This window comes from Semicossyphus pulcher, unplaced genomic scaffold (assembly GCF_022749685.1).
Source record: "Semicossyphus pulcher isolate SPU_LCO1_2020_fin unplaced genomic scaffold, fSemPul1.0.p SCAF_3, whole genome shotgun sequence".
NCBI lineage: Eukaryota > Metazoa > Chordata > Actinopteri > Labriformes > Labridae > Semicossyphus > Semicossyphus pulcher.
The window spans coordinates 24,209,102-24,281,190 of NW_027211704.1; the positions used below are offsets into that span (position 1 = coordinate 24,209,102).

A 72,089-nucleotide genomic window follows, 5' to 3' on the forward strand; every position below is an offset into this window, starting at 1 on the left:
TGGCAGACATGTACTTAGACTTTAGACATATCTAACATGATGGGGGACAACACAATTATCCAGCTGTGTTTGCAGCATGAATTATCTACTAAACTCACATATTTGAAATCACTAATTTGTGCTTTTTGTGTATTTTCCATTAGAATTTATTCTCTGCCAATGTCTACTCTGGTGCAAGCTCAGCGTCAGAAATAACAACATTTAGACACAACATTAGTGCAGACATTATCTTTGAACTTTTAAAGTCTGTTGGTCAATACTCCAGGGCCACACACACCCACACTGTCCCTCCCCCTGGGCAGAGAGGTTTTTCTCAGCAGTGAAGTCAGACACTATTCAGTGGAGTTTGGTCATGTCTGGACTGCAGGGTGTTGGACTGCTGCTGCTGTGGGCCAGCGCCTGCCTCACGTTGCCCAGCCTGGTCCGAGGGGCTCGGGTCATCTCCGGGGGCCATGAAGCCCATCAGGTAATCTCACACACCAACCTTTTTTGTATTAAGTTTTGAAAATGCATAGTTTATAGTTGTAGTTTAGTTATGCCTTAATTTATTGTATCTGGTGGTTCCTTGTTTGCAAGTTTATTTTTACTATTCTACTATACTTATTTCTTTATTTTTACCATCATATCACTCTCCTTTACTTCTCCTCTTTGTATGTGTGTCTCACAGACCTAGTTTGTGTTATGCCAGTGTTTTTCTTCTAATACTTTGGCTCCATGTTGATTCACTCTGCTGTGTTTGTATTTCAGGAGACAGGAGGAGCTGCCAGATCTCTAAAGGTATTTTACGGGAAACACTGACAGACAGACAGCCCGCCCTTTCATATTATGCTCAAAATATTATTCTAAACTCGCATCTCTCAGCTTCATTATTCTGCAAACTAATGTTTTTTTTTAAATATAATTTCTGCTCCATAATAGCATTGTAACCAATATACATAAATAAAGGCTTTTTTAAAAGCAGTACCTTTAAATAGCATGCAGTAACAATTCAAGTTTTCCATTTTTTTGCACATTTTGATTTTCCATATCTAAAAGCATATCATGTCCCCTTCCCTTGTTTGCCTTTGTGTTACAGAAAAGAGGTACAAATGAGGCCACGGTAAGAGAATAATCCATTTTTAACTCTATTAATGATGATGATAAATATTAAATTCAGTTAATACAACTGTATTCAACCTGTAAGGATAATTTGATGCAGCAGTTAAAACCATATAGATCAACAGATAAACACACACACACACACACACACACACACACACACACACACACATATATGAGAAAAAATAAAACTATTGAATAAAGGGCCTTTAAAGGGCCAGTTCGCCGATTTTCAACTTCAGTCCTTTCATGTTATTAGGGGGAGCTAATTGCCATTATGGTAGGGGAAAAAAAGCAATTTGGCTCTGTGTCTTTGGAGGATGCTATCCGCTTCTCCAATGGGTCGTGGAAAACCTCCGCCAGACTACGTAAAACGTGTCATCTGGCAGAGGCCAGGGAGCTCTCTAAACTACACTTACTCAATCTAGGACGCTCACCTCTGATGTCATGTCTCGTTCAAAATTGTCAGGTTTGAAATGTAGACTGCAGACCTGAAGATCTTTTAAATAATCCACCGGTATATTCTCGCTGTATATCGAATTATTTTCAGAGCCAGTGGCTGCAGCGATCAATGTCCTTGACTGGAAAACAGGAGTATTACACTCCAGCATCTCTCGCTGGGCCGTTCCTTTCCGAGGGAGGGGCGCAATGCATGCTGGGTGTTGTAGGAATGAATTACAGAGAACACCAGCTTTGACTGACAGTGGCTTTTTCCAGGGGCCAATTGCTCCTTTAAGCTGAAGAACTTTATGGTGAACTGGGAATAAAAATATCCATAAATACATATAAATATATACAAACAATCAGTTTAATTAGGAGTTTTTAAACCTTATTGAGTTTTCTAACTTATCATTTCTGCTCCTCAGTCTGACTCACTCAAAAGGCCTGACTATTGGTTGAGTCTTATCCCATGGTATAAGGATTACTGATGCAAATGTGTAGACGCCTGCAATTTTGAACTACATGTTTTTGAAAAGAAAACGTGATTCATCAGACCAGGCCATCATCTTCCATTGCTCTGTGGTCCAGTTCTGATGCTCACGTGCCCATTGTAGGTGCTTTTGTAGGGGTCAGCACGGGCACCCTGACCGGTCTGCGGCCACGCAGCCACATACACAACAAACTGCGATGTACTGTGTGTATACACCCCATTTTACTGATAAATCACTCGCGGTGACTTCGATTCAAGTGGCGAACATTACGCGTGGCCAGTACTTCTACTTCAACTAGCACGAGCACACATACCTCGAGGGGAAACGCCTTCAATGCTATATTTCAACAAATATTAATATTAACATTAATATAATATAATATCACATTTTAATTTACCAAACCCTTCACGTAGCCTTTTTAACCACTGACATTAGAAGAGGAGCAGATATGACCCAGTTCTGTGTGTTTCTCATGCTCTGTACCTGGCTCAATAATGTTGCAATCTGTCCGTATTTCCGTGCACTGTTACTAAAGTATAAAGTAGCCTACATCTTCACATGCTGTGAATGACACGAGCAGGAGCTGTAACCTGTGATCAGTTCACAGACGTTTAATCACCGTTCTGTCTGTCTGTCACTGTTAACAGAGATTCCAGTCAGCTGTGTAGTTCATATATTTCACACACAGAGCTGTTGAGGAGCATCAGGCTTCATCAAACTAAGTTTCATGATCATAGTTAAGTTTTATCATCACTTCAGTCCGCGATGACCCGCTCCCTCCCTCCCTCTGTGCTCGTACTCTTCCTCTCTCAGCGCTGCGAATCTGCATCACAGTTTTTATTAAATTACATTTTTTAAAGCCTAATGAAGGTGAATGAGGCTCATATATTCACCCCCCACCCCCCGCTACCACCACAAGTATGATTAAAGGGGCTATATGTACGATTTTACATATATTCATCAATCAAATATCTTTTTTTTTTTGCCAATGTGTGAAGGGATAGTAGAGGAACTGATAAATTGAGACCTTCCCCAACTTCCTCCATTGGCCCTAACAACCTGTGGGCTGATTTTTATGTAAAGCATCCGGGGCGGTTTTTCCGTGAAACAAGATGATGTATAAATATCCATACTATCTGTTCTTGGACAGGCCGCACCCGGTCTGATTCACCACAACACTCTCTGAGTGGAACAAATGACTTAATATATTTTAAAGCTTTTATAATTTTCTTTGGCACTAATTGAAATGGACTGCAAAAAGCAATTCTGTTTGAAACTACACAAAAGAGCAGATTTTACATTTATTTATAAGATGCTTGTGATAGGAGGCTTTCCATATAAGTTGGTGTTGAAATCTTCCCATCTCCTGCCTACACTGCCTCTCTTTCTGTCTCAGGTGGAGGTGTACAGTGTGACGGTGGACTGCACGGTGACGTCTCGTTTCGCTCACACTGTCATGACCTCTAAGGCTCGGAACAAAGCAAACACCTCCCAGGAAATCTTCTTTGAAGTGGAGCTGCCCAAGACGGCCTTCATCAGCAACTTCAGCATGTCCGTCTGTCTCCACTCAGATTTCCACTCTGTCCACATTGCTGCTTGCATTATGTTCATTTGTACGTGACAGCTATTATTGAGTGGGCTTTAAACGTTTTAATGATACAGTTATGGAGCAACATGATGTTCTTTATCCTTGTGCCTCACAGGGAAATTGAAGGTCAGGTGTATGTTGGGGAAGTGAAGGAGAAAGAGAAAGCCAAGAAACAATATGAGAAGGCTGTTTCCTCTGGACAAACAGCTGGACTGGTCAAGTGAGTCTGTGTGGATGAAAAATGCATAATGCCAATACATGCCAAAAAAAAACATGTTCAAAGAAACATTTAGATTTTTTTTTGTCAATGTTTTATTGTAGAGCTTCCGGAAGAAAGATGGAGAAGTTCTCTGTGTCAGTTAACATTGCAGCTGAAAGTAACGTGACTTTTATTCTGACCTACGAGGAGCTCCTTCAGAGGAAACTGGGCCAGTATGAGATTCTGACTCGAGTTAAACCCAAACAGCGGATCCAGGAGTTTCAGGTGAACCTGATCTCTTATGATGATCTAGCCTCCTGGTTATTTCCTGTTGCTCTCAGATATACTAAACAAGCAGCTTCAAAACTGATCTCCTTGTCTGTGTGTGTGCTTCTGCCTGTTTGGATGCCAGATTGTGACAAATATCTATGAGCCGCAGGGCATTTCTTACGTTGATGCCCATGCAACCTTCCTCTCCAATGATCTGCTCCCCCTGGTGGAGAAAACTGTCACAGACAAAAAGGTACATGATACAACAGGCCCTCGAAAAGGTTGTGTCTGATTCTTGGCCTTCAGTTCCTGAATCCAGACTGTTTTTTTTTTTTTTCTCAAAATGACGTTTGTCTCCCTTCATTTTCACACTGAATAAAATTAATGACCCAACGATCAAAGCTCAACTGGTTTGTGTAATTCCCCTTGTCAGGCACACATCTCTTTTTCACCAACCATGGAGCAGCAGAGGAGTTGTCCAGGCTGTGATGGAACAAACATCGAGGGAGATTTTATCATCAAGTATGATGTAAACCGAGCAAACCAAATAGGGGACATTCAGGTCAGCTGTTACCATTATAGAAACTAAAGCTATACAGGTTCACTTAAAAAGTTGGTTGCACAACAACTCATATTGACATCCTTTTTGATTCTTACCAGATTGTGAACGGGTACTTTGTGCACTTTTTTGCTCCACCTGACCTGCCCAGAGTCCAGAAGAATGTGGTGTTTGTGATTGACAGGAGTGGATCAATGAGTACAAGAAAGATGGAACAGGTGAGGGACTTTTAAGACTGTGGTTCTAATATGTAGATGCCCACATCCACACATTTTGACCTTTGACCTCTGTGTAGACACGACAGGCATTGCTGCACATCCTCAAAGACCTCCATGAGGAGGACCACTTTGCCCTCATCCAGTTTGATTCAGCAATCGATGCCTGGAAGGAATCACTTAGCAAAGCAACGCCGGAAAACGTGGCTGAAGCCATGAACTACGTCAGGAACATACACAGCAGAGGATGTAAATATATAAATAAATTACATACATTTTATACTACATGTCTTCACTTGCTACATATACAAACACTCTTGTGCGTTTACAATTTGGTGTGTGTTTACCATGTAGCAACCAATATCAACGACGCAGTGTTGAAAGCTGTGAACATGCTGGTCAAGGACAGGCAGGAGAAAAGGATCCCAGAGAGGAGCATCGATATGATTATTTTACTGACGGATGGAATGCCGAATGCTGGTGAGTACATACAAACTGTAGAATATACTGTATTTTTGTGTGAGTCCATGTTTGATTGGTGTCATTTTATGTTAAGCATCAAATTTCAAGCCTTTTTTGCATTTGAAGGAGAGTCTAACCTCCCGAGGATCCAGGAGAATGTGCGCTCTGCTATTGGAGGAAACATGTCTCTCTTCTGTCTTGGATTTGGAAATGATGTGGATTACTCCTTCCTGGATGTGATAAGCAAACAAAACAAGGGACTGGCCCGCAGAATTTATGAGGCCTCAGATGCATCACTTCAACTTCAGGTGGAGGGTTTAGTTTATGAAGACATTTAGAGACAGTTTGACACAGGCAATACAATCTGTGTATGCATTCATTCCAGGGTTTCTACGACGAGGTGTCCAGCCCTCTGCTCTTGGACATAGACCTGAGTTATCCTGACAATGCAGTGGACTTGCTCACCACCAACCACTTCAACCAGTTGTTTAACGGCTCAGAGATCGTGGTGGCCGGTCGGCTGACTGACAACGATCTCAACAACCTTATGGTGGAAGTGTTTGGCTTGGGGGTGAGGAAAAGGAAATAGTATAAAGACAGTCTTGAGGTGATAGAAAACGTTTGTGTTTATTTATGAGTTTTGTAGAGACTACCACTCCTCTATTTCCCTGTCTTGTAGTATGAGGAGGACTTCAAGGTGAAGGGCCAGACCAGTGCTATGGACTGGGATGTGATGTACCCAGATGAAGATTATATTTTTGGGGATTTTACAGAGCGTCTTTGGGCCTACCTCACCATCCAGCAGCTACTGGAGAAGAGGTTAGTTTGTGAAATTTCACTTAAGTTGAGAGCTGAGATGCTTTAGCTTGGAAATATGTAGGTCCCATTGATCTCATGAAAACATTAATTAATGATGCTTTTGCCAAAGACGAATCATTCACTTATGGATTAATAATTTGCCAACTTATGTTTTCCCACTTGCAGTAAGAGTGGTACCACAGACGAGAAAGAAAACGCCACAGCAAAGGCCCTGGACATGTCCCTGCAATACAACTTTGTCACCACTCTCACCTCAATGGTAGTCACCAAGCCAGAAACTGAGGACGGACCAGAGGGCCCGCTAATCGCTGATAAACTGTCTGAGGGTAAGGGACGAAAGAGGGAGTTTAAATGTAATACTTGGCAGCCTTTTCTGAGTATGGCTGCAGTCAAACCTTTTCCTTACAGAGCAAAACCTTAAACTTATAAGCACCATTCCTTTTCCAAAGTACACTAGCGGACATCTCAGAGTGGAATTCAGATTTGTTTTTTGTCCATTTGTTTTTTGACAGCACAAAGACAACAGGCAGAAAGAATGGGTAAGACAGTCTTTGTTTAAACATCAAGCACAAAAAGGTTTTATAGGATTAAGTCAATTCAGTGTATTGCTTTTACATTGTTTTACTTTTATCATTCTAGTATCTAACATATCATGTCCCTCCAGGGTACAGCAAGGCTCATTCTTACCAGTTACCACCTCCTTCACATTCTCCCACATTTCTTGGTAAGTACATTTTTTGGAATAATAGTTGGATGACTCTTGGAACAACTACGATACTCAGGCAGTTGCTCTGTCAGCGCATCTCAACAACTATTTTATAAATTGCCAAGAAAATGTTTACAGACATTTACCTTAGATAGTGAGTCCTACTCAATCTGGCGATCATCTGACCTTTCTTCTACCGGTCAACGTCGATGTTAGCATTCAGCTCAAAGCTGCTGTCTTGCTGTCATGTGGTTGTCATGTGTTGAGCCAACACTAAATCTAAAACCAGCTCATTGTTCATTTTGATTATCACTTCATTATACTCTGTCATCACCTGCAGTGGACGGAGATCCTCATTTCATAATCGAGCTCCCAGACAGAGAAGACGCACTGTGCTTCAACATCAACAACAAACCAGGAACTATTTTCAACCTGGTCAGAGACCCAAAACCAGGTCAGCCCTGAGACCTGATTATCACCATGGCTTTCCTACTTTACAAGAATAAGATCCTGTGTGCTTTAAAACCTTCCTTTTTTAAGCTACATGTACTCCTTGGGCAAAGATTTTATACATTTCCCAATAATGTGCCTGTAAGTCATTCCCTGCTGTTTCACAGCCATTGACTTAAATCTCATGTTGTTTCCTCAGGTATTTTGGTCAATGGCCAAATCATAGGAGACAAGATGATTCCCCCTGATGGTAAAATAAATACCTACTTTTGGCGTTTTGGAATCATCCACCAGAGCCTGGGGGTGAGGCTGATGGTGAGCACAGAGGACATCTCAGTGTTCCAGGACGGTCAACTGGTCAAGCTGCTGTGGTCTGATTCAGCTTCACTCAAAGGACCCAAGTGAGTGTCTGCACGTCACATTGTTTTTGTTCTGTAAGAAAGACCTCTTCCCCTACATGAATAAAAAGAAGGATAAAATCAAGTTCAGAATAAATACTAACCACCTTCTTGCCCTCATCCTCCTCTAGTGTGGATGTTCTCTTGACCAAGGAACGCAGCCTCACAGTTACTCTGAAAGATTCAGTCAAGTTTGTCATCCTGCTACACAAAGTGTGGGCGAAGCACCCATACCACCGGGACTACCTGGGATTCTACACCCTGGACAGCCACCTCCTGTCCTCTTTGGTTCACGGCCTCCTAGGTATGATATGACACGTGTGGGACATTAGAGGGCATAAAGTCCAAAAGAAGACGACGGTAGACAAATACTCATTTGGGCATGCTCACAAACATTTGACATTCACATTTAGACCTTATTTCACAGGGATTTGGGTAAACATAATTTTTGAACCTAACAATAAGACCCTATCCAAATGTCTTCCCAGCAAAATTTGGCCTAAATGAAAATGTTTACTGAAAATTTTTAAATAGTCTGATAAAAAAGTAAACATTTTAAACAAGTTGGATCATCTTTTCAAAGACGACCCATGGCTGCTTTTTAGGTTTGATATGTTGGATACCTGTAACTGAAACAAGATAAGTTATTAAAAAGAAATACCTTATCATCACTGATAATAGGTGAATATCCATCAAGGGTTTGAGATATTGTGGCATTATATCTTGAACATACTGCAATTCATATAATATCATATGTGTATCATAACTGGCCCGCCGGTATCCAGCACGCACACCGCTGATATTACAAATCACAGAATGCAATGCAACAGCGGGCGCGCCAATCAAGACTTGCGAGCACCAGCTGTGTGAACATCGAGCTTCAGGGTCGGGACCATGTGATCAGACATGTATGATGCAGTGAGAGCTCTCCAAGACGAGCTGCGCCTGTGTGAGACTCAGGTGCATCAAGGAAACTTGGGTCACTTTTCCTGTAGTCAGAGAATGACAACCAGGTCTCCACCACTGTGTTCCCACCTGCGCATTTTGTTGATAAACTGAGCGGACCTGGCAGAGTTCACACGGCTATTTGCCGACTTTGGAGCTCAGAAAATAAAATTTGAACTGCTCAGTAATCCGTGTGTAGTTTACGTGGAAAGAGCACCTGTAAACATCCAAATGGAGCTGACAGAACTCTAAAACGATGCCCCAAGCTCCGCCTACAGCTGCTCGAATGCTCTACATGTTTGGAAGCACATATCTGTGTAAGCACACCTTCACTCCACCCTGAGTGTCCACAGCTCAGAACCTAACCACAAACATTAATGAACCTGCAGCCAAGAAAAGATGCCAAGCATCTGGCTCTGGCAAACGGTTGTAAGAGCAGAGTGCACTTATTTACTTTTTGCACCTTTTCCTGTAATCATAGGTAGACTGCTTATGAAAGAAATATTTGCACATTTTAACCAGATTGATCACATTTGAATATTCTCATTTTCTTGATGGTGTTGTGAATGAAAAAAACTGAATACTTAAGATTTTCTGTAGGAAAATATTGTTATATAGTTTTAAATAGTTTTCTGGCTGTTTTTGATCCCTGTGATACAACTTTTTTTTGGAAATGGCTCAGTGAAAAACTGCTGATAGCGAGGGAGACAAAAACAAATGAATGATGCTGATATATTTTATTCTTAATTTGACATTTTTTTGATACCCTTGGTTTGTTCTGAATTCTATGAGATGTCTTTGGAGCAGTAAAGTTCATATTTCTGTATGACTAATTTGTCATAATGCCTCTGATAAACATGTGGTTTATTTATGTCTGTTGTCCAAATAATGTTTACCCTGTTCGGCCCTCGTCTTAGACCCAGTTTTTAATTTCGGCCCCCTCTCTGATTGAGACCTCTGCTGTAATGGGTCTAAGCCTGGCTTTATTAGTTTCCTTACCTGTAACAACCTAAAACCGTAACTGCCAGAATGAATCTTCCATCTCACTGTAACCCAAAAACTACTTACCATAGGATAAAGTGGCTTTATTTTTTCTCTTAATAGAAATTAAATTGCCCAAAACACTGTTTAAATGTTGTATCCTATTGTTTTTTCAATGATTATTTCCCCCAAGAGGAATATAGTTGGATTTTTCAAATCTCTTGTTTTCTCCGTTTAATTCCATTTTTGTGGTGTTTTTGACAATGACAAAGTCACGAAATGAAAGCTGTGTTTTATGCATTATCTGCATTAATCATCTTTCCTCATATATCATATGTGAATACTCAAACAAGTGTGACATCTTTATGACACTACTGTATAAACGTTATCAATGGGGGACAGGTACAGGGCCAGAGTGATCGTACTAAATAATGATATCTACTTTCAATGGTTTGTCCTCCTCCAGGTCAGTTCTACCATGGGATTGAATATGAGGTGTCAGACCAGCGTCCAGGGGAAGTCCCAGAGAAGCCAGATGCCACCATGTTTGTAAAAGGACAGGAGCTCAATGTGACCAGGTACATGCCATGGATAAAATAACGTTTCGTGTATTGTGTGTCATAAGTCGATAACTAAATTGTTACTTTGTATGTTCACATAAAATATACTTTGTCTTCATGACATTTCTGTGTGGGTCCACAGAGGCTGGCAGAGAGACTTCAGGAGGGATGTGAAGAATGGAGACGATGTGCCCTGCTGGTTCATTCACAATAATGGAACAGGCCTTATTGATGGAGAAGCATCCGACTACATCGTGTCAGGCCTTTTTAAAACTGTTTAAAAGCAGGATAAGTATCAGTGTCTATCACAGAAATTTGTAATCGAAATAAAAATATTCCGATAACTATTCATAATGGCCTGTACTAATGCCATGAATGCTCTGACATCATGAACCCACAGGCAAACTCTCTCGTCATTCACAGCACTGAATGGACTATTTCACATTTCTGTCTATCACACTATCACTGTTAGTGCTGCAATAACAAGAATGGAAAGTTATGCTATCAACATAGTCAGAATCACTGCAAGAGAACTCAGAAATCACTTGTATTGAAATAAATGGGACACAGTTCTTTAAAGTGGACTCGAGCTGGATTTCTTTTTGTGTTCATTTTTTTCAGAGTAAATATGACAGAAAATATTGTTTACTAAGCATCTGCAGGCCTTTGGTTGAAATAAAGGCTGAGCCTTTGGACAGTGCATATGGTTTGGGTTCGTCAGATATGAAAAGGATTCCGGTTAGAGAATCATGACAGGAAAGGATTCACAGTTCAGGGGTTTATTCCGTGAAACAGGCTTACAAACAACATTAACTTCCAAAAAGGGAAATAATAATGAATATTTATGCAAATAATATGTCCATTCAAAGACAATTCACTCTACTATGCCAACTACTATTTATTCCTAGAAAGGGAGAATTTCAAACCTACCAACTAAAAGCTAAGACAATATTGGGAATTCTGTTATAACTTACATTTACACAGTACAGTGGATACAAGAAAAGTAATCCAAAGTGAATACAAACTTATGCACACCCTAAAGTGGAAAAAAAGAACTGCTCCTGCTGCACTCCTCTGCTGCTCTGATCATTTCTGCAGGCCGGCGGTGCCTTTCATGATGCCAGAGCTTGCTGACTCTGTGCAGGCTTTCTCACATAGCCACCCCAAAATATCGTAATTAGGCATTTGTCTAGAATGTCTCCATCTTGCTTGTCTTCTGTCTTTAAACTCAGGAAGCGGGACCAACCTGGCATCCGATCCTTTATTAGTACCTATACTGTCTGAACGTGTCCATGCACTCTTGGATAGGTGTGAGTCACTTTACCCACTGGCCAGAGAGCATGTGGAAGTTGTGGATCCACTATGGATACCACCTGATTGACAGCAGGCCCCTTCTTGCCCATTCTCCATTTCTGTCTCTCTTGCAGAGTGGGCAGGTAGTGCGGATGAAGGCGGACCAGAAGCGGTCTGCTAACATTTGACTATGTCTAAACCGACTTCTGGCCAGAAGGTTGCTGGAGTCATAGAGGACTTCAGGAAGTCAGGACTTATGTCTGCCCATGAGAAGAAAGCTAGGTGTGATCAGGACTGGATTAGCCATGTCGTTTAACAATCGTTGAACTTCAATCAGGTCTATGAGCAGCACTGATTATGGTACCACCTGCTCTCTGAGGATTACTTGAAGAGCAATGTTCACTGACCTCACTTCCCTCTCACATGTACCACAAAATTGAGGAGCACTTAGCGGATTAAAATTAAACAATATCTGTTGCTCAGCTAGCTGTTGCTGGTGATTAGGGGGTGATGGATGTGAAGGCCTCCTGGATTTCTCTCGTTCCACCCACAAAGTTTGTTCCATTATCACAAAGTAGTTCGTAGGGCTTCCCTCGACGATACATTTAACTGCAAAAACACGTTGCATACCTATGGAACTGCTAAGAGATGCAATGTGTTTTCATACATTTGTAGAGAAATCCCCACCTCATCTCATGTCGTCTTCCTATTATTACATTGAATGACCCAAAATAGTCCACTCCTGTTAAGTAGAATGGTGTTTTGAAGAGGCGGAGGTGAGAGCGGGGAAAAGTCTGCCATCTTTGGAATGTCCAGTTTTGCCCACCACTGACGACACTTGTGGCAGGAATGTTGGTGCTCATGGTGCCTCTATGCCACATAGGCTACAGGAGCTGCGTAAAGGCTCCGGAAGGACTCTCTGGTCCAGCATGTGTGAGCTTCTGGGCATAGCTATTAGCAGCTTAGTTATCGGTTGTTTAAATGGTAAATGTTTACACTGTACTGTACTTATATAGCGCTTTTTTAGCTACTTTATAAGCTGCTTTTACGCTACATATCACATTTACCCATTCACACACACATTCATACACTGATGGGAGAGGCCGCTACGTAAAGTGCCCAACTGCCAATCAGTTATCACATTTGGGGTTCAGTGTCTTGCCTAAGGACACTTCGACATGTAGCCTGAGAGAGCCTGTAGCCTGACATGTAGCCTGAGGGAGCTGGGGATCGAACCTCCGACCTTCCGATTGAATGACGACCAACTCCACCACTGAGCTCCAGCAGCCCTGTGTTTAAAGTCCAGAACTATGAGATGAATGATACCCAATAACTGTACCTCTATCACATTCATGTGCAAGTGAAATGAGTCAACTGTCGGTTGGCAAAGACTTGTCCTTGAGAGCCCGCACTTCCAACTGTGCCTGAGCGAGCATTAATTTCTCAGCAGCGAGGTAATCCCCAGCATTGACAGCCATGTTCCTAGTAGGATGGGCCGCCCTGAGAAGGCTCCTTCAAAGTTGAGAACTTATTAGCACTGGGAATTGGATGTCCAGGATCGACTGACACAGTTCCAGTAACCAGGATTTCTAGAGCTCGCTCTTGTCAGGCTCTAGGTCTCCAGCTGGTATGACAAACCATTTGTCAGTTCACTGGTAGAGAAAGTAAGGGATGCAGAACCACCAGTGTGGTCTGGTAAGAGTCTCCAGGGCCAACCAACTTGTGATGTCATCTGCTGGATTCTTGATTGACTCCAAATATCTCCAGCTGTGAACATCAGTCAAGGTTTTGATCTCTGAGACCCATGTTATCACTTGGTACCTGCAGGATTTAGAGTGGAGCCAAGAACGGTTGTTGAATCTGACCACAGGATGACATTTTGAATTGGCACTGTGAGCTCTTTCTGGAGAAGGTTGGCAAGGTGAGCTCCAGTGAGACCAGTACAGAGCTCCAAACAAGGCACGGACAACTGTTTTCTGGGTGCCACTCTGAATCTTGCCCAGACAAAGGAGACATGGATTTGGCCTTGGTTGTCCACAGTTCACATGTGTGCAACGGAGCCATATGCTCTCTCTGAGGCATTGCAGAAGATGTAAAGTTTAGTTCCCTGGAAACGTCAGCAGTGTGAGCTGATGGAGAGGTGTTTCTGTAGGATCTCCAGATGTCACAGAATGTTCCTCCTCCAAGCATAACCATTTCATACAAGTACCTTGGGGTCTAAATCAATAAGAATTGTATTGGAGTGACAATATGAAGCATTATGCTGTCACAGTGAAATTGAGGTTTTGGGTATAAAATGTCATGACTTCATCATTTTAAACCTATTAGAAATTTGTGTGATATTTTGTCATAATTAGCATATGAATTCTTGAATAATGGCCACAAACGTGTTTTGTGAGGTAACAGTGACCTTGACTTTTGACCATCAAATCTACTCAGTTCACCCTTGAGTCCAAGTAGATGTTTGTGCCAAATTTTAAGAAATTCCTTCCTGGTATTCATGAGATATTGTGTTCACAAGAATGGGATGGACGCAAGATTACTGTGACCTTGACCTTTGACCTTTTACCACCAAAATCTGATCAGATCATTCTTGATTCCAAGAGGATGTTTGTGCCAACTTTTATCATAATCAGTGTCGGAATCCTGGTGTTTTTTACTCCATGTCCCCTGTTGGTTCATTCACAATAATGGGACAGGCCTCATCGATGGAGAAGCAGACCGTGTCAGGCCTTTTCAAAACTGTTTCAAAGCAGGATACACATCAGTGTCTATCACAGAAATGTGTAAATTTGACTAAATAGGTCTTGGGTGAGTTAGGAGTTAAGTAAGAAGCTGAGCTAAACACAGACTCAGGAACCCTCCTTCAGACATGGTCTTGCATCACTGCTAGTTAGCTTACTGCTACGTCCTCTTTTTAGACATATAAGGTAGGCCTAAATTTGCAACTTATTGCAAAAAATATTGTCCTAACAAATTGAAAAGGTGATACTAAGTCAGGAGTGTGTTACAGTATATACACCCCTAAAATCACAACGTTAAACTGAATGATTGGGCAACTCCTGTCATTAAATATAGTTTCATCCATCCATCCATCATTCCATTTTCTTCTGCTTATCCAGCCGGATGCCCCTCTCCTTTGCAACATTTTCCAGCTCCTCCTGGGGGATCCTGAGGTGTTCCCAGGCCAGGTGGGATATACAATCCCTCCAACAGGCTCTGGATCTAATATAGTTTCATCAGGGCCATACTGATTCAGAAAATATTGTGAATACCAATATTAATGTTTGGTTATTCAAGCAACCGCAAGCTACTGATCATTAACCAATACTTTCCAAATGCACAGAAAACAGGGGGTCAGTGGAGGCACTTTGAACCCCTATTTGGAATTTATGTCTGGCTATGTCACGAGATAAACACTGCAAGTACCTGAATCTATCACTAATACTATATCATGCTGCAGACGCCAAAGGTACATTATCAAGTATTATTATAAGTGGGTCATTTTTGCCGCTTACTTTTTAAACCACGTGCCAAACACAGTCCCACGCAATGAAGGTGACTCAGCAAATTGTAAATGGATGACAGTTTGCCTTAGTAGGAATGTTTGTTCACAAGGTCCACAGTGGAAAATCAAAGACACTTTGTAGTCAAGTCAATTCACCCCAGTATCACATCACAATGGCCTGATTCATCTCCATGCACCAGGTCAAATGTAGCACTAAACAGCTCATTGTGGATAATTTCACTTCAAAAAACATACAAGAGTCTCTCATATTTTCTTACACTACTGTACTGTTTGCTCCATGGCAGAAGGGAAATGACATAAACATACACGTTAAGTAAAGAAACGCAGGCAGCTGAGTGAAAGAGTCCAGAAAAAAATATAGACTTTATATCTACAATAATAGGGGACAACACAAATATCCAGCTGTGTTTGCATTAGGAATTAATTCATTTTAAATCACTAATTACTGCTTTTTTGGTGTTTTCCATTAGAATTTATTGTCTGGGTGTCGAGCTTGTCACACTGCCAACATCTAGTTGGTGCAAAATCAGCATCAGAAATAACAACATTTAGACACTTTGAACCTGAGCATGGACATTATCTTTGAACTTTCAAGCACCAAACCAACATTTGTACCTCGAGTAATCATTAAGGTCAGGTCTGTTGGTCAATAGTCCAGGGTAACACTCACACACGCACACGCATGCACACACACACACACTTTGTCCCTCCCCCTTGGCAGAGAGCTTTTTCTCAGAAAAGTTTCTCAGTGAAGTCAGACACTATTCAGTGGAGTTTGGTCATGTCTGGACTGCAGGGTGTTGGACTGCTGCTGCTGTAGGCAAGCGCCTGCCTTATGCTGCCCAGCCTGGTCAGAGGGGCTCGGGTCATCTCCGGGGGCTATGAAGCCCAGCAGGTAATCTCACACACCAACCTTTTTCTACGAAGATCTTAATTTGAAAATACTAAATAGTGTGAAAGGAGCAGGGGCTCAAAATGGGTGTGGCAACGCCACCTAGGGGAATTTTGCCCCCAGGAACTTCTAAGAATACATTTAACTAACAAGGTCACACAAGTTCATCAAACCACTGGGCGAGAGACGAAGAAGTTTATTAAATTTTTATACAACTATAGTCATTTAAAATTACCATTCAGGCAGGGGAATGAGGACCGGGCTGGGGCCTACTGCGGCAGCAGGGAATCAAAAGGGGAAAGGATCCATAAACTAACCTCCCGTGACACTGCACACCAATACATAAAGGGGATCATGAAGAAAACACCTGGGCCTATCGTCTCAGGCCCACAGCACCTGTCCCAAAAGAGAAAAGGGGATTAATAAAAACATGCCATGAATTGCTTAACAATACTGGCACAGACAAAACCAATGATTAAAAAAAAAAACAATATATACTGTATATAAAATAAAAACAGATGCAAATAAACAGAATATGTACACCACTAACAAAACAAAATGCAAACAACAAAATTAAAGTTTCTAATTAATGCAAACCAAGGCAAAAAACAATTAAGGCAATTAATAAGTACATAAAGCAATCTGGCATAAAGCTTTGCTACTCAACGCGAAAATTGCACTAAGCCTGAATATTCAGAGGGAACCAGCAGTCGTGATTCAGGAAATGCTGCCGAGGACAGGCCACACAATTAACTGAGGCCTCACTTTGCCAAAGCTCAGGGTCATGGAGCATTGGAGGGTGAGAAGTGCAAAGGCCCATGCACTGAACAGTAGTCAGTGCCCCCGTATGGAGATGAATGTGCGCCACCGTCAGTCAGGCCAAATAAAAGGCACCGCCACACTACACATAAGAGGCACCCCCACACCTGGCTGCAGCCACCATGGGAAGATGAATGAAAGCGGAAGAAGAGTCTGAGGTGTGGCCACCTCAATATGAAAGCACACCACCGCCCAGTTATCAGGGTGCCGGTAAACCAGTGCCATACAGTGGCAGGGAGGGAGACAACCTCTGTCTACAATAGTTTATATTTGTAATTTAATGATGCCAGTATTTATTGTATCTGTCTTGTTTGATGACAGTCAACCTTTTAATGAATTATCTCTGCACCACAGAAAGTTTATTTCTAATCGTTTTCTTTTTTTTTTTTTACCATCACTCTCCTTGACTTCTCCTTTTTGTATGCATGTCTCACAGACCTAGTTTGTGTTATGTCAGTGTTTTTCTTCTAATACTTTGGCTCCATGCTGATTCACTCTGCTGTGTTTGTATTTCAGGAGACAGGAGGAGCTGCCAGATCTCTAAAGGTATTTTACAGAAAACAGAGATAGCCCTTTCATATTATGCTTAAAATATTATTCCAAACCTGCATCTCTCAGCGTGTTCTTTTTTTGGCAAATAAGTAGTCAGTGATAAATATAATTTCTGCTTCATAATAACATTGTAACCATAATATATATAAATAAGGGCTATTTTCAAAGCAGTACATTTAAATAGCATTCGGTAACAATCAAGTTTCCAATTTTGTCCACACACTTACATTTTGATTTTCCAAATCTAAAAGCATATAATCTCCCTTGCATTTGTTTGTCTTTTTGTTACAGAAAAGAGGTACAAATGAGGCCATGGTAAGAAAATAATAAATTCTTATCTCTATTAATAATGATCAATATTTAATTCAGTTAAACACAACTTCATTTAAACTGTAAGCATAATTTAACGCAGCAGTTAATATCATATTGATCAACAGATAAACACACACTATATGAGAAAAAGTATTAATCATCAAATTATCAAATAAAGGGCCTTTAAGCTGAAGAACCCTATAGTGAATTGGGAATAAAAATATGTGTAAATACAAATAAATATAGAAAATATAATTAAACTTAAACTTTTCAGATTATCAGGACCTTTTCATGATCGCCGAATCTTGGCTTGTCATGAGTTTGTCTTGTTTGGTCATGGACTTTTTACATTATTTATGTCATTGTTTAGATCATTTCCTGTTTTACTTTGACACCTTAGGCTCTTCTCATTTCTCAGTTTGTACCTCCTCGCCTCCTTTCCTCGACTCCTCTCCTCACATCTTAGTCCCTCGCTCGTTAAAGCATGTATTTATGCTCCTCAATTGGGATTTCAGAGCGGATGCTCCCCAGTAGCATGTCTTTTGCTATTGGGTAACATTTCCTTTTGTTGTAGTCTTCTGTTGAAGTCGTCATCGGCCCCCTGATAATTGTTTTTGCTCATTAAAACGTGTAGTGTACCTCTTTAGTCGCGTGTTTTAGAGCAGATGCTCCCCAGTAGCCTGTGTTTACAAGTGGGTAAAGGCTTCCTTTGTTGCAGTTAAAGTATTGTTCGTTGACGGTTGCTTTCACTCGTTGAAGCGTGTTGTTTACCTACAGAGTGTAGTGTAACATTATTTTTAGTAGTGATTTAGGTTTTTGAGTATAAATTCATTTTGTATTGGCGGATCAGAGTGTCGCTCGCCATAGTAAGTATAGCTCGCCGCTCTATTACTTAAGAGTGCTTTCGCTCCTGAGTTATCCATTGTGAAGAGTCTGTGTTATTATAGAGTGCTTTCACAAGATCTCACTTGGCCTAGAAGCAAGCAAGTGGCCCATAAAGCTATGTGGCACCTGTCAAGAGTCCTTGGCGACTTGGCAGCAGCGCTCGCACTCTTGGACCCACTTCTTTATGTCCACACACAACCCTGGTCAATAATAGCGCTGCCGGACTATTTCAGTCCGCTCAATGCCAGGGTGGCCATGTTTTTGTTGAAGCTGGTTCAAAGTCTCCTGCTTAAGGACTGCAGGCAAGATAAGCTTGAGAGACTCCTTCCCCCAACTGAGCGGAAGACCTGGCTGAGAAGAACCCATCTTTCTCCACGAGGTAGTACCAATGGGATTACTCATCCTTCAAGAGGGGATCACCAACCTTTAAACTGATAATCTTCAAGGTTTCATTCTCTTGGGCTACCCCTAATGGCTATAAATGGTAGTTGCAGGAGGACACTTCCAAATTTAACCAGATATCTACAGTTGGCTCCCTTTGTCACGGTTGTAACTCTTGATTTTCCTCCCTGACGGTCGCTTTCCTCTATTTTTGAAGTTGTACCTGTAGTCATTGATCTTTTCTTTGTTTTTTCAGCCACAGTAAATTACCGTTTACTCGCAACATTTAAAGAAACCAGAAATGCATCCACTTAGCTCTGCCTACCCTCTCTGGCAGACCAACCACTGCTGGGTGATGGAAAACGCGCCACTAACTGGGCGCCGCTTGTGATGTCGCCACAGACACCCAATATTCTACTATATACTGCAAATGCAAAGGCTTTCATCAGTGGGTTATAGGCTCAATCATTGTATTACCTCATTCAGCGATGGATAGTGACAGACAAGCAGAGTGGGATGGCACAACAGAGACCATGGACTGAGTCGCAGACACTGCAGGACCTGGGCGCGCCTCTTGTGGGAGGTCAGCAGGGACAATAGTGCCAGGCAAGGAGTTTACAACTACTAAGGAACCAGACACATACTGACATGAAAGTGCAGATATCGTACTTGATATCGAAGTAGAAGACGGCAAGTTAGGCAGCCCATCGATGCTCAGTGGCACCCAGTTTGGTAGATTGAAGATAGCTCAATGGGTTGTTGTCTGTGTACACAATGCTCTTGTACAGCAGCAGGTATCCCTGGAACTTCTCCGTCATGGCCCACTTGAGTGCAAGAAATTCCAGGTTCATGGAGCTGTAGTTGGACATATTGCGCTCTCTGCTGGCATAAGCCACAGGTCTAACACCACTGTCAGTCTCCTGCGACAGGACAGTCCCCAGACCACTATGGCTGGCATCAACCTCAAAAGGGAGGTTTTAATAATGGCTATTTAAAGAAATTAACAATTATTAAAAATAAGTATTAATTAAAGCCGCAAGCGGCGATGAACGGGCCCTCGCACCCGTGGCCACGTTGGGGCTTGTCGCTGCCGCGGGGTGTGCTGCAGACACGGGGTGCACCTCAGAAGCGGGGTGTGCATGAAGCACAGGATGTGCTGTAGCCACAGGCTCTCCACCAGTAGGGGCTTGGTCAGCATCACCCAAAATTCCTATGTAGACCTGTGCAGGCCAAGACTGTTATCATGCATGTGAAATTAGGAGCTGATCGGACAATCTATGTGAGAGTTAGTACTGGCTCTGCCCAGTAGGTGGCGCTATGACTATGAGCGAAAGAATAATATGTAGATGTGTTCAGGGCAGTACCCTCATGAAACCTGTGAAATTTGGTGGAGATTGGACAATATATATGAGAGTTGATACAGGCTCTGCCCAGTAGGTGGAGCTATGACTGTGAGTGAAAGATTAATATGTAGACCTGTTCAGGCCGAGACTATAATCATGCATGTAAATTTTGAAGCTGATATAACATTGTATGTGAGAGGTAGTACTGGCTCTGCCCAGTAGGTGGCGCTATGACTTTGAGTGAAAAATGTATCTGTAGATGTGTTCAGGGCGGTACCCTCATCAAACCTGTGAAATTTGGTGGAGATTGGACAATGTATATGAGAGTTGATACAGGCTCTGCCCAGTAGGTGGCGCTATGACTATGAGTGAAAGATTAATATGTAGACCTGTTCAGGGCAGTACCCTCATCAAACCTGTGAAATTTGGTGGAGATTGGACAATGTATATGAGAGTTGATACAGGCTGTCACCAGTGGGTGGCGCTATAGGATTGGTAAGGAAAGGAGTGTGTAGATCTGTTCAGGGCGGGACTCTGATCAAGTATGTGAAATTTGGTGCAGACAGGATGAAGTACAGGCGAGTTATCGCAGCCTAAATGTCATGGCGAGGCATCATGGCGAAGGTTATATTCGCCGCGCCGCCAGGGTCACGCCCTCTGTTGTAACCTGACCATGTTTTGTCACAGACCTTAATCAAGGTCTTAAGCGTTTCCTGACATGAATTTGAGGTTAACATGTTTTACCACCTTGGAGGAGGGGCTTGTAGAGTAAAATATTTCACTTCCTGTTTCCAGTAGCGGGCGCTAGGCCTGATGGGAAATATTTTCATGTAATTGTGTTGGGGCTGGGATTCTTGTCTGACATGTGAAATATGAAGAGGATAGAAGACTGTATGTGAGAGTAACAGTGATTTTCATTTTTTGGCATTTTGCCCAAAAAACATCAGACTTTGACCCCCAGCCAAGGCCACGCCCATTCTCAAAAACTCAAGCTTTTGATAACTTTTAATCTTCAATGTGTTGTCAATAAACTGAGCGACTTTGAAAAGTCTGGGAGGAAGTCCCTAGGAGGAGTTCGTTAAAGTATGACCCCTGGAAATCGCCCAAAACACGTCTTATTTTGAAATTCAAAGCAAAATGGCTGACTTCCTGTTTGGTTTGAGGTATGGGTGCAAGAGGCTTTTTAGTGCGTCTTGGGCTGTTCAATATGCTTACCAAATTTCATACACCTAGGTGAAAGTAACCTCTATGGGGAGGCATTTTTGAAAATTTCTAGGGGGCGCTATGGAGCCATTTTGCAACAGTCATCTGCGAAACCCACAAAATATCAAATTTTTCACCAGACCTGATGCACAGTCCAAATTTGATGAGTTTTGGGGCATGTTAAAGCTGCCAAATATGCGATTCATTTGGCACCAGAAACAAAGAAAGAATAATAATAATAATAATAATAATTCCTTCAATTTCAAGAGGTACTCGCACCGCTTCGGTGCTCGGGCCCTAATTATATAAATTATATGATTAATCTACATTAAATCACCTCTGTTTGGGGCACCACTTAACAAAGTTAAGAAAATAACCATCTAATTACCTCTCTAGTCTCATAAAGTATACTAGACTATCAATATAGACTCTGATTAATAATTAACTTAATAACTATAACCTAATTATTTATAGCTAGTAGGTTGAAGAATTTGGAGTTCAAACGCAGAAGAGGTTGGCAGTATTCATTCTTGTGCAACATTAAATAGACAGCATTTTATTTCACACAATGATTTATTTCAAAAGACAATAAAAGCAGAAGTAAAACACCAAACATGTAATCTAACTAATGCTAATATTTACATGTGTAAGTTTGTGGGTGTGTGTGTGGGTGTGTGTGAGAGAAAGAGACAGAGAAGAAGGGTGTGTCTGTCTCAGGACAGGCAGAGACGGAAATGGAGGTTGTGTCCATTAAGAGACCACATGGCTTCAGTGGCAAATAGGGGAGACAAAGAACTCATAAAATGGCTGATTCAAAGATGGCCACTGAATGCTGTCCTTTGTCTCAACTAACTTGCACTGAGCACATGGGACGGATGGAGACCCAGAAAAAGAACCGGGACGTTTAATTCCTGGCTGTTTAGTCTGGTCAAAAGGTCAAAAGGTCAGTCCAAAATATTATATATGTGTAAGTCTTAAGAATGTCGGGTTAGAAAAGAGGGAAGTTAATTTAGCATGCAGACGATGTCTTTGTGTAAGCATAAATAACCTCAACTACAATCAACACCTGACTAAACAGACATTACAACAATACAACTCGGTAACAAATCAAATCAATAACATTGTAATACAGTCAACATTCCTGCTTAGCCGGTACTGTAAGTTATTCTAGCTTTGCCCAGATGTTATGTTACCAGACCGTGGATGGAAAGGCGTTGCTGTGCTGTGTTGCAGCTTATTAGGCCGACGATCCTGTTGCTGGTGGTTCTGGTGAAGTTGCAGTTGTTGTGTTGGTGTCCAATTGGAGGGAAACTGGTCCTTCATTGCTCCATTGTCCTTATTTGAAAAGCTTGCAGACTCTTTCAGCTGCTACTACGGTTACTAGCTCGTGCTGAGTAAACCGGTAATCTTTTCAGCAGGATCTTGCATCGCTGCTGAGGCCTTGCTCTGTTAGCAAGCAATGAGAGCTGTTGAATTGGAGGGAACTGTGGCAGCAGCTCCAACCTTCTTGGAGGGCAGTGGAGAGCTTCTGAGCTTCAAAGCTTCAGAACAAAAAGAACCCCAAAACAATGGTGGTCTTCCGGTTTTACAGACCTGGTCAGGGGGAGGGGTTTTCAGGTGAGGGTGTGAAAACATTTCGCATTTTCGCATTTCGCATATCGCATTTTGGCCTTCCATTTGGAGTCGATCAAGGACCACTTCCAGCTGCTGCAGGTGTTGTTGGACAGAGGAAGAGAAGACAATGACGTTGTCAAGATAGAGCAGCAAGGACTGACCCTACTGATTGCCGAACATCCTCTGCATTACCTGCTGGAAGGTGCTTGGGGCATTACACAAGCCAAAAGGCATGCGATTAAACTGGAAATGGGCAAAGGGTGCACAGAAGGCGGTTTTGGGCCTGTCCTGCTCTGCAACAGGAACCTGGTTATAACCACTGGCGGGGTCTATAGTGGAAAACCAGCGGGCCCCAGAAAGTGCATCCAGACTCTCCCTGATGCTAGAGACTCGGAGCCATGGATGAGAAGGCCTTCTGGATTTCTTTCACTCCACTCAAAAAGTTTGTGCCATTATCACACAGTATTTCATAGAGCTTCCCTCGGTGAGAAATGAATGGCCTAGAGACTGTCCAAGCTCTCTAGGAGGTCCAAAGGTATGCAACGCATTGTAATACATTTGTAGACAATTCCCCACCTCTTCTCATGTCGTCTTTCTATTCTTACAGAGATAACCCCAAACAGTCCACTCCTGTTGAGTAGAATGGTATTTTGAAGAGGCAGCAACGAGAGGGGGGAAGGTCTTTGTCGGTTTTTCCCGACAGTGATGGCACTTGTGGCAGGAATGTTTGTGCTTGTGAATTGCCTCATAGGATGGGCCACCCTGTGAAGGACCTCAGCCATACAAGCTCCTTCCAGGTTGAGAACTTACTAGCAGGGGGAATTTGAGGTCCAAGATTGACTGACACAGTGGGAACAAATATGGATTACTTAAGCTCGCGCTTGTAAGGCTCAAGGTCTCCCGCTGGTATAATAGGCCATTTGTCTGTTTAATGGTAGAGGAAATCAGGGCCACAGAACCACCACTGTGATTCTGTATCTCCAGGGCCAACCCACGTGTGATGTCATCTGCTGAGTTCTTGATTGACTTCACATATCTCCAGCTGTGAACATCAGTCAAGGTTTGAATATCTGAGACCCGTGTTCTCATAAATACTTACCTGACCAGATTTCAGAAATATTTTCAGAACTTGAGGAAATGTTTGGACTGAGTATTTTAAATGAGTTTTGAATTAAAAGGGTTATTTTGAAATTGGTCTTTAATTGCTGCAGTCTAAGGCCTTGTCTACATAGCATGTCTGAGCACTGCATGCCTTCCTGGAGAAAATAAAAAAAAGAATGATGCAATATTCTGCATTAATTGCTATTAATTACTGCTGTATTCATTGAATATCCCATCTAGTAATAATGAATACTGTATATGCATGTGTTAATTAGGGCCGATGCCCCTTTGTACTTCATAGTGGGTTAATAATCGTGCCTCACCAAGTAAAGCCATAACATAATTATATCTTTGTAAATCATTAGCTAATGATTAATTTCACTTTGGGACAATAGCCAGTAGCAACACAAATACATTAACTACAGCCAGCAACTCACAATAAATAAGTAAGAGTAAGAAGCCTGCATACCATCAAGACTTGAGAAATAATTCAAAAATAACTTTTATCATTGATGACAATCATTAGTTTGAAAAAAGCTGCTTATTTGAAATTGGTTTTCAACAGTTTCCAAACACATGCCTTCACCAAAGTAAGAAAACAACAGATTTCTTTGAAGTTCGAAGAAAGAAACACAACTTGTCCTTTTATCAAAGTAGCAACTGCACTAACTGTGATATCTTCAAAAAAGTGAAGTTTGTTTTCAGTCAGTGCTGTTTGGGCACTTTCTGACCAAAACAGCAGACATACAGCATAATCCACAACATGCTTTCCTCTAGTCCCCACTGTGAACGCCACATTGTTGTTTCCATCAAATTGTTTTTTCATTAATAAAACCTCTAACCCAAACAGCTGATCTGATACCGTGTGCTGCATGCGTAGGCCTACAGGGCTGTTGTGCAGAGTGAGACATGATGCCGTGGGAAAGTTTTGACGTCATGTTTGTTTATATGTAGGACTCTTTAAAGTGGCTAAAGTAAGTGGTACTCCTGACCCTATCTGCAGCGGTGCTTATCTTAGCTTTCTTAGGAACTCTGTTCAGCTTCTCCTAACAGGGACCGTACTGACTGTAATCTACTGTTCGTAGTACAATCACTATTGATAAGTACATCATACAACCCCACAACTTTTCCTTTAAGTTCCATTTTGTGGTGTTTTCCGCAATGATAAAGTTACTAATCAGAAGCAGTATTTTATCCATTGTCTCCATTTATCATCTTTCCTTATATATGTAAATATGCCTTAAATCTCATTTGTCTTCATGACATATCTGTGTGGGTCCACAGAGGCTGGCAGAGAGACTTCAGGAGGGATGTGAAAAACGGAGACAATGGCTGTTTCTCAAGTCTCTTAAATTGCATCCATGCATTCCTCACTTGTGTCTTTCACTTGCGTCATAGTCCCTCCCACCAGAGATGCATGGAGAGACGCAAGGAAACCAGGTGAGGATAGACGAAACGATGAAATATGATTTAAGAGACAAGACGTCCTGTCCTCTGAAGCATCACATGCAGCAACGTCCATTTATGATGACTGCGTCAGCTGATCACCGCTGGATCAACTGTCAGTCGGCTTTAACAGCTGTTTGTGTCTGCACACATGTGCACTGTATTAAATCTATTAAAACACACAGTAAGTGTTTTCTCTCTGTATCCTGTTACATGTTTAACAAACACCTGCACACCACACTGTGTCCTGCTTAGAACCATATGGACCTTTTTTACTGGCACATGCTTTTATATTAGCCTTTTATTTATTCATTATTTGCATTCATAATTAGACTACTGATGATCTGATTACGAAAAATAATTACTTTGTAAATACCTTTATGGAGTCATATAAACTATGGAAGTTATTTCTTAGGCTAAAAATCAGGAAAAATAGAAATCACATTATGCTGATCAAGCCGTTACTTGCTGACAGAGAGACTCTGACTTTAATTCATTTATAATAAAATATAACTGGGGAAATAACTGATCATGACAAGAGACCCTTTCTTTAAATTTAAATTAAATTAAATAGACTAGTTCCTAAATACGATCCTAGGTAGTCAAATAACAACTGATATTACCAATGTTGTTTAAAGCCGATTTCAAGGCACCCTGTAAAGTCTGTCCACTGAAACACGATTGATGTTGTGAATTTTCACATCAGTCCGATCAGCTGCAGTGTCCAATCAGTAACTGATATCTAATAAAGGGGACGTGTCAGCCAGTAAAAGACCCCTGTGGAGGCTGCTCTCGTGTATCCTCACTTATCGCTCTTCAGAACTCCCTCCTCGCTCCTCCAAGCAGTGATTTGAGCTTTGAGACGGTCTTCAATATGGCGGGTCTGGAACAACTTCCGGTTCACGCAACGATTGAGGAGCAAGGAAATATCAGATAAGAGACTTGAGAAGCATCCAATGTCCCCTGCTGATTAATTCACACTAATTGATGGAGAAGCATTAGACCACATCGTGTCAGGCCTTTTTAAAACTGTAAGCAGGATACACATCAGTGTCAACCACAGACACTATCAAAATAAGGGATGCACGCACTTTCTGCTACTTAATTCAGACAAAACTGAAGTTATTGTGCTCGGCCCAAAACATCTTAGAGATTCTTTCTCTAATGATATAGCTGCCCTAGATGGCATCAGCCTGGCATCCAGCACTACTGTTAGGAATCTGGGAGTTCTATTTGATCAGGATATGTCCTTCATCTCCCACATAAAACAAATATCAAGGACAGCCTTCCTTCATCTTCGCAACATAGCAAAAATCAGACACATCTCGTCTCAAAACGATGCAGGAAAACAAGTCCATGCATTCGTTACTTCCAGGTTGGATTATTGTAACTCGTCAGGCTGCCCTAATAAGTTACTAAAAACTCTGCAGCTGGTACAAAATGCTGCAGCATGTGTGCTGACAAGAACTAGGAGGAGAGATCACATCTCTCCTGTATTAGCCTCTCTGCACTGGCTTCCTGTAAAATCTAGAATAGAATTTAAAATCCTTCTTCTTATTTACAAAGCTCTTAATGGTCAGGCACCATCATATCTTAAAGAGCTCATAGTGCCATATTACCCCTCTAGAACATTGCGCTCCCAGGATGCAGGCCTGCTTGTGGTACCTAAAGTCTCCAAGAGTAGTGTTGGAGGTAGAGCCTTCAATTACCAGGCCCCCCTCCTCTGGAACAATCTACCAGTCAAGGTCCGGGAGGCAGACACCCTCTCTTCTTTTAAGAGTAGACTTAAAACTTTCCTGTTTGACAAAGCTTGTGGTTAGGGCTGGCTCAGGCTTGGACTAGCCCATAGTTATGCTGCTATAGGTTTAGACTGCCGGGGGGATCTGACACACCAAGCTTCTCTCTCTCTCTCTCTCTCTCTCTCTTTGTGTTTCTCTGTCTCTCTCCCTCTCTCTCTCTCTCTCTCTCTGTCATATTAATGCAGCTCATTAACTCTGTATCTTCTGGTCCCATTAACATTACTAACCACATATCTTCCCGGGAGTTCTTGTGCTCCCTTGTCTTGAAGGTTCCTGGGGATCGTTGCTGCAGACCACCTGCTGCTGTGGACCTGCTCGACTGCAACAACTACTGACATCAGCCTTCCCCATAGTATCATTATTGTTGCTGCTAATGCTAATAGTAGACCTGTTGACTTCAGCTGTTACAATTACGATTACCTCAGCCTTTATCATTACTCTGCTTCTCTCGCTAATTTATTTATATATTTATTTTGCTTATCTTCACCCTAGTCTACCACTATTATTGGCATTGTAACCATAAGTATGTTTCTGTTGTTGTTGTAACAAGAATTGTTGTTGTTGCTCTCTTTGCCTGTCTCTATCCTGCATCTCCTTCTATCCCATTTTCGGCCCATCCAGTCGAGGCAGATGGCTGTTCAACATGAGTCTGGTTCTGCTCGAGGTTTCTGCCTGTTAAAAGGAAGTTTTTCCTTGCCAATGTGCCGAATTGCTAAGTGTTACTCATGGTGATTCATGTTGGGCCTCTCTTTAAATAACTTAACAAAGAGTCGGTCTAGACCTGCTCTTTCTGTAAAGTGTCTCGAGATAACTCTGATTATGATTTGGCGCTATACAAATAAAATTTGATTGATTGATTGATGATATTATCTGCACATTATCTGTTTCTGCAGATAATTTCTTGAAAATGACATATTGTCATTGGCAGATAGGCCTATGTCATTTTTCTGCCGATATTTTCCACTGATAAAATAACGCTTTAATAACTCCTAGATGCTCGATGATTCCCTAAAAAAGCTTGACTTGATGCTTCGACATTAACTCAGCACGAGTGTGCACACACACTGCATTATCAGCAATATACACAAAAGGCCAAAAAGTCACAGAAACTCGAGCCAGTAAATAGAAGTTAAACAACTTTTACAACTCTTAACTAGCTAACAGTTAGCTCACATTCTTCTCATTTTACCGAACTTAACAACATCAAACCCGCCAAAAATACACTTGCGGCCAAAGCTGACGCTAACAGAGTATAACATAAATGTCACTGCAAAACTAACTTACATACACATGGACGCACACACGATAAAGTCAGAGGCCGATCACTCATGTCTCCGTAGTAGGTGCAGTAAAGAAGTCTGGGCATGTCTCCCTCACTGCTGTGTTTCAGGCGGGATGCTGCATTCAGGTGCGCTCAGAAACGTGAGGGATGAGACACGTGACCTTTACAACGCTTCTTCCGTCACGCGTAAAGAAATGTGCAAGATGTCTGCTTTATGGCAGATTTTGGCCACTAAAATAAGAGTAGGCATGATATCAATTCCACTACAGGGGGGACTTGATGTTCTCTGCAATTAGGTGGGAAAAAAACGTACCTAATCTATCGGTATCGAAATCGGCAATCGGCAATAAACAAAATCAAACACTTACAATAATAATCACATTCCACCATGAATGCTCGGACATCATGAACCCATAGGACAACACTCGTCATTGACAGCAATTGTAAGAATGGAAAGCAATCCCAGAATAGTGAGAAGTATGGGAGCAGAAATCACGTGTGTTGAAATAAATGGGTTACTTCAGGAGCTGATGGGATATAAAATGTAATCTAAAATGATTCTACCCAATGTTACCCTGATGAAAAGGTCTGTAACAGACTTTTGTTGGTCTTGTAATCCATACAATACCCAATACATTTTAAAGAGTGGTGACGTATTGGTAAAACATTTCAAATGAAAAAGTTGACTCTGATTATTGTTTTGTGACAAGAAATAATAGCTCTTTACAATCATTCATGTTGATTTAATTGATGATTTACCCTAAGTGATCTCAACCTGGGGTGAAGAAATGGATGCCTCCATGAAAGGGAAAATAATGTGGTTTATATAACTCTAAAACTTTTGCATGCAATAAACACACCACACACACCTGAAATCAAACACTTGATAGACAAGTCAGGACTAGAAGAGCCTTCATAAAGATGATGAAATCTGCCATCCCCAAGGTTTAGATTTACTGGAAAACAGACTCTGTCTAACACAAATATAAACACAGAAATGCAGGGGCGGAGAGTCCCTCCTCCTGCAGAGTGTGGGCGGAGTAAAACTGTTATGGGAAAACTTGCTCCCCATGTGCCTGGAATTTCCTCCCCACTTCTTTTCAGCCATGCTGGGGAAGAGGTTTTTGTGTTTCCCAGGCAAGTCTGTTGTGCTGCTGTTGGTTTGTGTCTGCACCTGGCTGACAGCCCAGACCCAGGGAGCTCTGGTCGTTTCCCGCAGTGGTGCTCTGGCAGAGGTATGTACAAGAAACCGAAATGTAAACAAATGTCTGCTTTGTTATTTTCTACAGTGAGCTGACACCTTATTAGTGACCGTTCACTGTTTATAAAAGCCTGTTTATGCAGTTGTAAGAGTTTCTTTCCATTCAAATTTTCCATGATGCGATTTTTTCTGCACGACTGGTTGCAGCAACAATGATTTCTCTGATAAGGAATAAAAGGAGATCCGTTCAAAGGGCAGAAATACCAAGGCTGTGCAGAAAAACAGAAGCGGGCAAGACAAATGTCGATTAAATAGATGCCCCAGCAGCGGCATCATCTCTGGAAACAACAAAGCATTGACAGCTGACAGGAAACATCCCACCAACCTGTTACGCAAGACCTTAAACAAGACCATACATGACAGGGCAATGTATGTTCAATATGTTATATTGTGGCCAAATTGTTACACAGATAGTCAGTGATAATATTAATAAAGTGAATTCCTGGATATTAAATGTTATCCTAACATTTTCTGTAGTGGTCCCTTAAAAATGTGTTTCCCAAGTGTACTGAAGTAGATTATAAAACCCAGATGGGCGTGGACAATAGTTTGCAGGACATAGTAGTTTGTCAAACTTACTTACTGTCACTTTGAAGCTGTTTCTCTTTCACCCAGGAGATCACTCGGTCCCCTGCGAATCCAAAACACAAAGTTGGCATATTATTGTTGTCCAAACTATGACTGTTTCCCAAACCTAGCAAAGTATTTTTGGTGCCTAAACCTAAAATACAACAAAAATGTTCAGAATCAGAATCAGAAATACTTTATTAATCCTATGGGGGAAAATCAGGCGTTACAGTTCTCTGACACAGACAAGCATAGAGAAATATATAGCATAATAGAAGTGAGAAAAAACATCAAATATGTGCATTATATTTACAAAAGAATAAAAGATAAAGGCAAAAAGTCAAAGACATAAGAGTTATTTACAAATGAACCGTGTAATAAGTATTATATCAACATATTGCACAGTTGAATTACTGCACAATTATCCAGCTTATGTACATTAAGATTTCAGTTCAGTTCAAGTGGTGTCTGTGTGTCTGACACTCAGAGGGAGGAGTTGTAGAGTCTGATGGCCACAGGCAGGAATGACTTCCTGTGGTGTTCTGTGGTGCATCTTGGGGGAATGAGTCTGAATGTGCTCCTGTGCTTAACCAGCACATCATGGGAGACATTGTCCAAGATAACCCATCATTTGGACAGCATCCTCCTGTCTGACACAACCGTCATAGAGTCCAGCTCCAGCCCCTACAACATCACTGGCCTTGCGGATCAGTTTGTTCAGTCAGTTGGCGTCAGCTGCCCTCAGCCTGCTGCCCCAGCACACAACGGCAAACAGGAAAGCACTAGCCACCACAGACTCGTAGAACATCCTCATCATCGTCCTGCAGATGATAAGGACCTCAGCCTCCTCAGGAAGTAGAGGCGGCTCAGGCCTTTCTGGTAGACGGCTTCAGTGTTCTGGCACAGTCCAGTATATTATCCAAGTTAACCCCCAAGTACTTGTAGTCCTCCACAATGTCCACTCTGACCCCCTAGATGGAAACAGGGGTCACCATTGCCTTTGCCCTCCTCAGATCCACAATCAGTTATTTTGTCTTTTCCATGTTGAGCTGGAGATGGTTCTGCTCACACCATGTGACAAAGTTTACCAACACACTCCTGTATTCAGCCTCCTCACCGTTGCACTTAGTTTAAGTCAAAGCACAAAATCTACTTATTTGCGCTTGAAGAAATATCATGATTTGGTTTAATATAACAATCTACAGTGCTACTACACTGTTTTCAGAATACAGACCCTCCCCCATGTGAATGAATTTTAGTTGTTGGAAATAATACATCCACCTAATTGGTGCATCCACCTCTCGCCCAATGACAGCTGGGATTGGCTCTAGATTGCCCCCCAGGTGAAATGCCATGTTTTAAGGGAGTCTGTTTGATTTAGTGGGAGCTAATTGTATAAGGATCTTTTCTTATGTATAGTCATCTGAAAGTAATAATCAATGTGTTTTAATAACATTACAATCAGCCTTTTACAGAGGCAGCAGATCCACATCCTCCACAGAGGACATGGATTCTCCAAAATGCTTGAAAGGCATGGAGGGTTGAGGGGAGCAGTTATCACTTGGTTGTACATAACCACACAGCTAGATGCCTCTTAATCCTACACGCAGGTCCTCTAAAGTTAGAACCTCTAATATTTGCATTCAAATAAATATTGTTACGGCTGTATGTTTCCCTGTTCTGTTTGTCCCTTTTCCCTTTCTGTTGTCTCAACCACTGCAGGGGAATCTGATTGGTAATGAGGTGCACCTGGCCTTGGATCAGTATTTAAGACACCAGCACGAACATCAGAGCAGAGGCTTCTGGAGTGGGGACTGCGGTGGTGCTGCCTCTCAGCAGGGATTTTGTGTTGTTGTGATTTGATAGATTTTCAGTTGACTTCAGTTACCGTTTTTGTTCTTTGAGTGTCCTTAAATAACTTCCATGTTTTTGAGTGTTTTAAGGTGTTTCACATGGTTATTTCTGGGTCAGATTGTGGATAGTTGTAAGCCCCATAGGGCCACCTGAGGGAAGGGCGTAAATGTTAATCTGTTAAGTCACTATCTTTTGTCTGACCTATCACAATCGTGATTGAGCCACTGGACCATGTGGCCATTTTCAGTTTTCCCTCATGGTGAATTTTAGGTATTTTCCTATCTCTGTGAATTCTTTGCCAATGATGTCCTGAGATGCAACATTTAGCTTTGACACACAAAAGGATGGTTATTCTGCAATCCATTGAGGGGTCTGAGTAGAGAGATCTAATTGACTAGATGAGAGGTTCTGAGGTGCTGCAGTTGGATCCTTTAGCAAGTGATAAATCCACCAACCACAATAGCTTTGAAAGTTGCAACTGAATGTTGGTGCCTATTCATTGTTAGAGAGCTTTGGCAGCCAATAGGGAAACTCAAACATTCGACGGACCAATGGTGTAACTACATCCCTCGCTTAGTCTCTCAGTTAGGACTTAGTCACCTGTTTATAGTGCTGACCCCAGCTTTTTCTGCAGTCCAACAAAAGAGCAAAAGCGCAAGATGTATGTCAGAACTATTTTTCAGTCTTTTGAGAGTCCAAGGCAGATCTAATCCAGTCAATCCAGTCCACTTGCGTGTCCAGATTTTTTTGAATGGCCAGGCGGAAGTGAGGACTTATGCAAGGGTTGCAAGGAATGTGCAGTCTAACACATCAACACAGGCAAACAGATCTTAATAGCATTGATTTACAATCTCTGAGTCCACTACTCATGTCTACTTTAATTTTCTACCATTATAGGATCTTACAGGGTTTCACATACCTGTGTTTACATTTTAAATGTAAAAAGATAATTATACCTACCAATCACAACATAACAAATAATCATAATGCCACTCAATAAGACTCAATGTCACCTAAAAGCAAAAGTCTGTTAACTCGTAAACAATTGCTCCCAACAAGATCCACCTATGACTGGGCATATAGCCAATAAAGTTGAGGATAATGGGATGGACCTGTAGAGGCCATCTGTTCCCAGGGGTGGCTGTCCTCCCCCAGGCCACTCCTTTGATACATCCCTGTGTCTGAACAAGTCTAAGCAAAGTCTCCAGAAGCAAACTGCAATTAAAGATTGAAGTCGTCCACATCTCAAAAAACTTTTTGACTACAGTCCCCTGTGCACTGTGCATCAACAGTTAGTTTGCAGGTTCTTTGCTTATTAAAATGGGTCTTGTAAAGTCTTTCTTGTCATCTGTGTAAGGCTGTACATAATTTTTTTTGTCGCAAGAGGGCCAGTGCTTCCCTCGGTTTCTTCGCCCAAATTGGTACATGTGAATTTTTGCACAAAGACTAATATTGTGCGAGTAGCAGTTGATTTCCAGGTGAAATAACCAGTTTTTCCAGATAATATAAAGCCCAGTTAATCGCTCCAGTTTGTCCTCCACCAAACCCTGCCCACTGCTGCCTGTTTATTCCTGCCAGCTTTTTTGTTGTGTGACCTTTACATCCAATCGTCTTTTCCTTTCTCTGCCTTAAGTCGTCTGTCCGGTTCCACATCTTGCTTTCCCAACATGTCACTTTAACGCTTACTCAATAGTCTTTAAAAACTTGCTCTAAAAGGCATTTTGTGAAACTTGGATGTTGCTTAGATACTTTAAATTGTAAATATTCATACATGTCTTTCCAATACTGCCTATCTCAATAATCATGACGTTAAATGTATATTGTTTTCCAGGAGACCAAAGAAGCCATGGGCACCAGGTCAATAAAGGTATTCAGTTTGAATAACTTTACTCATAAACAAAAGTAAAAACTTTTTTTTTTACTTGTTTCTCCATAGCATTTTTTATATGTCCCTAATTTCTATTGTAACCCTGCTAGAAAACTCAAAAGGACCGTTTTAACTGTATATATAAGCTGCATATTTTTCTCTTTCTTTTGTTTCACAGAAAAGAAGCACAAACTCTGCAAACGTAAGGAACATTTTATGTTGATATAAAAATCTCAATATAGGTATGACTAATTGTGTAAATGAATTGTGAAACCTGAAATCAAAAATGTAATAAACAGGGGCCATGGTCATGAGGACTGGTAGCTTCTATCTCACAATAGTGCCATTGTTACTGTTTGCAAAATGAAGTCCACATTTTCTATAAAACCTCATTGGTTCCAGATGCCACTGGCTCTGCTCTTCTCTTCCTGGTGTCCTCAGGCATGAATTTATTTTCTCCTTGCGTTACCAGAGATGATAAACAGGAAGTAGGAACTGGAAGTGATTTGTCCATCTGTATTTTATTCCTTTCTGCATTTACCAACATGACAGCCACTAAACGTTTCATCTCAATTTCTTGACCTTTTTCATTCAGGACATCAACCATATTTACATTGGGCCTTTTTACCTCTGACGTCACGCGCAGGGTGGGAAGCTCAAATGATGTGCATGTAAGAGTACTTTGTTAAGTACGCTATTCACACTACTTCACACTCAAACGGCCATAAACGTATTCCAGTCCGGGGCTTGTGTTTCCACCCACACCATCCAGTCCGCGGCCATCACCAGAGTGACAAACTATTTTTCAGCAGTAGTAGTAGAAGACGACAGGTTAGCTAACATTTTCAACTGGTAATTCTGTGCAGCTAACGTTAGCGGTTGGTCTTGCCTGTTAATGTTTCTTTAAATTAGTTGTCGAGTCCTTGGATAATGACAGCCGAAAGGCATAACTTGCACTGTGATGTTGCTCCCAATTTCCACCCAGTAAAAGCATTTTTTTCACCACAGGCCATGGCAACCATAGACTGTTGATGGCAACATTGAGTTGTGGTGTTGTGAGACTTGAAGTGTCGTAACGTGTGCAAGCAGGTGCATGGTATTATCAGAGACTGTCAGACGGACGGATTAGAAATGAGACACCAGATGTTATTGAGCATATTTGGTATTATATCGTCTTCATTTTAAAATTGTAATCCTGCTAGTAATCCCTATTTTTAATTAATCCTTATTTTTAATAAATCTGTAAACTAATTACCCCTTTTTTCCTGTAAATGTAGCTACTAGCTACTATTAGGTTTGATGGTGTTATATGATTCCTAGCTAAAGTAATGTTAACTAAGAATTTATTTCCTCGCCAACATAAGCTACGATGTGGTTGAAATCAAATATTACCTGTTCTCTAATAGTAGATAATGGATTATCAAATATGTAGTTTTACCTGGAAATATGGCTATATTTCCCTCCGCATTGTCACTGTGAGTTGTTTTTCCAGTTACTGATCAATCTGCAAGCATTGAAATGATTTTTTGTCAGATACTCTTCATTTATCCCACCTACAACTTAAAATTCAGTAACACAACATTATAACACAGTTTCACTTCCTGCCCTGAGTGTGACTTCAGAGGAAAATGGCCACGATGTGAATATAGTGAGTTCCTCTTTTATAAATACATTTTATTTCAAAATGCCGATTTTTTATAAATTTGGCAAGAATTGTCAATATTAACACCAGCATTGATGCGTTTCATCACAGTACAGGAAAATAATTTAGATTACAGCTCAAAAAACATGTTTAAGTGTGCAGTTACGCTTTAATTTGCCGTAAAGGACAGGATGGTGACAAACTGTTATGATAAATATGATGTAAAAGCCATAAAGAAGCCATATAACTCAACAAGATTGCCAAATCTACACTCTGTGCATCCTTTTAGATGGTGGAGGTGTACAGTGTGACGGTGCACTGCACTGTGACGTATCGTTTCGCTCACACCGTCATGACCTCTAAGGCTCTGAACAAAGCAAACAGCTCCCAGGAAATCCTCTTTGAAGTGGAGCTGCCCAAGACGGCCTTCATCAGCAACTTCAGCATGTCAGTCAAAACATAGTACTTTTGACAGTAAGCGTGCACCATGTCTTTCTCTATCTTTAATAAATCTTGTGCCTCACAGGGAAATTGAAGGTCAGGTGTATGTCGGGGAAGTTAAGGAGAAAGAGAAAGCCAAGAAAGAGTACGAGAAGGCTGTTTCCTCTGGACAAACTGCTGGACTGGTCAAGTATGTTGCACTGAAACAGTTTAAACTTGTAGTAGTGTAAACTTCACCTCTAAGTAATACATGTCCATTGTCGCAGGGCTTCTGGAAGAAAGATGGAGAAGTTTTCAGTGTCTGTCAACGTTGCAGCCAAAAGCAGTGTGACTTTCACTCTGACCCACGAGGAGCTCCTAAAAAGGAAACTGGGCCACTATGAGATTCTAACCAGAGTTAAAGCCAATCAGCCGGTGCAGGAGTTTCAGGTTGAACACACTCTGCTCTTTTATTTCTCTTAGTAGTGACATACCGATCAGCAGACGGTGGGGAATCTAGTTCAACAGATTTCATCATTGATACTACACTTGACATGCCTTAGTTATCATCTGTGTGTGCCTCTATGTCTTTGTGGAGACAGATTGTGGCAGACATCTTTGAGCCCCAGGGTATCGCCTTTATTGAACCCACTGCAACTTTCCTCACCAACGATCTGCTCTCCCTCGTGGAGAAAACCGTCACAGACACAAAGGTCTGGACAGATTGCTGTCCTTCTGTATAAAGATTTCATGAAGCATTAATGGTGTCCACTAATGTCAATTGATTCGAATGTCTTTGTCCCTCAGGCACACATCTCTTTCTCGCCAACACTGGAGCAGCAGAAGAAATGTCCAGAATGTGAAGGCACCATTATTGATGGAGATTTCATTATCAAATATGATGTGAAACGAGAAAAGGGCCTGGGCCAAGTTCAGGTCAGCGGCCAACAAAGACTCACTTATATTTCGTGAAGCACAATATCATCACCTGCAGGAGCTCTGCCTCTTTTTTTTTTAGCATTAGCATTGCCTTAGCTGTTTGAGGGTGTGCGTAGCTGTGCCATAGAGCTGTATGCATATTAGTCTAAATTAAATGCTGTATTTCCCTTCAGATTGTGAACGGGTACTTTGTTCACTTTTTTGCTCCACCTGACCTGCCCAGAGTCCCGAAGAACGTGGTGTTTGTAATTGACAGGAGCGGATCAATGCACGGAAGAAAGATGGAACAGGTGAGAGACGTTGTGTGTAGGAAAGCTTCACACTGAGCCCATCATTTAGGCACAGCTTTATTTGTGAATTCTTTAATTTTTGCAGACCCGGGATGCATTGGCCGCCATACTGAAAGATCTCCATGAGGAGGACCATTTTGCTCTTATCCAGTTTGATGATAAAATTATCACCTGGAAGGACTCTCTTACCAAAGCATCGAAGGGAAATGTGTCCAAAGCCATAGCTTACGTCAAGAAGATAAAGGACAGTGGAGGTTAGAGAAAAAACAATAGTGTCATCTATGAAGCCAATGGTTTTTTGCACTTCCTTATTCAGATGAATCAAAGAAAACACTTACATAGGACTGGTGTTAGCTCAATACTTGGAGGACTGAAAAGAAAGTGAAAAACAAAATTAGACTACTCCATTTAGGAGCACATTGAGGAATCATTAAGAAATGTTCATGTTAATGTGCTCAATGTGTCACTGCCTCTTAGCCACCAACATCAATGGCGCTGTACTGAGGGCAGTTACAATGCTGGTGAAAGAAAGAGCAGAGAACAACCTTCCAGAGAGGAGTACGGATATGATTATTCTACTGACTGATGGGATGCCAAACCACGGTGAGCTCGCTCTATTTTGAAGATTATAACATTTTATTTGACTGTCAATGCAGAGGTCTTCATGAGTAGATCAAGTACAGGTTAAAATAACACTTAGAAGAAGCTAATACAGTGTGATAGGTTGACTATACGAAAGGTTGACAAGCTCTTGGAAAAATGTAAAAGTAGCCTACGATAAGTAACTGTTCCGTTGAAAGTGCAAGGCTTTGTCCCTATAAATACATGTATACCTGCATGTTGTGTTTGAAGGAGAGTCTAACCCCCAGAGGATCCAGGCGAATGTGCTCTCTGCTATTGAGGGGAGGATGTCTGTATTCTGTCTTGGATTCGGAAATGATGTGGATTATTCCTTCCTGGATGTGATGAGCAAACAAAACAAGGGACTGGCCCGCAGAATTTTTGAGGGTTCAGATGCATCACTTCAACTTCAGGTAAAAAAAAAACTGACACAGGAAAGATACTGCCCACACAATTGTTTTTTGTGAACACCTACAAGGACATTTGGAAAACATGATTTGGACTTTGGACTTTTTTCCAGGGTTTCTATGAGGAGGTGGCCAGTCCTTTACTCTTAGATGTGGACCTGCGATATCCTGACAACGCAGTGGAATTCTTGACCAAAAACCAATACAGCCAATTTTTTAACGGCTCAGAGATTGTAGTTACCGGTCGGGTGACAGACAACAACCTGGATAACTTATTTGTGGAAGTGTTCGCCAAGGGGGTGAGAAAAGGACAGCAATATGTGAACTGAAACATGATTCAGAATATATTAAGTCATGTTGGACAAAGACAGTAATGCACTTGTACTTATATGAGACTCCTGCAAATAGTTCCTGCAAATGAAAACTGAACTTAGGTTGATTGTCGTAGGTTTTTATTTTATCAATAGGGCCTCATTGGTCCAATCCTCGTCCATGTCTAAAAAATCTTGAAACCCTAAAAAAGGGATTGCTGTTAAGATTAAGTCCCCAAAGGATGAATGCTAGACTTAAGTGATCCCCTTACTTTGTATTATTAGGTCAGATTTTTTGTTTTTCAGAGACTTTTATGTTTTTGTAACAATAACAAGGAAAGCTTATGACATTTCCCTCAGCCACAGCTGTACATTACACCAGTGGTTCTCAACTTGGGGGTCACAACCCCCAAGGGGGCCCCCCGAGATAATTTAGTGGGTCGCCAGATGGTTCTGGAGAAAAAATAAAATAACATATTTTATATAAAATAACACATTTTAGACTAGGGTATGAGTTTTTACATTGCATTACCTTGGGCAGTGATATAATTTGTAAATTTATCATTTATAAAAGATTTTATTTAGTGTATTCGTGACAGTCACTGGGCCCTATTTACATAGTGCACAGTGCACGGTCTAAAGCGCATGGCGCTATGTGATTTAGGACGTGTCTGACCCACTTTTGCTAAGCGGCGCACAATCTGGGAGCAAAGTGAGGCACAGGGTACAAAGAGGTTGGTTATTCATCTTTGTGTTTGGTAGTTACCAGTCGTGTCTCTAAAAGGTTGAGAACCACTGCATTATATTATAAAATGAAAACACAATCGTAACCAGACCTGCTAGTGTAGCTGTAGACTATAGTCTCATAATTAACATACACTATTAACTTCCTCTCCTGTCTGAAATGTCTGTCATTGTATCTCTCCTCTTTCTCCAGCCTGAAGAGGATTTCTTGGTTCAGGGAAAGGCCAATGTGGTAAACTTCGACGTGATCTACCCAGAACAAGACTACATTTTTGGAGATTTCTCAGAGCGTCTGTGGGCTTACCTCACCATCCAGCAGCTACTGGAGAACAGGTGCATTCATGACCTCTGTCAAACTTTATTTGTACCTACACCGAGTTTCTCTGTGACCTGGGATGGACGTAATCAAACATAATTTTTAAGGGTAAACACCATGTCCATTATATGTTATTATTTAACGACTAAATAATGTCCTCTTTCTTATTTGTCTCGCAGTGACATTGGTACTCAGCAGGAGAAAGACAATGCCACAGCAAAGGCCCTGGACATGGCCCTGCGGTACAGCTTTGTCACCCCTCTCACCTCCATGGTGGTCACCAAGCCTGAAACTGAGGACGGACCAGACAGCCCGCTCATCGCTGATAAACTGACTGAGGGTAATGCAAACGGTCATGTATTTTAAGGAAGCAGCTTTATTTTTATCATTATTTATAAGAGTAGAAAGAAAATATGATCTGCTAATAGTAGTAAAGCAGAATATAAACTGCTGAATCAGCAGAACTAACTAACTTTGTATTTTGTTTTTTGTTGCCCTGCTTCACAGACCAGCGACAGAAAGCAGAGAGACACAAAGGTAAGGCAATCTCATTTACCTAAATGATATGATCTACTTTTTAAGTCTGTTTTTGAGCTAAACAACTTCACGGATGCTTTTATTATTTTTGATAACAGGCTCTTCAAACCTGCGTAATCAAAAGTAAGGCAATCTCTTTTACCTAAAGAATATGATCTACTTTTTAAGTTTGTTTTTAGGCGAAACAACTTCACGGACGCTTTTATTATTTTTGATAACAGGCTCAGGCTCTCCAGACCAGTATCCAGTCCCAGATCAAGTGGTAAGCTTTTTATACAACAGGAGTTCATCTTTCTTCTACTACTTTTACCGTAATGGTCTTTGTTGTAAAAGTTTTATTCTGTGCATAAATGACAAACAATTTAAAAGATTTATTCTTTTCATTACTTTTGATCCTCGGCTTGTGGTTCCAGTTCACATGGTGAGCTTACATGCAGCAGTATTTTAACTATTGCGTCATATGAACACATCAATGCTTTAATTGGGCCGGCCGGGGCTCAGTGGTAGAGTCGGTCATCTCTCAATCGGAAGGTTGGGGGTTTGATTCCTGACTGCTGCAGTAACATGTCAAAGCTGTCCTTGGGCAAGATACTGAAACCCAAATTGCTCCCGTGGCATGGCCATCGGGTATGAATGCATAGATCTGATTGGAAATTGGTCATTGCTATCAGTGTGCGAATGAGTGTGTGAATGGATGAATGTGATATGTATTGTTAAAGCAGCTTTGAGTGGTCGGAAGACTACAAAAAGCGCTATATAAGTACAGTCTATTTATCATTTACTATTGGACCTGTCACCTTCACTTAATTATTCCATTAGAAGTTTTTATTGCTGAACAAAAGTCTAGACCTCTGAAATCTCTTTTCATGCAGCAGAAGTTTAATAAATACATAATAATATTCTATTATACTTTTCTGGTTCACTTCATATTAAATCTTCTATTAAAGTTTTTATTGATGCATGAAAAACTACACATGTTAAACTGCTTAACAGATTTATGCTTTCATTGTTTTTGATAACAGGTCCTTTGAGCCGTGGTGCAAGTTCCCGTCTCCAATCAGATGGTAAGGTTTTTAAAATGCAATTGTTTAACTATTACATAATGTGTTTTTTATGGTCATTAGCCTATATTTGATAGGAGAGCTGAAAAAAGAGGGAAAACATTGGGAGGAGAGAGAGGGGATGACATAGAGCAAGGAGGAAAGGGCTGGGGTCGAGGCTGGGGCCGCTGCTGCGAGGACTGTGGCCTTTGTGCATGGGGCGTACGCTATACCAACTGAGCTTAAACAGCGCTGAAAATCGGACAGAATTTCAATGTATTTGCGCCTTTATTGTTTCTGTCACTTTAATTTAAATTCTTTTAAAAGTTTTTGTTGGTATAGAATACTGAATCTTTTGCCTGTCCTGCCAGTGGAGAAGGTTTAATACAGTGCCCTCCAGGCTGCTCTCAAATAAAGAAAAGCTATGTAGCTGCCTGTTGGGTGCCTTTTCAGTTTATGGTTGATATACACTTCCCTTCAGGATGGCCTTCTAGTGGGAAAAAAGGATATCCCTCTGGTGTAGAAAAGATAATAAACTGTCCTCCAGTGTGCCTTTCTGACTTGATACTTTAATGTTGCTTGTGCAGTGGATGGAGATCCTCATTTCATGATTGAGCTACCAGACAGAGATGAAGCTCTGTGCTTCAACATCAACGACAAACCAGGAACCATTTTCAACCTGGTCAGAGACCCAGTATCAGGTCAGCCTTGAGTCTCCCTCACACAGATATTCTGAAAATGAACTACAAAAAACTGAAATCTGCCTTTTTTTTTAGGTTTTGTAGTGAATGGCCAAATTATTGGCAAGAAGACAGTCGTTCCAGGTGGAAACAACAACACCTACTTTGGACGTTTTGGTATCATCCATCAGAAGCTGGGGGTGAGGCTGGAGGTGAGCACTCAGGAGATCTCAGTGGTCCATGATGGCAAGCAGGTCAAGCTGCTGTGGTCTGATACGACCTCTATCAAAGAAACTGAGTGAGTAAAGCTGCATGATTTTTAAGTTTTGTTTATCACATAATAAAGTGCATGTTGTTAACACTCAAAACAAGGATATACTGTATTGTTAAACCTTGAAAACAGCACCTCCAATTTTTTTTATGAATAAATAACATTTGCAAGTAAATAACTGAACAAATAAAAAAAATAAGTAATGAAATAATCACTTCTGCCATCTTGCTGTCAGCTATTAGTTACAACATTTTTGTTTCTCCTCCAGTATGGACCTCAGGTTGACGAAGAACTCCTGCCTGACAGTGACGCTGAGGCACTCGGTTAAATTTATGATCATTAGACACACAAAGGTTTGGAAGAGACGCCACGACCAGCAAGACTACCTGGGCTTCTACACCCTGGACAGCCACCATTTGTCTGCTTCAGTTAACGGTCTGCTAGGTAAAGAGCTGCAAAAAAATTTCATATGGCAAGGCATGATTGTGTCGCTATTTTATGTTCACCAATTTGTGGATGATTCCAAAGATATGAAGTAAGGTGCTTTTTTTCCAGGTCAGTTCTACCATGGGGTTGAATATGAGATGACAGACATGCATCAAGATGAGCTCCATGAGAAGTTAGGTGCCACCATGTATGTGAAGGGCCAAACACTCAACGTGACCAGGTGCACAAAACACGTGAACACAGACATAATGCACAGACGGAACATACATAATGCTTGAGAGCTAAAAGAGCATTTCCTCATTGTTGTTATCTCTTCCACAGACACTGGCAGAAGGACTTCAGCAGGGATTTGAAGAATGGGGAAAGCGTTTCCTGCTGGTTTGTAAACAGTGATGGAGCAGGCCTCATCGATGGAAGAGCCTCAGACTACATCGTGTCATGGCTTTTTAAGACTGCTTTTTGAATCTTGAAAATTCAAAATCAAAGGGGCATTGCACAGGGTCCACGTCATTGTGGTGTGAGTGTTGTGTGGTGAGAGATACCAGATTATTGTCATCATTAAGAAATTGAAATACTTATTAGCATTTAGCAGCCTCACACATTATTTACAACTCATGATCTGACACTAAATATGACAATGTTAACCACAATGTTTGCTGTTTGTGAGAGCTACAATACAAGATAAAGTATATTTTGTAAAAGACAGATTTATTGATGTTCCAGACTTAGTTCTTTACACATTTTTGCTGTAAAACACTTTTTCTTCTCGGTAGTGCAGGGATGACACAGTGTTTACTGTAATCTAACAGTGAGTGCAAAACCTGGTAATATGTCATGGCGCAGTATGCAACTTCCTGCCATTATTTTTATGACAATATGTTTCATTGTAGATTACATTACATATTATCAGAGGCTATATCAAAGTGCCTAATGTAAACATTTAGTGTATCTGCTCTTGACTGTGGTTGTGAAGTAAAGTTAGAACTATGCTAAATGTGCTTCACGGCATCAATGCAAAACTCTAACTTTTTTTGCATCTGTCACTAACACATTAAAGAGTAACTTTTCTGCAGATTTATTCACTAATGATGGTCTCCAAAACTAAATTTTTGCTTTGATTGAACAAAAATATCACCACTTACTACATTTTCATGATTTGCACTTTATGAATTGTCCTTTTGTCATATTAAAGCAATATCACAAGTGTTTTTACATGATTGTATATCAGATTTTTCTGTGTGCGTGTGGTTTCATTTTTAAGAGACCCATTAACTTGTCATAACAGGAAAAGATTAACAGTAACTTTTTGGCATATATCGACTGTGACCGAGGTGTTCACTCCAAAAATGCGGACACCTCTCATATACCCAGCCACATACTGTACCTTCTCGACTCTCACTCGGACTGGCCAAATTGCAAAGAGAAAATAACTTATCAACCCATTTGTTTGGGTGTGGGTGTGCTTATTGTGCTTTTATTTAAAATTTGCACATTGACTAAAAACAATTATAAAGATTCAAAGCTGAAACCAGAGCAGCTATTTAAATTCTAAGACATGTTTTCATGCTAGAGGAATTTAAATGAAAAAATGAATGAAAATGTAATGTCTACATTTCGATAAATATTTTTGCCATTGTTCCGGTGTGTAAATACAAATACAATTTATTTTCCCATAAATAATGATGGAAATTGACAGATTTCTCTTCTTGGAGCTGGTGACCAGCAGAGGGCCTAAGCACTGTAGGTAAGGCTGAGTTTGTAGCTAGTCCACTGTGAAAACATCCACTCTAGAGATGGGATGCTAGGATGTTTGAGTAGCACAAGTACAGCTGGCACATTATTTCACATTATTTCAGCCACATCATCAATGTTCACAAGAGAATGAGCTGGTACTTTTTGGGCAAGGGATGAAGCAGTATGTTAATTTTAGCAGACTGTGGGGGCCTTAAGCAGCTCCTTCAGCAGCAGACTGCTACACCCACCCTGCAAGAAGGAGCACTACTGCAGGTCATTCCCCACGTCTGCAGTCAGACTTTATAACATCAGCATTACAACCACTATGTGATCTCAATTTTCTCTGTCAGAATCCCACATCAATCACTACCTTTATAGATGTATATTTCTATAAGGACGTGTATGTAATGTATTATTTTGCAGTGCAATTATTTTTTGACATATATAAGTAAAAAGATGTAAATAATGTATATTATAACTGTTGAGCTGTTGTAACAACTTAATTCTCTTATCTTATCTTATTTTATCTTATCTTATCTTAAATGCTGAGCTTTAACTGTAGTGGAAGATGTTTTTATTGCTATTAATTATCCTGCTGTAGGCCTGTATTTTTACAGTTATTTGGTGCGACTTTTTAACTTCCTCATTGGATTTTCTTTTAAATGCAGTGCTTGTTTATTGTTTTATGGCCAAAGGGGGCAGCAGTGAGCTCCCTACGGCTTGTTAACGCCGACATGTAAAGAAGATGACGCGCAGGAGGGCATGAGTTGCTAAGCGACAATAAGTTTGTGCTTTCAAACAGCGTGAAGACTAAAAGGATACTAAGTGTGGAGTTTGACAGATCTCCCTTTGGTAAACTCTCTCCTCTGCAGTAAAAACAGCATGAAATGATAAGATACTCAATTTATCCCGAACTTAACCAGCCTAGCTAACGTTTCCCCTGCACAAGCTAGCTAATGTTTTTTAATGTTACGTTAACGTATCTATGCCAACATTATGTATGTGTTTCAGCACCATATGAGTGTTTTAATGGGACAGTGAAATGTTTCTTGGCAGGTCATCACACATTGAACCGCACCTGAGGAGAGACGTCCAAAGACAGGTGACACGAGACTGACCCAGTACAGATGTAACAACGGGCTTCTTCGTCAAACGAGTGGACGGAAGTATGTCTCGTTTTTTTATGTGCTACAGATGTGTTAATCAAGGCTACACTACATATAGTATTATACAGCACCCACCCATGGTACAGCCGCACAGGTGATTTCACTTGACTGGCTGATTAGGCTCTAGTCCACTCAAGTGTCCCAGTAACCTTTAAAGGTGTGTCAGCAGGCAAAATGCCAGGACTCTGAAGCAGAAGTAGCTTAATGGAGTTTAACCATTATTATGTTTCATTTTCTTCACTTGTGAAAATGCCTATTGACATGAAACAAGGACAACATGGACAATTTACAGTAGTTTTCATGAGTCAGAATTATTTTGATCCTCTTTCAGAATTCAGTGTCTCATTTTAACTATTTCCATTGACGTACGTGAATTCCATTGGCACATGTAGCGGTGTGTGTTTGTATTTCTCATTGTGGAAAGCTTTATCATTGAGTAGTGGAAGCATTAACTTCTCTTTTGGAGAAATTTGGAGAGGAAGTTTAGTCTGCTCATATTATTAACAGTTTCTTTTCATCCCTCTTATGTACTACTTATTTGAATATAAGTGAGATTTTGCATACATGGTTTGTTATGTGTTGAACTTGCTATACAGTGAGTCTTAAGTGTGTGTGTGTGTGTGTGTGTGTGTGAGAGAGAGAGAGAGAGAGAGAGAGAGAGAGTGCGTCTTGTACTGTAACAGCTCCCCAGCTCTTATTACATGGCTGTGCGGTGTGTGTACTAATAGAACCAGGGCAAGTGTGTTGACCCCAGTCATGTCGGAAGTTCAGGAGTTGAGAGGGATTTTCTAAAGGGGATCTTTGCAGAAGTGTCTGTCCGTGTGTGTCTGTTTCTTTGTATGTGTGTGTATGTGTGTGTTTGTGTAAGCTTTGCTGATTAACACCAGATGTGCAGGACTCAGGGTGTCGGCAATAGCTTGAGAGGGCCCCACTGTACTCCATTCGGCCCTTGTTGCAGAAATTGCTAAAGCGACTTCTTCACACATGGCTGACATTAATATCTTCGCTGTTCATCCCCCAAATCCCCCAAAGGTTAGAAACATCAGGTCAGACTGAGCGCTAGGATGGTTTGATGAGTAGGATGTGAAGCAAAGGCTGTAGATAAGCTGCTGCTCCACCAGAGGGCGAGAGAGAGCTGTGAAACATCTGTAGTGTCTCTAAACTCAGGTCCCATAGCCAGGTTTCACTGCTCCGGGTTCATATTGTTTCCAAGGATCATTCTGGTTTTTCAGTTGATATTGTAAAGGAACATTTTGTTTCTGTTTTGTAGTACTGTGTTGGAATTTTAAACATTATTAATTTACTTTGACAGATCTACATAAAAATACCTCATATTTTGGTCTAGAGTGACAGAAGGTAGGATGATTATTTTTTTCTAATTTGATTAATGTTTTTTTTTTTTTAATTAGCCATGTATCCTTTATTTTCTAAAATGTCAGAAAACAGAAAAAAAAAGGTCAATCAAAAGTTCCCAGAGCCATTACTTTGCCAAACAGTAAGTAACCAAAGGCGCTCAGAGAAAGAGAAAAATAGTAACAAATCCCCACATCTAAGAAGGTAGAATTGTTACTTTTTTTTGGCATGACAGATTAATACTGCAGATTAGTTTCAGTTTTTTTCTGAGTTAAAAAGTAGAATCTCAAAATAACATCGCTTTTTGAAATGTCCCATTGTAACTTTTCTTTAAGACTTGAACATGAGTAAAGGCCCGCTCTCTGACCACTGTGCAGCGAGGCATTTGTCACAAGTAAATTTTCATGTCACTCTTTTAATTTCAAACCAACTTTCTTGAACACTTTCCTTCGACCTCACCTCCTAGGTCCCCCCCCGCACTCCTGCCTGTCTCTCTACCTTTTGTCCCTGTGTGAATATTTCACATTGCTGCTGCCGCTGGTGCGTGATGCTGGGGACTGAGCGCTCATTGTGTGTATGCAGTGGGTGCTGCGGTATGTGGCTCCCCGGCGTGTGGTGTGTCGTGACAGGCGTGTGGCCGCTGACGCCAGCCGGCCGCCTGCCTGCCTGTCTGTCTGTCTGTTCGGTTACACCTGACCGGCGCTGACATTGCCAGAACCACACACACGCACGTAGAAACATGCAAACATACACACGCTCACATATACATTGCACCACCGGCCAGTTTGGACGATGAGGTTCGTATTGGTTTGAATCTAACATTATAACCATAGCTTTTCAAAGTCTCTTGTAGTTATTGCAAAAGTTATTTAGGCTGATTTGTGCTTTTTCAACACATGCGCCCATATTTTATGAATAATCAAGTGTGTAACCCTAGTGCAACAGACATTTTGTACTGAGAATTATTTTATACTGAAAATACAATATTGAATTTTGGGTTTTTAAATAGGTCTGTTCTGAAATGCAGTGAAGGCCGGGCGATATTGCAGCGCAGCACGCTGTAATCCTTGGTATTTAGTGTGTTCTCTCAGGCTGCGGAGGTGAAAAGTTGAACCTGGTGTTGACCTTCTCTTGAGAGAGGGCTTAGCTCTGAAGTCAGGCGCAGGCCAAACGCACAGGGAGGATATTCTCAAGTTCCTCTTTCCCTCCCTCACTTGCCCCACTCCTCTGCAAGGCCACCCTCCCCTCCCACACGGAAACAATTAGCATCTGTGATAAGATGTTGTACATATTTCCATCATTTTATCTCATCAGGTTGTTTTGCTTGTTTGTTTTTCCGTCATGACCAAAGTCTCGTGTCCTCTTGTCATGGTGCTGTTAATCACAATTGCATCTCCTCAAGGTGCAAGGAGCTGAGGAGGGAAAGGAGGAGAAAGAGACTGAGAGGGGCCTTATGTTTGTCACTGCAGGGAGTTGAAATCCCGATGGACAGATAATGAAGTAAACAAGCAAATAAAAGTGCAAAAATAGACAAAGTGGGGGCAAAAGCAGACTGACAGATGACAGGAATGATGTTCAAAATATACAGGTTTTCAAACGTACTCCAAATAGGCCAGTGTAAGACATGCCTGAGTACAGGTTTTTATGCTACTGATACATTAAAAAAGGAAATATCTGATCATCAAAAATCCCCACGGCCACAACAAATCTGTTTTCACACAACATTTAAAACCCTTGTACTGATGACAACCGACAAAGGAAGTTGTTTCAATCCCAGCTACTGTTAATGAAAGTAAACTTGTTTTTCATGTCTGTGTTTGTTATAGTACATTTATACAGAAATATATCCATGTGGTGATGAACCGGCGGAAAGACGCACTTGAACATTATTTGTTTCTATGGTGTATTCGTCCATGTGAAGGACAGAGAGTTTAACTGCTGTAAGATATACATTCTTATCATGTGTCGAATCATACGCCTCAGACGTGCTGATCCACACTCCATTTTGTTAAAGCAACATGACCCAGAATTCAAAACTAAGTCTGACATTCTTCCAGTCCAGTGGAGCAGCAGAATACATGGCCTACAGATATGAGTCCGACAGTAGATGTTGAATTTTGCTGCACTCTGTTCTCCATCTGTTTTAGTTTTGGAGTGGTTGTGATAACCTTAGCCTGACCCCTGATTGGGCTAATCTCACCCTCATCTTCTCTTGCTGGTCAGCTGACAGAATGCTGCGCTGCAATTGGAGGGTGCGCCACTGAGGAAGAGGAATTTGTTTAGCATTGTGTTGGGGTAACAGCTAGCCAGTGAAGAGTTTAGTCTACTGTCTAAACCATAGCAAAGCTTCAAAACACAGAAACAGGAGGAATGTTTAGGGTGAGAATTCAAAGGGCTAAACATGTTTGCTTTCCCAGGCTGTGGCCTATTAAAAACTGTTCCCCTACTGTGTGCGCACAACAGCAACTGGATGTCAGTAAATATATCCTTATGTAGTCAGTGCAGTGCTTACAGTAATGGTTTTTATAACGTCTGTTCATAAGTTAAATACTTCTTGGGTCATCTCCAGTTCAAAGCAGAGACAATTGCAACAAACTGGCAATTTATGCAATATGTTAATGTTGATAAGTTTTATTCCACTATTACTTGTTACCTCCAAGTGAAAAGGTCTCCTTAAATGAAGTTACAGTTGTAAGAGTGCTTATATTACATTTGTGTAAGGGACAGGGCAAGCCGCAGTCCAGTGCAGTAGCTGCTCCAGGCGGTCTGTCTGGAGGGCTTTAGTCAGCCAGATTAGATCAGAGGACCACTCTGTTTGTTTGTTTTGATATGGGAGGGGCAAGGCTCCTGAGGGACAGCCCCCCCCCCTCCCCAAACTACCACTCTGCTATCCCTCCCCAGGATTCACCTTCAGGGCACAGTCGACTGGAGCCCCCCTGACCTCTCTGTCAACCCTTCCTAAGCCACGTTAGCCAAGGCATCCTGGGAACAAAAAAAGAAAACGAAAGAAGTCTCTGCTGCGTCTTAGCGTCCTCTGAACCAAATCACAACCAGACCCGTTCATCCAGGGGTGTAGGCAGTGCCACCCAGGCAGGCAGCCCCTCTAGCCCTGGTCAGCCCTAGAAAAGGTTCATCTCGGCGGGTTGACCTCTCTTTCATCTGTTTGTGGGTCTGAGGTGTTCCCTCACACCCAGTAGTGCTGCAGGGGCAGTGTGTCAGCTCCGCAGAGAGGCTGGCTGAAGGCTGTTGCAGCTTTACGGATAACAAATGATTTAAAGTACTTTTGTAATTGTCACTTTGTCATTGGCTAGATAATATATTTACATTTTTCCTGTCGAAGTAGGCAATTTTGGATTTCACATGATTTTCTGCTTCTGTGTAGTCTTCTGGATTCCATGACTGCAGTACACTCGCCCTCTTTTCACCTTTCCCTGTGACTTTCCATTGACACATTATTCCCATTTCTCTGCCTTTCCATGTAACATTCTGTCCAAGCTCACAGTTACACACACACACACACACACACACACACACACTACCACCACCACAAGCCTCCGCTGACCTTTCTTCATCTCCCACAAGGCCTTGGGGTAAGGCAGCCTGGCACCAGACAGTTATTCAAACCCTCAGGCAGCTTCACAACAGGTCAGAGACAGAGACACAGAGAGGTAGAGTAAGAGCAGCAGAGTGAGATGTATTCTTTACGGGTGTCTTAACGTCAGATCAGGGTTTGCAGACTTTTTCTTTTAAATAGAAGAACTGAGACTTTGTGAAGTCTTTTAAAATAATGTTTAATGATTGTTGGACAGTGTTTGTTGGAATATATCAAAATTACTTTTAGAAATATAATAAAATGTAAAGTCTAAGAAACTAATTAGTTTCTTTGACTTTAATTATTCCTTTGTAGATTCTCTCTCAGTCTTAAAACCCGTCCCTTTAAAACAGAAAAATATGTTATTCAGCCATAAATTAATTTTGTTTTTATTATGTTTCATTTAATTCTAATCCCATGAAACAGGAAATAAAAGCAGGGGGATGCTGTGATTGGATTAAAAGTCGTCTGGGTAAACATTGTGACCCATGTCTTTGACACACCTCCTTTCTCCTCTTGAAGAAAGTCTCTTCATAGCAGGGACGCGCAGAGATGAAGGCCTCTTTTAAAAGAGGACATAGGATGGGGAGGCAGACTTTGGAGTCCTTCTAAGGCACGTGGGCCTGTGTTTTGTGTCCGTTTTGTTCTTCTAAATCCTCCTTGGTTTTTTTGTTTGTCTCCGAGCTCTGCTTTGAGCGATTAGGGACGAGGATTTGAACAGCTCGGTTAAATGAAGTCATTATTTCAGCCCTTTATTGTAGCTTTGAATAGTCTTTCTTTATATCAATAAATGACACTGGTTTGAATATTAGCTTTATTGAAGGTTTGCTCTGAAGAAGTCCAAAGTGTTTGTAGAATTTTACTGCCGTAGAAACTTGGGGCTGGTTCGCTCTTTATAGGATGAGAGTGTATTGGACAAGTGATGTCAGTAAACTATGCCACCAGAGATGAGCCATATCACAAGAGACATCGCTAGAAATCTGAGTTGTGCCATTAGACAGAGAGAAAGGCAGTATCTTGAGAGAGAGAAAAAAAAGGGGGGAGAGACACAGAATGGATTGTTCCTCAACAGACTGACGGACCTTTTAGCCTTATCTTCTTGAGCTACTCTTACAGAAAACCAAGGAGAGAAGGGAAAAGAATGCCCTGCTCTTTCTCTCCCTCACATTTCCCATTCTCTCATTTCTCCTGTCTGACTCTCCCTTCCTTCTTCATTTCTTCTTCTTCTTTTGTCCATCAGTCTTTATGCGGCGTTTCTTAAAAATCCTCTTAACCCTTGCGCCGCTTCCATTGTCTCCCTTCCTCAGTATCTTAACTTGATGTTTTAATATCTTGTTCCTTTCCTCACCCGCTATCTTATCCGTCGTCAGCTCTTTGGAGCACTCTTAGAGCTCATTGCTCCGACTGATTGTTAAAAGGTAGATTTGTAAGCCGCCAGTGAGTCTCAGCAGCAGTTGGCTGTTAGTGTTACACTTTGTTAAATAGATCCCGCTCACCATCTCAGACTTACACTAAATGCATGACAGCTTTTCAGGAGGGGCGCCATACAAATGTGGGCCCAGTGGCCTTTGCAAGAACATCTTATTTGCATTTGTTTACATGTGCCATTTTCTGCACATGTGCATTCGCTTCATGTCAGGATGCTTTGGTGCAGCCCCTTGCCCAGATCCTGATACACGCAGACACACGCATGCAACAGTATTTGGTTGTGATGACACTATGAGTCGTGCCTCTCCTCCCTCTCTGACAGAATGAAACGGATGGATAATTAGATATCAAAGGGAGGCAGGCAGGGTGTGGCGAGGCGCTCGGGCCCCTACGATGGTAAAGCACTTATTAATGAGATAGGCCTTATCTGCTCTCCTCCCAGGAATTCTGCCTTTGATCGGCCCCGACTCCGGACTTAATACATTTTTGATTGATAGGCCGAGATGACAGAGAGAGGCGGCGTGGATGGGGTATGCGGGTGGAGGGGAGTGTGTATGTGGAAGGAGGGGGCTCAGATGCAACTGTAACGATGCCCTTCACATGATTAAATAACTTATGACAATAGTGATTCGCCTTATGGGATGGGAAACATTGAGATGAGCGCACACACTACTTGTTTGCATGGTAAATAAATCTCTGCTACACAGACATACGCACACTGTTTTCAACACACACACATGCACCCTCACATTCCTCTGCCCACACAGACATAAATTCACTAAGACAAACCAAACAGACAGGCCTATTCAGTCACCTTAACCCCAACTATAACTCACACACCGGGGCACCAGAAAATCTTCTCCCTAAGACGGAGCAGGCGAGGGGCAGGCCTGTGGAGGGGGACTGAGATAAGGCCCTATCCCCGCCTAGAGATGAGTTATAGCCCACCCAGGAGGATGTGGCTAGCAACGACCCACCCGGACAAGCTGCTCGGCTCCCCGGGATTGGTAGGGAAGGCGTACTCCTGTTAGTGAGGCAGCGGGCGACCTCATGGACTGATAACAGCCCCACTCTCAATAACACCTTGACCAGAGGGAGGAGAGGCAACATCGAATCAGCGAGCCTCTACACACACTTAATCTCAGGGCCACACAAACAAAATCCACACACATCATACACCTCCGCCCCCGCTCCGGTTCTCCGCCCCGCAAAGAGGTGACTGAGCGTAACCATTACAGCGCCGTGTCACCTTGTTATGAGTCTCTGTCAGGGTGAGGCGTCGGGTAAATTAAAGAAGCCATAACTGCTGCTCTGTCAACCGCCCGTAATCCCCCATTTATTACCATGCCAACGGGCGGAGGGATAAACCCCCCAGTCAAGTGGACAGATCGATCAATGTGACAGGCACATTTCAGGTCTCCAAATCAATCACACTAACAAAGGCAGGTGAAAGAGGAAGTGTTTGTTGATTTTTTTAAGAGGACTACAGCTGAGTTTCTAGATGAGTCAGGAGAAAAGGCCTCAGTACAGCCTCAGCTGTCCTGCACCAAAGACTTAGTCCACTTTTTATTTGTTGGGTCTATGCGTGCATGTCTCTATAAACAGGCGAGTGTTTCTTTACCACACAATCGGTTTTCAGTTTTAATTGTGGTTGTGGAGATTTTATTGCGGAAGATTGTGAATCAGTGGTCAGAGAACAGCAAATGTTTTTAAACACATCCAAGTTTGTATTTTAAATACAGACCAGGCTCCAATGCTGGACACAGCGTGAGAGTGTGGCTCCATGAGAAACATGATGAAACGGAGGCAGCGCTGAACAGAGAAGGGGTGGGAAGCGAGACAGCACGAGGAGGGGGTTAAATGATAAGAGTGGGAAGAACTGATAGAGAGGAAGAAACCGTGTAGAGAAAGAAAATGATTAAAAACAGCAATCACCCGTCGGAGACTGATAAACCAACCAGTCGTTAATTGGAAGCGTGCAACTCGTGGGGATATGGTTGGATTAGGTTCACTTCTTCCCTCTGCTCTCCGTCTCTTCTTCCCCGCTCTCTTTCTTCTCTTTCCTCCTCAAATGACTGGAAGACACATTTCATTATCAACAGTTAAAATTATTACAATTCATGCAATATTTATATTTTCACATTTTCCAACCCATGGAGAGAAATTGAATGGACCCTTTCACAGAGTTCTTGCGTTGTTACAGTACGTCTGAAACAAACTTAGGAAGACAAAATACCATTTGTTAGGAAAGAAAATGAAAAAGGAAGAGAGTCCGAGATGGAGAGACAAAGAGCGGTGAGGTAGTTGCTGTTTTTGAGTGATCTTGGATTCGGGGGCATATAAGAGATGGGAGATGGGTGGTGGTCCATAAACAAAGGGCTGACAGCCAACCCATCACCCCGGCAGGTCTGGCTTGCGCTGCCTAGATAAAGCAGGGCTGCTGCCTCCTGTATCAACACCATCCATCATCCATCTTTGCCTGCTCCCCTGCTCAGTCGCCCTTTCAGCCCTCTTTACTCCCTACACCTGCCCCTCTGCCAGCCATTTGCGCGCCTTTACCCATCAGAGCTCTCACAAAACTTTCAGCAAACACAAATGTCTGCATTTCTGTTTTTCATTTCCCTCTTTTTATGAAGTGTTCCAGTATTCTTAAACATGTAATGAACATATGTGCTTTGAATGCATCTGTCCATCCCAGCTGTTGTTCCTTGGATTGTTACCACTTGGACGTGCCCCCCTTTTGATAGGAATTATGCATCTCAAGCTCAACTTTGGAACGAATAGCATTAATCATATGTCCACAATCCTTTGTGCCTTTTATCTGTTGCTGCTCATTTCTGGCTTGCAGCAAAGTCGACGGACACTGACAAGTAAAGTGAAAGGCATTGTCTCGTTTTATTTCTTTTCTTGATTATGTGAGAACTATTCAGGTTTGCTGCTCATATCAGACAAAGCACTCCGACTGAAGTTTGGCAAAATAACATTTTCCAAAACTGGCCTGACAAAATATTAAACCAGGATTCAGAAATTTTAGCCCCCTGAAATGACCCTTCAGGCCACCATTGTTCCCTCGTCAATTTGGTTTTTGTATGAGCATCTCCTGCCTTTCTTTGTTGAACATAGGGAATGGAAATTATGCAAATGGAGATGGGCACTCTGAAGAAAAAATGTTGACATCTCCCATCCTTGCTGCCCCCTAAATACACACACCCTGCACACACCATTCAGCGTGCTCCCTTTTGGCCCAGTTTGGTGGCTCTGTCTCTTTTGGCTGTCTCTCAAGCATACTTTAACAATTGCAGTCATATTGCCTGTGCCCCGTCCTTTCTTCTGTCCATTCTGGCCTATTTGAGTCACACTGGACAGGTGCTAAGACAGAAAGACAGAATGCTGTCAGCCTTTGTAACAAACAATATTTGGTTATTTGACTTTGGAAGAGAACAGAGGACGTAGAAGTTTTCCCCTGTTTAAAGAAAACCGCTGCACATGTTCACTTTTAAACACAGCGGAGGCAGATCTATTGTAGCAGTGCAAATTGAAAGAGGATTTTTGCTTCAAAGACAGTGAAATTAAATGAAGGGTTGGTGCACAGGAAACTTTGTTGATGTACTTTTTTGTTTCTTCAGTCTTTCATTCAGTTCCACCAATCAGAGGGGAATTAAGAGATAGAGCGGAGACCTGGAGACTGAGCAGAGCAGGACGGCCGGGGAAATGGCTCAACTAGAGGATGAATTTAAAGAATAAAAGCCAAGAAATGGGAAAATGGGCTATCACTTGTGCAGCATAATGAACAAAGTGCAGATATCACTGTCTTTCAATGCCGGGGGGCTGCAGGCTCTATGTTCTCACACTAGTAGAACAAATGAGAGAGAACGGAGCCAGAAAGCTTAATGATTGTCCATTAGTCTGTCCCTAAACTCTGCTTCCTGTTGTAGCTTTAGGGAAGCAGAGCTATGGGAACCCATCTTGGACCTCAGTGCACCCTTTGAACACCCCCATGCTGCCGTAATGTGCCCAGACACAACTCCCTGTGTATCCCCTGAGATTAGAGCTCTGAGTCGGGGGTTCACGCAGAGGTTTTACGGCTCTGTGCGAGTCTGGAAACAAACTGAAGTGCAAAATGTTTCAAACTATTAGAAATCTGGCCCTTTATGTACATCGTCACATGAGTCATGTGTTGCTATAGAATTATATGTAAAGTGCTATAATGAAATGTAATGTGAAGCTTTATTATATTAGCATTACGTTTAATAATACTTTGTAGTAATCATATAAAATGAAACAGAATACAATTACAGTCAGAGCACACATTTAAAAATGTAGCTAAACACTGAAGCAGTGGTGATACAAAGTAGCATGTTTGCAACTTTTTCTCATGTACAGTATGTTTCTATGACTATTACACGAGTTGGAAGGGTTGGTTGGAAGTATTTTAACTTCAGATAATTTCATTTCTACAGAGAAAACTTCTTTTAAAAATATTTTGTTTTTTAATTACATTTATACATCTTATATAAATCAGTATTTCTTTGCTTTTACTTAATTCTTACTTTTATTTCATTTGCTAAAATTGTCTTATGTAATATTTATTGGGATCGGTTCATTTTCCTGGTTGAATGTCTCAAAAGCTCTCGGCAACTTTTTTTCCAAAAATAACTAATAATTATTATAATTATCAATTCATCTGCTGATAATTTTCTCAATAAATTAAGTAATTGTTTGTTTACAAAAACAGTTAATCTTGTTTAATATGATTTCTACAAGCCCCAGAGTCATTTATGTAGGTCAAACATATTTTAGCTATTCAATAAATTGTCTATTATTAAAATGTTTTTGAATCATGTTTTTGTAAAGTTTGTTTCATATTAAAATTTTTATACATATTTTAATTTAATTATTTTTCGGAGCCAACAAGCCGTTTTGCCATTCAAAGCTTAGACCTTAGCCATGATTGGCTGACAGTATTTGGAGTGACCGCGTAGCCCCTCACCCACGTGATCCCATTTGGGGGAGTGGCGGCACTGCACCATCACTCCACAGTTGTAGAAATCATGGTCGCTCTAGGATCAGTTATTTGGCTTTATACTGTATGTATGAGCCCGAATCGCCAGGAGGTATCAGAATGGTAAGCTGAAATCTTGACAACGACTTGACAACAAGCTAGTGCAAGAAGGCGGCCTGAAGTGAATGATGGTGAATGACGATTGGTCGATTTCAGTGAAAGCAAGGTTCTACATAGAAGCCTGCAGCTGTTCTGAACGTTCTGTTCTCAGAGGCGACCTTTTTAAAAATGTCATTCTGGAAAAACACGTAATTGTGCGTTGCTGATGTATGAGAGCTGAGTGTCTGATAATTGAAATCAATGATTTAAATATAGACTTTAGAGTCAACTTTCCCATCTGTTTGTTTGATCTATAGACTGATAAGCTACTTCCTTATTTCCTTATTTCATGGTATTTATCAATGCTGCAATACAAAACTCTTTACACAATGACAAAAAATGTAAGAAATATCACCCACCACTTCATGTGTTAGAATTAACCACCTTTTATCTTCATAAGAAACTGACATTTCTTGCAGCTTTGAGAACTCTACTGTTTTCTGTCAAAGGAAATAGAGTTCTCTATAAACACAGAATATGTTTAAAGCCTGATCCAAAACCTTTCTGACACTTTCCTTAAGTGAATGAGTTATTCCCCCACAGACATGACAAATGAGCACCATCATCTCTCTGTGATGAGCTCATCACTGCCTGCCCTCCGCTCTAATGATGATGATCCTCAGTCACGCGTGGCCGAAGAAAGAGCGCGCTGCGTTTAAGACCCCTGCACTCGCCATCGTCTCCATTAACCCCCGTGACTCAGCTGTTGACACTCACCCCAGCCCCGGCTAATGATCAAACAGCCATGATGGACGCTCTCAGTCGATGTGGTTAGACTGGCATGATCGGATGTGACATAAGCAGGCTATGAGTAGGCTGAAAGTGTGTGTGAGAGAAAGAGACAGGAAGAAAAGGGCTTCATGATATTAGTGCTGAGGAATGTGATGTGTTGGAGGTCATGTGAAACACCGCTGGCACTCTGAATAACCTTCAGGAAGGCTATCACGACATGACCCGGAAGTAGTCAGGTCATGTGTCAGGGCAAAAGGCTCGTCTCTGTTGACAGCACCCTTTCCAATCTATACACAACTCTCACTCCTCAACCTCCTGGGAACCGTACTTCCCGCATGCTTGGTTTAAAGGGCCCTGTCCGCACAGGAAGAGACATGTTGACGTGACTGACCGAAGCATAGAGAGCCATTGTTGGCAGTTTGGATATCAAGGAGCCATTTTTAGGGGCGCGAGCTGAGGGGAAAACTTCCCCCAGGAAGTGCTGTGGTGGACTAATCGAAACCACATCTTGATGTATCTCACTGGTCAAACCTCCTGTGGTTTACAATTTTAATCCCAAAAGAGGGAAAGGTGTCGATGCCTTGAAACACGTGCACCATTGATCGATGTATGAGGGTCCAGGAATAGAGAGGGACGGAGAAGGGGAGGTGTGGGTGGAGGGAGGGTTGACGTAAAAGTCACAGAGTTCAAGTTGCGTGTTAAACAAACAGAATTGCCTTTTGAATGGCTGGAGCCCGAGGTTTACATAAGTTAAATCAATTAGTGTAAATTTGCAGAAGTAACCTAATTTTAAGAGAAAACAAATGGCTGAATTTTAATTGAGCACAATAGCGGTCAAATAAGCAGACAGAATGAGGAAAATGAAGCGAGACTGATAGAAAGACTAATGGTTTTTGTAGGCTGCTGCCACAGCAATTATCACTACCCTTTACTTTGTTACAGAGGGCAGGGTAACTCAATCAGATGGTCTTGTGTAGATCACAAGGAAGAGTGCAGTATTGTTGTTGCACTTTGGATAAGAGTCTAAGAACAATGTATGATACGGGGTACTGCAGGTCCAGTATTTCACACAGTAACCCTCGCTTTTCTATAATTCATGAATGTGTAGAGCTGATTTAGGACTATGATTTAATTTAGGTATTTACAAATCCTCTTAAACTAACCCAATCATCCTGTAATGTGTTTGTATCATCAGTGAAGAACATTAGCACAGGAGCGTACATGGGCTGAACCTATTAAGCTACATATTTATATTCTGTACAATTACAAAACATGGAGTAGTTTTGAGACGTGTTTTATCCAGTGTTTGTGCTCATGATTTATGACTCTGCTCCGATTAATTAGTCTAACAAGAACCAATTGGACTATAAATTTGTCATAGAAACTTTTCTTTTTTTTCCTTTATAATTTTAATGACCATTTTGCCTGGAGGGAGACAGAAAGAGAGGGCGGATGACAGGATAGGAGATTTATTTAGTCTTTTGCTTTGTCCTAAATTCTCTTGAGACTTTAAAAACTGACACACAATTTCTAGTTTTCATCCTGCAGATCTTTGCATATGTTATAATTTATGTGCCGTTTCTTTTGTTTCAACATACATGATACTTTACATCAGAGGCACACTAATAACAAATAGGCCTGTTTGGTATTTTAATGTATTCATTTAGTAAAATAAGCCAAAAAAAATAATAACTTGAAACTATTAAGATGACAGCTTAATAATGTGTATATGATATTATTTAATTGTTAGTGTGTGTGCGTGTGTGTGTATCTCTCTAGTGTAGTCTTTTTTTCTAGTCCTTGATAATATAAAGGAGAAACCTTATTTAAACAAATCCGCTGCACGTCGGCTGCACAGCTTTTTAGCAAGGTCAGAACAGCTCAACTTGTCAAAGTGTGCACATCAGTGTGCTGTGTGTGTTTGTGTGTGTGTGTGTGTGTGCATGCACTCTAATGTGTGTTTTAATGTTTTAACATATGCAACCCCTTATAAACAGTGTTTTATGCAAACAGTGGCAGGGCTCCCATCAGATAAGGCTCCAGAACAGGAGAAGGAGACTGCATGTGAGGGGAGAGAGGGCTGGATGAGAGACAGAATGAGTGAGGGGTGAGAGCGGAGGCAATGTGAGAAATGAGCGCAAAACATCTTAGCCAAGAAAATGTCCTTTTTTTTTTTTTTTTTTTTACGTTTACAGACTGCTTAAAAAATAGAAACACATTTGTCTGAGGCACTTTTATTTGACCTTTCAACATTTTAGCATATCGTTTCCGTGTTTCCTTGTTTTAGTTTTTTTGCGACAGTTGATAACTTGAGGAACTTTTTTTTTTACAAAATATAGAAATGTCATACTGGAGAGAAAGCAGAGCATATAGGTGAAGCGCTTTACAGCAGTATTTTTTTTGGTAAATTCAGACATTTTTCCTCGAATGTGGACTTGTGATATCAGCTGTCCACTGCAGTCCAGAGTGTATCTGGGTTTTAGGTGTTTTTGGCGTAATCTGCCGTGTGTGTGTGTATCTGATGGTGAGACACGGCTCAGCATTGGTCACTTTATCATCGCTAATGTAATCTCTTGCTGCCCTCTTCTTCCTCTACCAACACAACATAAGAGGCCACTGCCTGATAGAGAAAAATATAACACAACAACTTGGCCTAGCCGCTCAAACCATCCATCTCCCTATCTTTAATCTCTCCTCCTTCCTGTTGCCCTCTCTCTCTTTTTCTTCTCAGCAGACGAGAGAAACATGTCTCCAGTCCCCTCCATTTTAACTTTCTCAGCATTTCTCTTCTTTATTATGATTTTCTTCTGTTTTTGAAGATTGAAGAAGCACTGTGGTGTTGACGGAACTACTGCTCTGCCCTAGATCAGCTAAATCTCTCATTTTGAACACCCCCCGCCAATTTCTGTCACTCCGGGAGACAAATGTGCATCTCGAGTTCATTCCCCCCTCTCCCTGTGCCCACTGGCTCCCTGAAACTCAGTTCCGTTTGCCTTTGAAGTTCTGCGTGCAGAATGGAGATTCTTTGCATGGTAAATTTGCCCAGTTGCCCGCAGCGTATCCATTACACAAGTTTAAAGAATGCTTCGGAGTCGTTTTGGAAGGGCCCTTTTTTCTCACTTCACAACCAATTTCTCTGTGTTTTGAACTTCGGTAGTCATGAGCCATGTAATCTGTAAATTGGACCCTTTCTTCCGAGCTCGCGCTCCACCATCGAGCAGCGTTTGATGTGCAATTATTTTGCTCATTACAAGTTAATTTTATTGTTATAGTTTGCAAATGTTTCTCGGGGTCATGATGTTAAAAGTTTCTGAAGAAGTGAGAAAGAGGGAGAATTAGCGAGTCGAGCGTGCATCACGGCGGCGCGGAGAGCTCATTTGAGATGCCAGAGCCGGCTATCTGTAGGCTCACTTTCAAGCCTTTTAGAAACAACCTGCTGGGTGGTTTGAATAGCTGAGGAGAAGTTGATCTGGGATTTAGTGTGGAAAAGGGATCCAAGGCCTTTATCTGCTGTAAAAGGTTGGGAAAATGGAGATTTGTCGTGTTTGTTAGAACGGAGCCATAATCTCTTGCACAGAGAAATCTTAGCAGTATGGGAATCATACGTCCCATTTATTTCGCCTTTTGTCCCCATTCTCTCTCCGCACACATCTTGGCAACCTGGTGTGATTACGCATTTTTGCCGACACGCTGTTGATACGAGAAGGAAGGGATGATAAAAAAGAAAATCTGCTCTTTTTTTCATAAATATTGGATTTGAGTGGCTTGCTAATTTCACATAGAAGAGGATCAACACATTAATGATGTCTGGCTTGTGAACAAAGCAATTTTTCTGAGCTGCTAAATGTCATTGTTGGAGCTTGGCAGTACAACTCTGAGCATCACGTAACCCCGCCGCTAAATTCATGTTTCTGAATTATGTTGTCATGCCTATTTATTTCAATTGCCACTTAATCCCTTGATTAAAACTAGATTGGATTTTCACTGACAGTTTAATGTATGTATTACTTTATTTTTTTAAACCCCAAATCATTTCACAGAATACTTTTATTTCCCTTCTTTTCCTCGGCTTAAATAAAGACAGCTGGTGTAGTTTTATTGCTGTTTTGTGTTTTCCATTCAACATTACTGAATACATTTGTAATTAGCCTTTAGCAGTGGGACAGAATAACCAACACAGGCACCAAAATTGTTTGTAGACTCTCCTTTTCATCTGAGGAAGAGATAGCGCTCAGTGCGCTTTCTTTTACGTCTCTTTCATTTCTCCCCGTCTCATGGCAAAGGCAAATTCGGTCGGACTGTGTTCTTAATACCATCAACGCTAAATAAACTTTGTTGACAACAATAGCTTCTGGCAAGGCGCCTCCACAAACAAAGGAGAGCCAACAGGTTCAAAGGCAATGCATCACTCTGCTTTTGACTCGTCATTATTCATCCTTCTGTCTTACCTCTCATCCCCCTATTCTTTTCTGTGCCTGTGTGCATGTGTGCGTGTGTGTGTGTTTTCTTTGTGGCTCTTTGTCTGTTAAACTGCTACATGGTGTGGATACTGAGGCTTATTAGCTGTTCAGTTTAATTAAAAAAGGCCATTCATATGAAAATGTGAGTCCGATAGCGATTGCTGTCCCCAGCAGCTTCCTCCTGTTACTTTTAATTAGACACCCACTTGATTGACATCAAGTCTACATGCTGGCTGAAGCCTGGAGTGTGTGTGTGTGTGTGTGTGTGTGTGTGTGTGAGCGAGAGTGTGAGCTCATTCAGTGTCTGTGTGCGTGTGCAGGCATTTTCTACACAAACATACTCAGGCGTGCACAAATACCAGCTCTAAGGTCATTAAAGCATTAGAGCGGAGAGACTGTACATCAAAGTTCACTTTGTCGTCATGAGGTAATTATCCGCACAGAAGCACAGAGCCCGGCTGCCCACCTTGTCACTCATGTCCGCCGGGTCACATCCAACAATGAACAGTAACCTTGTGATTATGAACAGGGTACGCAGTGTTACAGTCACACCAGCACCACCCGCCATGCTGATGGAAAAGGTGATGAGCTACTTTTCTCTTTGTATTTGTCCTCTCTTTCCTCATTCTCTCTCTCTCTCTCTCTCTCTCTGTCTCCGGAGAGAGGTGGCTTTCTTCATCTGTTTTCAGTGCACGCTCCGGCTCTCGCTACCTTATTATTATACTGTCAGCGGCACGTGCCTGGCTGATAGATGTTCCTCTCAACTGTTTACTACAAGCAGATGATTTAACTAAGGCTCTCTGTTCAACTTGACCTCTCCTCTTTTCTTCTTCTTAAACAAGATGACTTCATCTGTTGTTTACGACGACTCCATTTTATGGGAGCAGGCAGAGGAGAGCGCTGGTTGACGGTTGGTGGTGTTGAAGGTGTTTATGTGGAGGACGAGGTCCATGTTTGTGTGCATTTCTCCCCTTACATCTCTGTTATCGCCGAGCCGATTGTGTGCAGTGCGGCCTCCTTTTGTGTGGCGTTTGGTTCCAAATAGAAAAACTTCTTATGTAAGTTGAAGTAACATGCACCAGTACCTTCAATGGCTCCAGTTCAATGTAGCTCAGAGTAGCAACCTGTTTCATGTTAGGAGCTAAGTAAGGCCCACCTCTAAGCAGACTTGAGTCTCCAGCAGAAATGGGCCATCAAAAGTCACTGCTCTGTAAAGTTGTGTTCTTTTCGCCGTGTTTTGTTTTGATTTGCCGGACGTTTGGGAATGATTTGGGAGAAGGGCCTGATGGCGGCAGGGATACCAGAGCAGGACGTGCACGGTGGACCTGAAATGTTGTTCCAATTACTGCCTTCATTATGGGTTTGTCATCCGCTGTTTAGACGCACAGCGGCCCGCATTTCATGCTGTGGCAGGAGAGGCCTCTTGTTGTTTTTTTCATGTAGTCTGATATTCGCTGGAGGCAACTGCAGCTCAGAGTGTGGGCACAGCCAAAGATAGGGGGCGCATGTAGTTTTTTAATCTGAGTTCTTAGGATTTTCTCATCGTGATGTTTAAAGCTAAGTTTAATATGCATCTGTCTGTGTAATTAAAATTAGTTAAAGTTGTTCATTTTTCCTGTCTACAGCCCCGTTTTAAGGTCCACAAGACTCTCTATGTTGGTACTCTGTTACAGAGTGTTCCCTCCTTCCTCTCAGACAGATTAAATCACTTGTGTTACTCGGAAATGCTCCAAGCAATAAGGCAGGATGGAGCACGTACAAAAGAGCCTAACATGGTTTGAAAGAGCAAGACCGAGAGTGAGAAGGAGGGGAGCGTGTTGATGTAACATATCATTGTGGTGACTCTCTTGAGTTAACACTATTAGCCAACCGGTGTGAGAGTCCAGCTGTCTCTCTGAGCCACCAAGGTGAGTTACCTGGGCTGACTTACCTGTCCTCCCAATGCCCCCCAGGATACAGTGTTTCAGCCAGGCCCCCGTGTCCTCCCTCTCCACAGCACTTAGCAGTGATTAACCCCGGATTCGGCCGGCCCACCTGCCATCTGACTACCATTACAGCCCTGCTTATCTGCCTCTCCATCTCCCTACAATAGGGCCGGGGCCTGGGCTAGGCTGGGGGATCGGGCTGGGGAAGGCTGCCTGCTCTGTTTAATAATAAATCATTAGCTAAATACTTTTGTCCATTTGTGTCATGTTACATGTACTTCAATTTTCTGCTCTGTCTCTGTCCATCACCCCCCTCCCGCTGTTTTTCTTCCCTTTCTCGTCACCGACTCCGTCTGCTGCCACCATCCACAGTTGCTGCCAGTATCTGTCCTCCAGACTTCTGTTTCCTGTTTTTTTTCCATCTCTCTCTCTGTCTCTAAGAGCCATGACTGACTATACATCTAGCTGATTCATATCAAAGCAAAAGTTGAATATCTTTCTTTGCATCAGCAGCCGCATAATTGTATGTATCCTATGCTCAAAAAAGAAAAAAACAATTTTCCACGTTGGGTTGATCATTCCATTATGTCGAGTATTAATCCGACTGAACGTCCTGCTTCATGTTTGGTGCCTGTTTCACAGAATGGCTACATTCTAAATGGCACCATCTCAATTGGTCTGTTTTGGCTGCTACTGTGTCAAAAGCCTCCATTCAAGACATATCACTTGCATTTATGCTCCACTGTACATGTTTTTTTTTTTGTCTTGATCACTGTAAAAGGACACCACAGAGGTACAACGATTGTAGGGGATTTGTGTCAGAGAGGTTATACAACACACACACTCACACACACACACACACACACACACACACACACACACACGCTTGACACCAGTGTCGGCAATCTGGACAGCGAGGAGGAGATAAGTCGGTTGGTTCATCTAACTTGTATAAAGTGATTATGGACATACTGAGCCCTCCATATTTAGACTTCTTGACGCCCCCTCCTCAGGTCCTCCCCTCTGGTCCGACTGTTGTAATCTAATTTTCCGCTGACAGAGACCGTGGAGATCCTTAGGTCACGGTGCAAGTCCCTCCAGCCCCCCTAACCCACCCGCACCCCCTACCCTGCACCCTCACGCTTTAACTAAGAAGTCGCCATGCAGCAGACAGCACACATTAGATCTGTCTACCACTTCGCCGGCTAACCCACCCGATCCATAACCCCGCTCTGCCTCGGTAATCAGAGAGAGAGAGATTAGGGAAAAAGACGGCAGAAAGAAATTGCATTTATCCTCGTATCCGCTTTTTATTGTTCCTATCATTGCTCAGCACCTTACAATACCTGTCAGAGTCCCTGTCAGGGTGAACGATGAACTGTACATTGCATATAAATTCAAACCCAAGAAAGATTATTTAGGAGGATAGAAATAGGGGTGAAGAAAGTGTGAAAGTTTGCCTGCTGTGTTGGAGCTCAGAGGGGAGGCCACACCTGGAGAGGTCACGCTCCTTGTTGACCTTTAGCGTGTCACCGACCTGACTCGCCCTCAGTTTCACTATACATCAATCCTCCTGTCAACACTTGCATATGGCCTCCACTGCCACTGTTATCTGAACAGTTGGGCTGCTTCACTTGAATCATGCGTTGAGGGATTTATCTCAATCGTTTGACCATTGCAGTAAAACAACGATGTCATCTGGCATACACAATCCAAAGGAAATGTTCATTTCCTGTGTGGTGTCTTTACCTCGAACGGCCTTCAAATATTCAGTCCGGGGTAGAATTTTATTTCTATCCTAAATGAGCAAAAGACTTTTCAGATTTCTATGTTGATGCTGACCTTGTTTTCATTCAGCATCTTGTGTTGTAGTCCCCTCTCTCCTTCCTCCCTCTCTCTCTATTCCTCCCTCTCTCCTGCAGGCCGTAGCATAGCCAGTAGCTGATAGGCATCTCCTCTGGAGTCTGCTGTAGTCTGCCCCAGCTTCAGACAAAGTGCCTCCACCAGACCAGTGAGGCACCCTGGGAACCTAGCAGCAGACCCCCTGGCCCCACCACCAGTCTGTGGAGTATGTGTGTGTGTGTGTGTGTGTGTGTGTGCCTGTATGTATGAATGACGGGGGTTCAGACTGGAACCTTTGTGTTCCTGACCCGGTGTTGTAAATGGGTTTTGTAAACTGGGAGATATGGAGATGTGCAGCATCAATGATATGTGGGCAACGGGATGAATGCCTGGTTTATTCCAAGCATTCATCTGGAAGCAGCGCACTATACTATTACTGACTATTCATTATATATGTTTGTATTCGTGCGGTTGTGTTGTAGCCCATGTGATGGAGCTGTATCAAGATTAACTGTTTCTCAAAGCCATGAGACACTAATGCACACTAGTACACTTATGCAGAAGCACACACACAAAGTTACGACACACACACACACTTCATAAGTCATGCTCCCACTTCAAATCTGATCTTGGCATCAGGGAACACTTGGCTTTTTGACTTTCATCATAACTAGAAAGAGAGAGAGACCAAGTGGACAAAACAAAAAAAAGAAGGAAATCAGAAGAAGTGCTTTTATCAGGGGCCCAATGTTCAGAGCCTGACACACACGTTTAAACTCACACACACACACACACAAGCGCACTCTGCCTGGAACTGACCCTCATGTGACCCCATAACTTTCCAACATTTAAAAATGCAGTCAAGACGGCTTTTCTCCCAGTAGAGTTTATTTGTGTGTGCGTGTGTGCGCGCGCGTGTGTGTGTGTGGGTGCGTGCTCGCATTCCTCTTAGTTTATCGCCACCATCACTTGACAAGAATTATATAATTGCAGCCTGTGATCTCATTTTCCTCAAAGACTATTTTGAAGTTTCCTTTCCTCTTTTGCTCTTTCTGTTTCCTGTGTGTCCCACTTGTTTTAATGTTAAAATGAGTCACATTAAATCACCCGGCTCTCTCCCGCTCCGTAATGCCACTCTGCAGCGCATTAGGTCCCTGCTCGCTGTATGTGGAAACTTTAAGAGAGTATATTTTTTAAAGGAGTATTTTTATTGTGTTAATGTGTGCCAGTACAAAGGAAGAAGAAACACTTTTATGGTATCCACCTTTTGATTATTCAGCTGCAGTAGTGGCATTGGTAAAATGAGTTATAGTAATAAAAACGCAGTGGCTGATGACTTAAATATTTTTTCCACTGTATTTTTAGTTTCTACGTCAAACTCGTACTTATTGTGAATATGCAGAATTTAAGTTGATTATATGATCATTCATGGAGTCCACCAGTTTTCTGATTTTTTGGTATTTTTATAAGAACTGTAATATTTTGACATTTTAATCTGCGTTCAAAAATAATTAAACAAATACATATTTTATTTAATATAATAATAATTAAATTATTTAGTATCTGCTGTTTTTTTCAGCAACTTTTAAAGAGAATAACAAATTTGAATGACAGAAACCGTTCATTGTAAAATAGAATAACTTTCCAATATAAATGCTGTAAATCTTAGTAAATGCCCAAACAAAGGACCTCCATTTTTCTTACTCTTCCTATTTTACAATGCCCCCATTACCCGCTGCAGATTATGCATTAAGCAGCTAATGACGTTGTACTTTTACTCTCTGGGTACTATATGTAGCTAAAGCCGAGCTAAATCACACATTTATCTTTGCATCTTCCACAACACCATCCTCTAACCCCACATCTCTGCAGCTGCAGTCCCAGCCAGAGTCAATAGAGGGCAGAAGTGATCTGCAGAGGCTTGACTTTATAAAGAGAGACGTACAGGCACTGTTTTTATGTGTACAGGTGTGAGTGTGCGTGTAACCGTGTCTGTGTGCGTGTGTGCTCATCTGCCTGTGTTTAGGTTTTTATAAGTCTGCCTGTTAATGCCTTGGCTGGATGATTATATCACTGGTGAAGCTGCTGTGGATGGATCCCTTGACAGGAAAAATATGAACCTGCAATGATACCGAACAATAATAATCGGGCTAAAATTATGGCTCTAAAAAAATCCTTTAGCCTGAGCGGCCACTGTGAGCAAATTGTTAAATAAATTCTATGTTTCTAAATATTTATCGTGGTAGCGTTACTGTGATTTTAATTACAGTTTTGTTGGGCTTTATTCTATTCTATTCTAAAGTGTGTTTTTCCTTGGACAGCTGGCACACAGAAGCTAATTTATAAAAGGTAACACTGTCTGTCCACATCATGTCTTTCTTTCATTTAACAGTTTAATGAAAAAGGAAATGGCTGTCTTTCTTTCTTCTCCCATAAATCAAATAGCTTCGAATGTATGGACCCGTTAAAGAGCAGTGCTGCCCCCCCTCCCTGTGGTTTGGTGGCTTTATTGTCGCACAGGCCTTATCTCCGATTGACACCTCTGGAAACGTCCCAGGAGAGGGACAGATTTGCTGCAGGATTAAACTAATTTACCAGATGATTGAATGTGAGTCCAAAGCCACTCTTTTGGAAAAAATGCAAAAGGGGCTCACGGCCGACCCTCCAGTAGCCATGATACATGAATGACTTGGCAATCAGGCTCACTGTGTGTGCGCTTGTGAGTGTGTGTTGTTTGTGAATCTGCAACAACTGATTTGAAGGAGATCTCTTTATGGACAATATCCGTCGTGTATTCCAGCAAATTCTATTTCTGCAGTGTCAGGCACGTGTTTTTAATAACACTTTAAAATGTTGTTACACTATTAAGGTTTTGGAGATGTTCATTTAAAAGCAGACAGCCTGACACCCGAGCCAGCCACCATCTCTGGATTTGCAGCATTAGCAGCAGACGTGAATCATCGTTGCGATACAGAGCAGATGGAGACGGGGAACGATGGCTTTGGGTCTGACAGTTAGAGAGAAGTGAGCTTCTCTGTAACGCTCAACAAACCGAACCAAACATGTTTTAAGCTCTGCAGTTTGTTCACGTTCTTCATGCTCTCCCAAATATGTAAAAAAAAAAAAGGCGAATATTTTCAGTGTGTCCAAACCAATTTGTGCCTGAGGGATGTTTCTTAATTGGAACACATTCAAGAGAACACTTACACGCTCCCGAGTGGTGTACAAAATATTACATTAATTAACATGCAAAACAGTCCCGCTCGGCTCACGCACACACACACTCACAATGCAGGCACGCAAAAAGATTGCAGCGACAGCACAAAACAGACATAGGCCAAGAGGAAATAAGGGCAAAGAATAGGAAGGAAATTTGCTCGAAAATTTAGCTGTAAGCCTGCTGAAGATCTTATTACATAGGCTGAAGATAGAGATCTCAGCTGGAATAATACTTAGCACATGCTGCCCTTTTAATTAAGCAGTAATATCTGCGGAGAGGGGTGGAGAGCAAAATCTCTCTGTTTCTGTCTTCATCTTTCTCGCTCTCTCTCTCCCATATCAGAGATCCCCATCTTTACCCTCTGCTCCTCTCTCTCTCCCAATAATCTCCTATGAAAGGGCCGGGCCGAGGTGTGGGATGGGGGAGGACCAGGGGACACACTTCTCTGTGAAGTGAGTGTCTTCTTTAAGGCCGTACACATGTTTCTGTGTTTTGCTTCGCCTCGGCTGTCTTAGCACCCTGCTGATGGCCCCGGGGTATGTATGAGTCTAAGTTAGAGCCGACATGCATGTTTCCACTGTTTATGCACACACATTCTGCTCCCTGTGTGTACATGAGGACCACCTCTAAAGCCGGTGGGTGGTACGTGGGCACCTTTCTACCAGCGTGTCAGCGCTGAGGCCCCCGCGGCCCGAGGGCACATCGGGGCCGTCCTTCTGAGGCCGCGATGCTTCATGTGAGCGCAGGATAGGAACCAGTTGTCCAAACAGGGCCGGCCAGTCTGCTGGGGTCTGAAAATCAGGATCTCTCTCCATGGGGCAGCTTCCAGGGACAGACCATCGGCGTCAGGACCCCAGACCTCGTTAGGTTTAGTCGCCAAAATGTTTTGATGTCAAATTCAAGTGTTCTTTGTTTAACCTCCCCTCGTCACAATATCTGACAACTAATGTAAAGTTGTCATGTATTTCAAGTTGTTAGGAAAGAGAGGTGCAGTGTTGTAACAGAGGTATGACTTTATGCTAGTAGATGTAGTAGGTGAGGTGAATGCTCTGTTGTTATACTGCATTACTGTTCTTAGGTAGAAAGCCTTTAATCCTCTGAGTATGCTATTTAATCTAGTGGCTGAGTGACGCTTCTGTGCACTTCCAATTGTACGACATGTCGCACATAAAGCCTTTATTCAGATGTGTTAACCATTGCTCTGTGCTCCATACAAGTGCAAATCGAGTTAACACTCTCTGTTCGCCTGTGTCCACACACCCTGCGCCTGTGTCATTACTCTGCTCACACTGGCAACGGAGCTCACTGTTATTCTGCACACACACACACACGCGCACGCAGACAGCACACACTCTGCACACACAGGAGCTCCAAAAGGCCACATGTTAATCAGCTGTGAGTTAAACTTGCAGCAGAGAAAAGACAACAGATCAGCTCAATTAACACAAAAAAGAAAGTGCTCTCTGCACACACACACACACAGTCACACACAAGGCCTTAGCCATTGCACCTGCAGCTGAAGGGGCATTGTTCCAACAGCCCCCTCCTCTCTCTCTCTCTCCCTCTCTCTCTATCTGTCTCTCTCTGGAGGAAAGCTGTTTTGTGGCCGCTCTTTTCTCTCCACTCCCGTCCTTGGCCTTTCCACACAGCACCCCTCCTTTCTCCCATTTCCCCGGGTCGCTACTCTCTTTCGGAGGTGCAGGGTGCCCCTCGCCTGCCTCACTGCAAACACAGCTGACAGAGGGCTGCTCACGTGCCGCTCCACAGGGCCCCAAAATCCCTTTGAGTGTGCGTACGAGAGCGAGTGTTGAAGAGAAAGTGGGGGGTTTGTGTGTTTGAGGAGGATCTTTGCCATTCATCCTATTTCTCTTGAAGCTGCGGATGTGTGCCCGTTTTAAATTGTTTGGTTGGATTGTTCCCTTAAAAAAACTCAAACATACCATGTAATATAATCTTATCTTTGTTCAATGAGATTATACTAAGAAGCAACAGTTAAAGCTGTCTCGTCTGTGAACTTCATTACACTTCAAACTGTTAAAATGATTTCTATTACTCCGTCATCCGTGCAGCGAAGTCACGGCAGCAGAAGGTTTCAGTGTCAGTGTTAGATGACTTGAAATGGAAAAACGTGAGATAGAATAAATGACTGATATCAGGATGTTATTATTGACCTGTTTGTTCTCAGAAAGTATGTTTTCGTCTCCACTCCTCTTGGAAAATCATTCTGTCCTTGGCCCTGACGCCGTTTTGCATCGCTCTCCTCTTTGGCTCCCTGTCCCATTTGTCACCGCAGCCCGTATTGCTCATTCTTACTGATCATCCTATCACAGAGCTATTTTTCATATTTCTCATATCCGCTTCCCTTATCTCTCCTCCAGCGCCTGGGCCAGACACGCAAAGCTAATACAGGCCCCCAATACGTGCGCAGAATTCAGGGAGCAAAGATCACAGCGGTGTGAAATACATATAGATTTCATACGTTATTCTGTGTTTGCTTGTAATAGGATCGGGCTTATCCCATTTCCAATAACTCAGGAGATAACATGAGAGTACACATTGTTGATCAATGAGAAAGTGGAATTCCTAACAGGCCCTCGGATATGAATTTACTCAACCCTCACAAATTAGG

At 41.9% G+C, this 72,089-nt stretch overlaps 2 protein-coding genes across 2 annotated transcripts; both read left to right on the forward strand.

Moving 5' to 3' along the window:
- The first annotated feature begins 352 nt into the window (after positions 1-352).
- LOC138605455 (inter-alpha-trypsin inhibitor heavy chain H3-like) lies at positions 353-10,761 on the forward strand. The gene is made up of 22 exons (XM_069677724.1): positions 353-466; positions 748-777; positions 1,076-1,099; positions 3,427-3,581; positions 3,734-3,838; positions 3,940-4,102; positions 4,230-4,340; positions 4,521-4,649; positions 4,748-4,864; positions 4,942-5,110; positions 5,216-5,341; positions 5,450-5,631; positions 5,709-5,894; positions 6,003-6,142; positions 6,308-6,468; positions 6,655-6,681; positions 6,807-6,866; positions 7,189-7,302; positions 7,498-7,699; positions 7,828-8,000; positions 10,089-10,200; positions 10,325-10,761. Exons 1-22 carry the CDS (start codon positions 353-355, stop codon positions 10,461-10,463), a joined length of 2,739 nt encoding a protein of 912 aa, XP_069533825.1. The 3' UTR covers positions 10,464-10,761.
- Positions 10,762-29,792: 19,031 nt separating this feature from the next.
- LOC138606329 (inter-alpha-trypsin inhibitor heavy chain H3-like) lies at positions 29,793-44,059 on the forward strand. Its single transcript, XM_069678795.1, has 24 exons — positions 29,793-29,868; positions 34,147-34,182; positions 34,361-34,384; positions 36,114-36,271; positions 36,351-36,455; positions 36,532-36,694; positions 36,847-36,957; positions 37,052-37,180; positions 37,357-37,473; positions 37,559-37,727; positions 37,951-38,076; positions 38,326-38,507; positions 38,615-38,800; positions 39,750-39,889; positions 40,052-40,212; positions 40,380-40,409; positions 40,508-40,532; positions 40,631-40,671; positions 41,432-41,473; positions 42,037-42,150; positions 42,226-42,427; positions 42,669-42,844; positions 42,956-43,067; positions 43,169-44,059. The coding sequence occupies exons 2-24, from the start codon at positions 34,162-34,164 to the stop codon at positions 43,308-43,310; spliced, it is 2,676 nt and encodes an 891-aa protein (XP_069534896.1). The 5' UTR covers positions 29,793-29,868; positions 34,147-34,161; the 3' UTR covers positions 43,311-44,059.
- The last annotated feature ends 28,030 nt before the right edge of the window (positions 44,060-72,089 follow it).

Bases quoted from the DNA above. Each gene is read 5' to 3' on its own strand.
- LOC138605455 (XM_069677724.1), top strand. From the start codon at position 353: ATGTCTGGACTGCAGGGTGTTGGACTGCTGCTGCTGTGGGCCAGCGCC. The intron at 778-1,075 runs GTATTTTACGGG...TTTGTGTTACAG, and splicing joins GAGCTGCCAGATCTCTAAAG to AAAAGAGGTACAAATGAGGC. The intron at 5,895-6,002 runs GTGAGGAAAAGG...CCTGTCTTGTAG, and splicing joins TGGAAGTGTTTGGCTTGGGG to TATGAGGAGGACTTCAAGGT.
- LOC138606329 (XM_069678795.1), top strand. From the start codon at position 34,162: ATGGGCACCAGGTCAATAAAG. The intron at 37,728-37,950 runs GTTAGAGAAAAA...ACTGCCTCTTAG, and splicing joins GAAGATAAAGGACAGTGGAG to CCACCAACATCAATGGCGCT. The intron at 43,068-43,168 runs GTGCACAAAACA...TCTCTTCCACAG, and splicing joins CAAACACTCAACGTGACCAG to ACACTGGCAGAAGGACTTCA.